The sequence below is a fragment of the Colias eurytheme genome, chromosome 32 (assembly GCF_061535395.1).
Source record: "Colias eurytheme isolate Ceu_HAF_F1 chromosome 32, ilColEury1 Martin Lab GWU primary, whole genome shotgun sequence".
NCBI lineage: Eukaryota > Metazoa > Arthropoda > Insecta > Lepidoptera > Pieridae > Colias > Colias eurytheme.
In genome coordinates, this window is record NC_143011.1 from 3,707,264 (window position 1) to 3,779,352 (window position 72,089).

Genomic DNA, 72,089 nt, shown 5'->3' on the forward strand with positions numbered 1-72,089 from the left:
ACCTTGCTCTTATGAAAACCAAAGATACTACTAGGTTTTGGTCTAAAATAAAATAAAATTTGTTCATCCCTTCGATCACGATCCATCTATAACAGAAATTCATAATAGATTACTATTTCAGTAATGTAAAATCATAATATTACATAAAAGTAGCAGTAAAACAGTCGCTAAGATGAAAAAAAATAAAGTCATGAGTAAAAAAAAGTACTTGCGTCGATACCCGCGCGATGAGCAAAACGCCGCCTGATGGTACACGGCGCAACAAACCACCTCGTCCAAGTGACTGGCGCACACTTTCGAGAAGTGAACTGCATACAGGGGTGGGGGACGGAACAAAACTCAGCTACCAAATGAACGATGTACGTACGAATAATTTTGACAAAATGGCGGATGTTTTAAATTTACTGTGAGCAAAATGCTCATAGCGCGAGTGCTCGCGGGTTAAGGGGGGAATGATGTAGCGACGACAAGCCAATTTACGAGTTACCGAAATATTTCAAGTGTAGTACCTACTAAGAAAGTTCCCACCATAGGTTCACACGGTAACTCGTATATAAACAGTTTGTGCGTTATGCACAGTTAGTTAAGGGCTTGTCGGGACGCGGGTTGGTCGCATTAGGTCGAATATTAATTACATACGAATATATATATGTAGTTAACGAAATATAACCTTTGCGTAGTTATTACATCTTTTATTACACCCGCACATAACAAGCCCCTACATCACTTTTAAAGTAACAAAACACGGCTGACCTACCGTGTTTCGAACAAAATGCATGAAAACTTTCATTAGTAGATAGTTAAGTCTTGTATTTTAAAAGCATGCAATAATTTGTATTTCATTCAAAAACATAATTCGTTTATCGAAACGTTTTTTGCTTAAAACGGTTTCACAATGCATTTTTCTAATTATTATTTTCATTTCAATAATTAGTTACCTAGCCAAATTATTACAAACAATATTTTCGCTCCAACTCCAAGGTATCGTATTACGAGTAGGTACGAGTTAATTGTGTCTTTATGAAGTATAGTAATAAAAAAAACAAAATAAATCTCGTGTAGAGCCATTTAAATCTCGATAATTATTTCTATTAATATTACCTATAGGTACAAACTTTTAAAACTGTCAATTAATGTCAATTGCGCGGCAAATTTGTATTTTTTTATTCTCTTTGAAAATTTCATCATCTGTTGTTTTACAGTATTTTTCTATGAAAATATGTGCAGTTTACAATAAAAACTACGTATATCGAAACAATACAGCTTTGTCTGAATATTAAAATATTATGTTCTCAGTTCAATTACATTATTACTATTTTCGTACATTTCGATATCAGTTGAAAATATTGTATCATATAAAATTTTTGGTATAACAAGGTAATGCGCTTTCGTGTTTTAACTACATAATTAGTTCAATATTAATTTAGCCGTAAAATACGTTATTTTGTTATTAATTTGAATAATATTATTGTAAGGAATCTAATTCAGTGTTAGATTTTCAAAATTAGATTAAGGATAATTTGTAATAATTGAAATAAATATTTTTGGATGTACATACTGGTATTTTTATTTTATTCCCCTGTGCTCATATTATGTCATGAAACCTTTCAGTAGATACATGGACGAAATCGCAGCCAGCGCCCAGCAGCAATTAGCTATAACATACCTATAGGTATTAGGTAAGGTAATAAATAATAGCTCTATAGTTAATACGCACCTTGATACTTACCGTAGAGTTGTTTGATGTTGAATCCGTAATAAATAAAATTAACACAATACATGTGTGATTTATATGTGATTTCACTAAGCCCAAATACATAGTCGTACGTACATCGACGATATATAGTTGTAGCATACTGATGGTTGTGTTGTCTCGTACGTTGTGAAGTAAATGTGTGTTGCGTGAAATAATATTGTGATGGTAATGTAGTTCATCGAAGGATGGTGGTGTTCTATCTGGCATGAGGTCCAGGATAGTAGATGTGTGTTCTGACCGGTCAGGAGGACCGGGGCAGTATGGTAACCCTGTAAGGTCAGTGTGGGCTGAGGCAGGATGGTAGTTATTTTGGTATCCCGAGATGAATTACCGTAGTAATGTAGTGTGAGAAATGGCGTACGGGGACACATGATTGTCAGTATGGCTGTATAGGAGATAACTTGAGTTTTAATATACTGTTGGATGAGTAATATTCAGTTCAGATAAGATTTCATTTTTTTTAACTGTTGAGCTATTGAATCCTATAAACACCAATAATCACTTTGAAAAGAAAGATGTTGTTTATACAATGTTCGGGTAACTTCACTTTGTCAATATATTGAGAATGCCTGAGGGCCAAGTACCACTTGAAGTTGATTAATGTTTGAAACTTGAGTTTGAGTTGAGTGATAGCGGTGAATCTTAGTTCGATTGGTCAGTGTGCCAGTAGTCATTTCGTAGCCGTAGTCCGTTGAAGTCGGTGTCTGCTATAAGGGGATTATGGCTGCTTATAGTAAACCGTGGATGCGCGGTATTACCGTAGTCCGTTGAAGCCGGCGTCTGCTATTAGGAGTACAGATAGCTGCTTATAGTAAACCGTGGATGCGCGGTGCGCGGGTGACGCTGGCGGAGGTTGGGTCTTGTAGAGACCATTAGATATGGAATATGGAGTCCGTGGGACTCGGCATTCGGAGGAATGCGTGTGGAACAAACATGAGGTTTGTTGTGGGGCTTAGTGAAAAGCCAGAGTTTGCATTCGGAGGAATGCGTGTGTGTTGTTGGGCTTAGTGAAAAGCCATAGTTGGCATTCGGTGGAATGCGTGTGTGATGATGGGCTTAGTGAAAAGCCAGAGTTGGCATTCGGTGGAATGCGTGTGTGATGATGGGCTTAGTGAAAAGCCACAGGCCTCGGATAAGATTCATGCTCTAGTTTTTTTGTGATACTTTAATAATGATCTTCTGATGACAATAGCAGTGAAAGTGGTGTTTGGTCGCTTATGCGTTATTTTCTTTTAGTAGTAGTTCATAAATTTAATTGAAATGATCAGAATTCAATGTTTCATTATTTTAATCAAAATGGTTAATTTCAAAGGGTTGAAGTTGGAAATTATTTTAGGATATTCAAATTAAGAAAAAAACCTGTTTAGTGTTTTCATATGAACTTAAATTTTGTTTTATGAGATTCTTTGCTATAAGACGTTTCTTGTACAAATTTCATGATTCTGTGTTCACAAGAAATATCCTGAAGGTATCGATTCCATGTGTCCGCTGCGAATGTCGAAAACTGCTATCTTTTGATCGACTGTTATAACTTTTCAAAGCTTAACGGGACGATGGTATGCGATATGAATTTCAAAGGTCTTGATAGATAGACTGATAGACTTACGGACAACTAAGTGATCATAAGGATTTAGTTTTTCAGTTTTGTGGTTTAAAAGCCTAAAAATTAAATATCAGAGTTTAATTGTAAAAATTTGTCAGGATTGGCCGAAGAGCATGTACTGTGCGAGATGTTTTCTGTGTTACAGCACCCACAAACACGAGGACGTGTTCAGCGCAGGATGGCCGTGTCGGAGACGGTCAATAGCGCGGATGTAAAACGACTCTAAGCACGAGTTCCAGGGAGGTGGCAGCACAGTGAAGTTGGCGGCTTACTTCATGCTTGTACCGGGTCGAGCCCGTGAAGGCTCGCCCTCGGGACGGCACTTCACATTCGAACATCGAAGAGTTCGGATCTTCCACTACTAGGAACTGTTAACCATTTCTCTGCTAGTGTTTAATTTAAATGTGTAACGTAACGGTTATTAAAATTGATTGTATTTAAAGTGATTGTATTTAAAATGACTGTATTGTAAAACTGACATGATTAAAAGAGCAACTATGGAGTTTCTTGCCGGTTCTTCTCTGTAGATACTGCTTTCCGAATCGGTGGTAAATAAAGAAATGATTGAGTTTGAGGTGTTTCTTTGCTCGATTACCCAACGCAACGCCCACAGCTTGAAAATAGATTCACAATCTACACCTTGCTCCGACATCAGAATTGGGATCAAATCGAGCAAATGAGAAAACACGTGGCGATAACCTCGATACGATATACGATAACCTGATTAAAAGTCAAAGCGCCGCAACCACGTGGCACTTCGATCCAGTTTCAACGGGAAGAAGCATCCTACAGATCTACGAGCATACGTGTCACTGAGCAGCCGGAGACAAAGGGAGAGCTCGTTATGTGCGGGCAGGGTGGCAACTTCGCCTCGCGCTGCACGGATGACACTGCCGCTCGCATCACCGCGTCGGAAGCCGTATCATCGAGAGCAGCGCCGTGTCATCATGTCGTGCACCGTGCCATTGCGTCGAGCGTCCGGCTTCGAGCATCATGCGTCGATCGTCGAGCATCATGCGTCGAGCATCATGCGTCGAGCGTCGAGCGTCATGCGTGGCGCCATGTGGTGCTGCATCCATACTGTGCGCCGCGGCACCAAGCTGGGCTCCGCGACACCACGCCAGGCGTTGCGCATCCACGCCAGGCACCGCAATATCACGCCGGGCGTCGCGCTACCATCACTACCATCAACACGTCGAGCCTGAGATCACCGGAACCAGAGCGACGTGTCGACGTGTCGTGCAACTATCCTTCAATCTCATACAAAACCGGTCAGTAGATAACATTCCACTTTGAGTGTACAGTAAGATAAAGAAAGTAGGTTTTCAAAATGTAGTTAACTTCAAGTAACTTATTCGAAAGAAAAAGAAATTTATTGCCAAAAACATTAGTTACAAAATTTATTTTAAATTAATTGAGGAAAATGGTCACAGCCGCGGCAAAATGCTGCACAACAAGTCAATAACTGCGTTAAAAACAACCGACTTCAAACTTGCACTTGCAACATTTACAAATACAGACAAAAATGCTCATAAAATAAAACTACGGGGCCTATCCGAATAAAATTTTTATGGGACCAATTCGACACCATCCCGCATCGAACAAAAAAAGAATCACGTAAATCGGTTCAGAAACCTCTGAGTAATCGGTGTACATACATAAAAAAAAAAAAAAAAACATACCGGCCGAATTGATAACCTCCTCCTTTTTTTTGAAGTCGGTTAAAAACAGTGCTGATTTACAGGTTGTACCGAATGTAACGATTAGATTTTGTTAAAAGTTGTAGCCTACAGACCAGTGTATAGTTAAATCGTATTGCATTACATTTAACTCAACTTATTTACGCAGTGTTGTTGTTATTAGGTCGTGCGATATTGCTTTACGGTTTTGTAGTTAGTTAAAACTTATTCCATTACATTCAGCCCATCTTAGTTACGCAGTGATAAATTAACAGTACCTATTTCACTTATTCAGGGACGGGTTCACTTTAGTAGGTAATTCACGTAATTTTAAAAAATACTTTGTGGCGTAAGCACTGCCAAACTGATGCGAAATGGGATTTTGAAAGTTTATGTTATGAAATTGTTCTATGAGAAAAATCTTTTGAAACATTTGTCTTATTGGCAGTACATTACAATAGCTAAATAGTTCGAGAGGTTTATCTTTAAACTTGTTTTTAATATTAATAGGTACAATTTTTTTTATTAGTCTTAGTTGTAAATTTGTGATTCTATCAATGTAAGTATTAAATGTACGTCCATAACTTGTGATACCGTATTGTATTATTGATTCTGCCAATGATCTATAGATACCGAGAAGAATTTTGTATGGTACTTTATTTCTGATGATATATAATTTTGAGAGTATGGCCCTAAGTTTATCACACAGATGGTCTATATGATGGTTCCAATTAAATCTGTTATCAACAATCAGTCCTAAGTAAGTATAATAAGGCACTTGGTCCACACATTCACACGAGCAGTCCGGGTTATAATATGTAGCTTTGTGAAGACATACGTGATTGTGTGCCGTGATTTTAAAATTATTAAAGTTTTTCAAATGACTCGAGTGTACATGTACTATTTTTGTTTTCTTAACATTTATGACAAGACCCGCATCGTGCGACCACATTAGGATACGCGTAAAATCTTCCTGTAACTGTTGAGCTGCAGTATTAATATTTTTGTCTGAGGCTATTAGACAGGTGTCATCAGCATATTGATAGATAGAACAGTGGTTGATGACATGTTCCATATCATTTACATACGCCAAGTACAATAAAGGTCCTAACACCGAGCCCTGTGCTGTACCCTCGGTGATGGTCATTTCATTGCTCATTTCATCGCCTACTTTAACACGAAATTTTCTATTAGCAAGATAATCTTTAAACCATCCCAGAAGAGGTCCACGGATACCGGAGTTGTCTAGTTTGTGTATAAGAGTGTCATGCCTGAGTGTATCGAATGCCCTACTATAATCGATAAATAATAGCAGTACATGTTTTTTGTTATCGAGACATGAGTTTACTTCATCTGTAAATTTTGACAAAAGTTGTGAAGTTGACTTACACGGTTGAAATCCAAATTGAGAGACAGATAAAATTTTATTTTCGGCATAGAAATTCTGCATTTGTTCGGCTATAAATTTTTCCACGATTTTGTCTAATACCGGAAGAATGGTAATCGGGCGATAATTTTCATACTCACTTCGCGTACCCTTTTTGTGAATAGGTCGGATTATTCCAGTTTTTAACTCTAAAGGATATTTAGCATTAACAATAGATGCATTAATAAATTTAACTATAATATCTACGATTTTAGTGCATATATTTTTTATGTCAATACATCGAATGTTGTCGAATGCGGGAGCTTTATTGATATTAAGTTTTTTAATTATATTACATACCTTATCTCTGTTAGCTTTTTTAAGTAGCATTGATTTATTTTGTGGATAATAATAATCATTTTCACATAATAGACGCTTATTGCATTTAGGAATGATTTTTTTAATACTATAATAAAATTCTTGTGCAAAATTATTAGCAATTGTTTTAATGTCTATGTTATTTTTATGAAATGCTTTTAAGATACAGTTGTCTATTGAATTTTTGCAGCGACCTGTTAATGAATTCAAAATTTGCCATAAAGCGTGACTATTGTTGTAGTTTTGATTAATTATTTGATTATGATAGTAATTATTTCTTGATTTTTCTATGAATTTACGCGTTTTATTACGTAATTTATTGTATTTTAATCGAAGTATTTTATTAGTCGGGTCATTTTTCCAGTCAATAAAAGATAAATCTTTTTTTTCACACATAGTTTTTATGGTGCTAGTAATCCAAGGATCTTTGTTTCTTTTACTTGATGTTGAAATTATTTGTTCAAATTGTGATTGATTATAACAATTTTGGATGGTATTTTTTAAGTTATCATATAATTTATATGGACACTCTGTATTCGTAAAATCATCCCAGCTAACATGATCAAGCAAATTATTAAGTTTATTGTTATCTATTTTTCGAATGACTTTAACGTCACCCTGTACATGTGCTAATGATTGTCCAATGCACGACAATACGATCATACGGTGATCAGCCATTGCAGTGCCGAGCGCGCCCGAGTACAGGTCTAACAATTGCGTCCTTACAAAAATGTGATCGATTACGCTACGCGTTATTATTTGGTTTCTTATTTCAATTCTTGTATAATCGGTTATAACACTTGTTAGACCGCACTCGGCCATGCTATTTATGTAAAAATCTTGAATGTTACCCTTTATTTTTATATCTATGTTCATGTCTCCTAAAACAAAAATATCTAAGTGTTTAAAAGGTTTACTAGATAAAAGATCCTTTATCTCCCTTACGAACAAGTATTTACTTTCGTTGGGTGGCCTATATATTGCACAAATTGTTGCAACGTATTTGTGATTAGTCGTTAAATGACCTATGATTGATTCACAGTGATTTAAAGTGTGATGTTTGAATGTAAATACGTGAACGTTCCGTATGTATATTATAATACCGGCACCTTTTTTATTCTTACGTAACTTTTTGTGCATTATATAGCCATTTACATTGAACATATTTGCGATATTATCTTTAATGTTTACTTCAGTTAATATGAGAATATCTATTGGTGAACATGAACTGTTTATTAATTCTAAAACATAACAAAAATTTTTAATTAGTGATCTTACATTTATATGGACTAAATTTAACTTAAATTGAGATTTCGCTAACGATGGAACATTTTTACAAAATGAGTTATATGTACTACAATTAAAAAGTTCTAAATTATTGCTTGGGATATTCGACTGAACTATGGTGACCTACATAAAATACTATATCTATTACCGCCGATGATGTGCTGGTGCTGCCTGGTTGAGGAGATTTTCAATGTCTGTTTCGCTTCTGATCACAATAGGTTTATTATTCTCTGATTTACGGATTAATATATTCCCATTCTGGAACCACACATATTTATAATTTGGTGTTAATTTTTGCTTAGCTTGCCACAGCAGGGTTTTATTCGCTTTAGTTAGGGCTTTGCGTACTATCACTTTGGTTTTAGCTGCTGGTACTGCTTCATCACATACCACCTGTCCCACAAGTACCTCTCTGCGTCTGGAAGCACGTACCCACATATTACATAATTCCTCCTGTTTGAACTCCAGTTGAATACATCCATCCTGTCCGTTTCTTCCTTCCAGGCGCTTCACGTTGGAGATTCCTTCTTTGGTTAGATTTAGGTTATCAGCTAACTTGTTACATAAGTCATTAAGGTCTTCATTAGGACGAGACGGAATGTTGGCAACTTCTATGACGGTATCCAGACGCTGCTGTTCCATATAGCGCACGTGTTGTTTTAATGCATTTATTTCTAGATCGAGGTGTGAATATGTGCGTGTACTACGCACGAAATGAAACTTCTTTATGACCTTATTTTTTCAAAAAAAATAATTTACTATATGCAACTTTACAGAAATATGTCGAATCACGCGTGATAGGGATAAGAAAAAAAATGGTGCGTAACGGAAAAATGTCACGCTAAATTTTTTTTCAACCCCGATAAAGAACTTTCACTTCAAAAACCTTCAGAAAACCTGGATGGGTTTTTCTTTTCTCTATGCAATTAAACAGACATTATCTGACGATAGTATGTAAACTGTAAAGGCGCTATTAACCTTAAGATTATTTTCAACAGTCTTAAATCTTAATATCTTTACATTGAACGGACCCAAACGTCGATGAGATAGTTAAAATAATTTTAAAGCAATCAAGTTACGTACTCAAACTAAATCTAGACCCGTATTCCAATCATAACATTTATCTTAGGCCAGCTGTTTATTTGAACACGCTAATTATCTGCGACATTGTATTATGAACTGCCTAAATAAGGACCTAATAAATTCTCCCAAGTAAAAATTCAAAACTAAATGCCTCGATTTACCTTTTATTCGATCAAAGTAAATCTGTAACATTTCATAAAACTTCATATCGTAAAACTGTATACTGTGAATTGTTCACAACTTTATTTTAAGAAATTACCTCAAATATCACCTTAAATAAAACCTACGAAAAGTTTTTTTTTTAAACCTCTAATGCACTAGTTAAGGCATTACTTTTCGTTTTTAATCGAATAGCAATAAGGCTGTCTTTGTGTAGCAATTAATTGTTATTTGTCAAGGGTTATAGCCTAAATAAAAACTAACGCAGGTAGTTTAAGAAATTAATGCGGGTAGTCAAGAAACTAACGCGGGTAGTTAAGAAACTAATTTGAAAGTAATTCGCATACTGTTTTTGTTCTGATACACGGACAAGTGAATGTTTATTGTTTACGTTCGATTGAAGGATCTGGATGCAGTGTACCAATTAATGTGCTTTCTTTGTTAGTGTTAGCTCACAAAATAACAAACATTAAAGCAATTCGTTACTTAATTTATCTTGATGGCAGTGCTTACGCCACAAAGTATTTTTTAAAATTACGTGAATTACCTACTAAAGTGAACCCGTCCCTGAATAAGTGAAATAGGTACTGTTAATTTATCACTGCGTAACTAAGATGGGCTGAATGTAATGGAATAAGTTTTAACTAACTACAAAACCGTAAAGCAATATCGCACGACCTAATAACAACAACACTGCGTAAATAAGTTGAGTTAAATGTAATGCAATACGATTTAACTATACACTGGTCTGTAGGCTACAACTTTTAACAAAATCTAATCGTTACATTCGGTACAACCTGTAAATCAGCACTGTTTTTAACCGACTTCAAAAAAAAGGAGGAGGTTATCAATTCGGCCGGTATGTTTTTTTTTTTTTTTTTATGTATGTACACCGATTACTCAGAGGTTTCTGAACCGATTTACGTGATTCTTTTTTTGTTCGATGCGGGATGGTGTCGAATTGGTCCCATAAAAATTTTATTCGGATAGGCCCCGTAGTTTTATTTTATGAGCATTTTTGTCTGTATTTGTAAATGTTGCAAGTGCAAGTTTGAAGTCGGTTGTTTTTAACGCAGTTATTGACTTGTTGTGCAGCATTTTGCCGCGGCTGTGACCATTTTCCTCAATTAATTTAAAATAAATTTTGTAACTAATGTTTTTGGCAATAAATTTCTTTTTCTTTCGAATAAGTTACTTGAAGTTAACTACATTTTGAAAACCTACTTTCTTTATCTTACTGTACACTCAAAGTGGAATGTTATCTACTGACCGGTTTTGTATGAGATTGAAGGATAGTTGCACGACACGTCGACACGTCGCTCTGGTTCCGGTGATCTCAGGCTCGACGTGTTGATGGTAGTGATGGTAGCGCGACGCCCGGCGTGATATTGCGGTGCCTGGCGTGGATGCGCAACGCCTGGCGTGGTGTCGCGGAGCCCAGCTTGGTGCCGCGGCGCACAGTATGGATGCAGCACCACATGGCGCCACGCATGACGCTCGACGCTCGACGCATGATGCTCGACGCATGATGCTCGACGATCGACGCATGATGCTCGAAGCCGGACGCTCGACGCAATGGCACGGTGCACGACATGATGACACGGCGCTGCTCTCGATGATACGGCTTCCGACGCGGTGATGCGAGCGGCAGTGTCATCCGTGCAGCGCGAGGCGAAGTTGCCACCCTGCCCGCACATAACGAGCTCTCCCTTTGTCTCCGGCTGCTCAGTGACACGTATGCTCGTAGATCTGTAGGATGCTTCTTCCCGTTGAAACTGGATCGAAGTGCCACGTGGTTGCGGCGCTTTGACTTTTAATCAGGTTATCGTATATCGTATCGAGGTTATCGCCACGTGTTTTCTCATTTGCTCGATTTGATCCCAATTCTGATGTCGGAGCAAGGTGTAGATTGTGAATCTATTTTCAAGCTGTGGGCGTTGCGTTGGGTAATCGAGCAAAGAAACACCTCAAACTCAATCATTTCTTTATTTACCACCGATTCGGAAAGCAGTATCTACAGAGAAGAACCGGCAAGAAACTCCATAGTTGCTCTTTTAATCATGTCAGTTTTACAATACAGTCATTTTAAATACAATCACTTTAAATACAATCAATTTTAATAACCGTTACGTTACACATTTAAATTAAACACTAGCAGAGAAATGGTTAACAGTTCCTAGTAGTGGAAGATCCGAACTCTTCGATGTTCGAATGTGAAGTGCCGTCCCGAGGGCGAGCCTTCACGGGCTCGACCCGGTACAAGCATGAAGTAAGCCGCCAACTTCACTGTGCTGCCACCTCCCTGGAACTCGTGCTTAGAGTCGTTTTACATCCGCGCTATTGACCGTCTCCGACACGGCCATCCTGCGCTGAACACGTCCTCGTGTTTGTGGGTGCTGTAACACAGAAAACATCTCGCACAGTACATGCTCTTCGGCCAATCCTGACAAATTTTTACAATTAAACTCTGATATTTAATTTTTAGGCTTTTAAACCACAAAACTGAAAAACTAAATCCTTATGATCACTTAGTTGTCCGTAAGTCTATCAGTCTATCTATCAAGACCTTTGAAATTCATATCGCATACCATCGTCCCGTTAAGCTTTGAAAAGTTATAACAGTCGATCAAAAGATAGCAGTTTTCGACATTCGCAGCGGACACATGGAATCGATACCTTCAGGATATTTCTTGTGAACACAGAATCATGAAATTTGTACAAGAAACGTCTTATAGCAAAGAATCTCATAAAACAAAATTTAAGTTCATATGAAAACACTAAACAGGTTTTTTTCTTAATTTGAATATCCTAAAATAATTTCCAACTTCAACCCTTTGAAATTAACCATTTTGATTAAAATAATGAAACATTGAATTCTGATCATTTCAATTAAATTTATGAACTACTACTAAAAGAAAATAACGCATAAGCGACCAAACACCACTTTCACTGCTATTGTCATCAGAAGATCATTATTAAAGTATCACAAAAAAACTAGAGCATGAATCTTATCCGAGGCCTGTGGCTTTTCACTAAGCCCATCATCACACACGCATTCCACCGAATGCCAACTCTGGCTTTTCACTAAGCCCATCATCACACACGCATTCCACCGAATGCCAACTATGGCTTTTCACTAAGCCCAACAACACACACGCATTCCTCCGAATGCAAACTCTGGCTTTTCACTAAGCCCCACAACAAACCTCATGTTTGTTCCACACGCATTCCTCCGAATGCCGAGTCCCACGGACTCCATATTCCATATCTAATGGTCTCTACAAGACCCAACCTCCGCCAGCGTCACCCGCGCACCGCGCATCCACGGTTTACTATAAGCAGCTATCTGTACTCCTAATAGCAGACGCCGGCTTCAACGGACTACGGTAATACCGCGCATCCACGGTTTACTATAAGCAGCCATAATCCCCTTATAGCAGACACCGACTTCAACGGACTACGGCTACGAAATGACTACTGGCACACTGACCAATCGAACTAAGATTCACCGCTATCACTCAACTCAAACTCAAGTTTCAAACATTAATCAACTTCAAGTGGTACTTGGCCCTCAGGCATTCTCAATATATTGACAAAGTGAAGTTACCCGAACATTGTATAAACAACATCTTTCTTTTCAAAGTGATTATTGGTGTTTATAGGATTCAATAGCTCAACAGTTAAAAAAAATGAAATCTTATCTGAACTGAATATTACTCATCCAACAGTATATTAAAACTCAAGTTATCTCCTATACAGCCATACTGACAATCATGTGTCCCCGTACGCCATTTCTCACACTACATTACTACGGTAATTCATCTCGGGATACCAAAATAACTACCATCCTGCCTCAGCCCACACTGACCTTACAGGGTTACCATACTGCCCCGGTCCTCCTGACCGGTCAGAACACACATCTACTATCCTGGACCTCATGCCAGATAGAACACCACCATCCTTCGATGAACTACATTACCATCACAATATTATTTCACGCAACACACATTTACTTCACAACGTACGAGACAACACAACCATCAGTATGCTACAACTATATATCGTCGATGTACGTACGACTATGTATTTGGGCTTAGTGAAATCACATATAAATCACACATGTATTGTGTTAATTTTATTTATTACGGATTCAACATCAAACAACTCTACGGTAAGTATCAAGGTGCGTATTAACTATAGAGCTATTATTTATTACCTTACCTAATACCTATAGGTATGTTATAGCTAATTGCTGCTGGGCGCTGGCTGCGATTTCGTCCATGTATCTACTGAAAGGTTTCATGACATAATATGAGCACAGGGGAATAAAATAAAAATACCAGTATGTACATCCAAAAATATTTATTTCAATTATTACAAATTATCCTTAATCTAATTTTGAAAATCTAACACTGAATTAGATTCCTTACAATAATATTATTCAAATTAATAACAAAATAACGTATTTTACGGCTAAATTAATATTGAACTAATTATGTAGTTAAAACACGAAAGCGCATTACCTTGTTATACCAAAAATTTTATATGATACAATATTTTCAACTGATATCGAAATGTACGAAAATAGTAATAATGTAATTGAACTGAGAACATAATATTTTAATATTCAGACAAAGCTGTATTGTTTCGATATACGTAGTTTTTATTGTAAACTGCACATATTTTCATAGAAAAATACTGTAAAACAACAGATGATGAAATTTTCAAAGAGAATAAAAAAATACAAATTTGCCGCGCAATTGACATTAATTGACAGTTTTAAAAGTTTGTACCTATAGGTAATATTAATAGAAATAATTATCGAGATTTAAATGGCTCTACACGAGATTTATTTTGTTTTTTTTATTACTATACTTCATAAAGACACAATTAACTCGTACCTACTCGTAATACGATACCTTGGAGTTGGAGCGAAAATATTGTTTGTAATAATTTGGCTAGGTAACTAATTATTGAAATGAAAATAATAATTAGAAAAATGCATTGTGAAACCGTTTTAAGCAAAAAACGTTTCGATAAACGAATTATGTTTTTGAATGAAATACAAATTATTGCATGCTTTTAAAATACAAGACTTAACTATCTACTAATGAAAGTTTTCATGCATTTTGTTCGAAACACGGTAGGTCAGCCGTGTTTTGTTACTTTAAAAGTGATGTAGGGGCTTGTTATGTGCGGGTGTAATAAAAGATGTAATAACTACGCAAAGGTTATATTTCGTTAACTACATATATATATTCGTATGTAATTAATATTCGACCTAATGCGACCAACCCGCGTCCCGACAAGCCCTTAACTAACTGTGCATAACGCACAAACTGTTTATATACGAGTTACCGTGTGAACCTATGGTGGGAACTTTCTTAGTAGGTACTACACTTGAAATATTTCGGTAACTCGTAAATTGGCTTGTCGTCGCTACATCATTCCCCCCTTAACCCGCGAGCACTCGCGCTATGAGCATTTTGCTCACAGTAAATTTAAAACATCCGCCATTTTGTCAAAATTATTCGTACGTACATCGTTCATTTGGTAGCTGAGTTTTGTTCCGTCCCCCACCCCTGTATGCAGTTCACTTCTCGAAAGTGTGCGCCAGTCACTTGGACGAGGTGGTTTGTTGCGCCGTGTACCATCAGGCGGCGTTTTGCTCATCGCGCGGGTATCGACGCAAGTACTTTTTTTTACTCATGACTTTATTTTTTTTCATCTTAGCGACTGTTTTACTGCTACTTTTATGTAATATTATGATTTTACATTACTGAAATAGTAATCTATTATGAATTTCTGTTATAGATGGATCGTGATCGAAGGGATGAACAAATTTTATTTTATTTTAGACCAAAACCTAGTAGTATCTTTGGTTTTCATAAGAGCAAGGTTCTGGTATCTTACGTACCAAACAAGAAGAATAAAAAAATGTTCTTATGATAAGTACACTTCATAACGACGACCAAATCGATCCAACAACTGGAACTACCGCGAAACCAGAAATTATCACCTTTTATAATAAACCGAAAGGAGGTGTTGATGTTGTGGATCGACTAAAAGAAGAGTATTCTGTGGCAAGAGTGGCATGTAGATGGCCGCTGAGATTATTTTTCACGATCCTAAACATAGCCGGAATCAACAGTCAAATCATTTACAAAGAAAATACGGGTATAATCATCACGCGCAAAGACTACTTGAAACAACTAGCTTTTCAACTAACACAGCCACATATCCAAAGAAGAAGCACCTTCCAAAATATTTCATATCCTCTTCAGCAAGTGTTGAATCGTTTTTTTACCAGAATCTGAGTTACCAGAAGAAGAAAAACCAAATGGTATCTGCGCGGTTTGCCCAAGACGCAAAAATCGCAAGACCAAAAAGAGCTGCATTTACTGCCAAAAATTTTTATGTACCGAGCATAGTCGTACAGTATGTGATATGTGTAAAGCTCGCGTATACGACGAAGATTAGTTATTTATATTTAGTTAAGTTTTTTTTTTGAAAAGTTTTTTTTGTCGAATTTTTTCCGTAAGACTGCCTTACAAGACTGGCAAATTAGTTTCTATGATTGTCAATTAAAATAAAAAAGATTAATATTGTTAACTCTTTGAATATATATTTTGTAGAATAAATAATGTGTATTTTATTGAATAAAATGTTTTTTTATTCATATTTTTTGGTAAAACATGCATTTATTGACATTCATAAACGTGAGCAAAATGCTCTACACGCGAGTGCTGATGTAATTTCTTGAGGCGCGAGTGCTGGCGGGTTAAAATAAAAAGGGTATACAAGTAAAAAAATCTTACAATAAAATTAAACAATAAACAAAGGGGTATATATAAAGTGTCGCTATATAAGATTACAAAATGTTTACAATATAAAGTATAAAAAATGTTCACAATATAAATCAATCATAACGTATACAAGTGGTTACAGTTAACACCTAATTTCGTTAAACTATTTATGTTATTACAAAAACTCGGTTGGGTCTTCTAAGTGGCGTGCGATTATTGTTACACGTCAATTAACACTTAGTAACGTCAACATTTCAAATCTCAATACGTTCTTTACACTTGTATCGTTTAATATTACAAAGGCTATTACTATACACTCATAAGCCATAAATCAAAAGTACTTAAATTTCTAAGTAGTAAACATTTCAATCAAAACTCAACACAAACATAAATTTGAAATACCATACTTAAAACGTTAAACAATGAACTCGTTTCAAAATTACTTAAGTTCTATTATTTATTAAATACGATGTGTTGATTAGTAAGTATTTATTATACATTTCTAAGAAGACTTAATAATACTTATAATCATCGTAATTCTAATAAATATAAAATAGTTGAAAAAATTACAAATACAATACTATTACCTAAATCGTACTGGTAATCGTATAGCTCTTCCACTACGCGTGGTATGTGTATTAGGCAATTCGCTACTTGGAATTTGTAACGGAACCTCAGTATCTGCCCCAGATGTCGTATCACTATCATCATTCAAATAATATGCAGGTTTTAGACGGTCTACAGATATACTAACTTTCCTGCCAGTCATTTGAATATAAAATACCTTTTCCTCTCGACTCAACACACGATAAGGACCGTCGTATGTTGGTTGTAAAGGCTTACGTACTGCGTCGTTTCTTACAAAAACATAATCGCACTTTTGCAAATCGGGGTGAATAAATATGTTCCGTCTTTCATTCTGCCTAATAGCTACTGACTGATATTTCCTAATAGAGTCTCGTAATTTACTTACATACTCAAGACTGCTATCTATTTCAAAACTCGATTTTTTATCGTAATAATCACCTGGTAATCGTAAAGTTGTTCCGTACGTTATTTCTGCTGCGCTTATGCCGGTATCACTTCTTACTGCTGTTCTAAGTCCTAGCAACACAGTTGGTAATTCCGTAACCCAAGAAGATGATATATTGCATAAGCGAGCCGTTAATGCCGCTTTAAGCGACCTATGCCAACGCTCTACCGCCCCGTTACTCTGTGGGTGGTAAGGTGTCGTACGCAACTTATTAATACCTAATAACTTCATTAGTGTAGCAAATAATTGACTTTCGAATTGGCGTCCTTGATCGCTTATTAGCTTTTTCGGACAACCGAAACGAGAGATCCATCCTTCATATATTACACGCGAAATCGTTTCAGCAGTTATATCTCTCGTAGGAAAACATTCTGGCCATCGCGTCCCCCTATCACTATGGTTAGGCAATACGTCCTAAAACCTTCGGGTGAAGTGGGTAAAGGTCCAATTAAATCAACATGAATATGTTCAAACCTATCGCACTGCAGAAACGATCCTAAACCTGACATTGTATGTCGATTAACCTTCGATCGTTGACATTCAATGCATGTTTTAACTTTTAACCCATTGGCCAACGTGACGAATCATATTTGGCCAATAAAAACGATTTTGAATCAATTTGCGTGTAGTCCTTATTCCGGGATGACATAAATTATGTACACTATCAAAGGCAATACGTCGAAATTTATCAGTCAAGTAGGGTCTAATTTTATCATTATCTAAATTACAATAAATAAATGTACCACTTTCAGGTAACATTATTTTCTTTAACCTATTATTAGCGTCTTTCAAATTAGATAATTGTAACATATAAGAATCTTGTTGTTGATCCTTAGCAAGTTCTGCATAATCTATTACAGTGGGACAACTTATTGTTGCGACTCGTGATAACGAATCTGCAATGACATTATCTTGCCCACTTACGTGCCTCAAATCCGTTGTGAACTCACTAATGAATATCAAGTGTCGTGTACGTCTGGGTAACTCTTTCTCGCTATTTACTTTAGAAAATGCATAAATTAACGGTTTGTGATCCGTATACACCGTTAACTGTCGTCCTTCGACCATATTCCGAAAATGACGAATAGCTAAGTAAATTGCTAATAACTCCCTATCATACGTACTATACTTGCGTTCAGTCTTAGATAGATTCTTAGAAAAATAACCTACATGAGTATCCGATGCGTCCGTCATAAGTGCGAGCGATGCATCGGCCTTAGGGTGCTAAAAAAATCTGCACTTTATAAACAAAAATATAAGTTGAGTTACCTTGGCGATAATAAATAACCATTTATACGGTCGCCGTAAACTAAGATCTAAAGTCATTAACTTAGTACCAAATGTCTTAATTACACTAAACTACACTTTATAATCACTACACAGTACACTCACTCGCGGATTGGTTATTTTTCGACACTGGTAAAATTATTAAAAGTCGGCTCTCCTGCTGCTTCTGCCACGCACAAGGTTGACGATAGTACAATCTGGCGATATGCTTAAAGCAGTAATGAAAAAACATAGCCAATTGGGATTTTTCTGTTTTGATATCCCTGCACGATCGCGACTTCGGGATGCGGAGCGATGCGCGCGATTCCCATACCTTCGACCACTAAACGATCTGCCTCTCGAGCCTGCACATTCCAGCTGGTTTACCCGCTGCTTTAATTGTGCTAACTGCTCGAGAAGGTTTAACTGTACCGACGAAACTGCTCTAACTGGAACTGCCGGATTCATTTTGAATTAAATTTTTATTTAATCAATAAATTAAATAATCACACAAACGAAATCTATGCAATTCACTATAATAATGTTCACTTTTCGTCGGGGGTCACCAATGTAGGGGCTTGTTATGTGCGGGTGTAATAAAAGATGTAATAACTACGCAAAGGTTAACTACATATATATATTCGTATGTAATTAATATTCGACCTAATGCGACCAACCCGCGTCCCGACAAGCCCTTAACTAACTGTGCATAACGCACAAACTGTTTATATACGAGTTACCGTGTGAACCTATGGTGGGAACTTTCTTAGTAGGTACTACACTTGAGTCTTATACGCGCCGCTACGCTGACCGGTTCTGCTGTGCAATACATCTCGTGCAATAATTACAATGTCAAAGTGTGATAACTGTAACAAGGGCCTAACGAAAAGAACACCAGGATTGGAATGCAGCAAGTGCGGAAAGGTTGTTCATGCAACCCAATCATGTACTGGACTGTCCTCCAAACAGCTCTCCGCCTTGCGTGGCGCCGGGAGCCTGGAATGGACCTGTGACGATTGTCAAATTAACTCGCCTCACAAAAAATCATCTTTTATAATACCTTTAGAGGAGGAAGAAGATGATACTATTTCAGAAGGGAACCAAGGTACAAGTTGTATAGATACTAACAAATTCCTAAAAGATATTACTTTAGAAATGAAAAGAATACTTAAGAAGGAGCTTCAGCCCATCGAAACATCGTTAAGCTTCTGCTGTGACAAAATCGACGAACTAACAAGAACTGTTGAAGCCCAAAATAAACAAATAAAAGAGCTAGAGAAAAAATATACTAACCTCAAAAACGAAAAATCACACCTCGATCTAGAAATAAATGCATTAAAACAACACGTGCGCTATATGGAACAGCAGCGTCTGGATACCGTCATAGAAGTTGCCAACATTCCGTCTCGTCCTAATGAAGACCTTAATGACTTATGTAACAAGTTAGCTGATAACCTAAATCTAACCAAAGAAGGAATCTCCAACGTGAAGCGCCTGGAAGGAAGAAACGGACAGGATGGATGTATTCAACTGGAGTTCAAACAGGAGGAATTATGTAATATGTGGGTACGTGCTTCCAGACGCAGAGAGGTACTTGTGGGACAGGTGGTATGTGATGAAGCAGTACCAGCAGCTAAAACCAAAGTGATAGTACGCAAAGCCCTAACTAAAGCGAATAAAACCCTGCTGTGGCAAGCTAAGCAAAAATTAACACCAAATTATAAATATGTGTGGTTCCAGAATGGGAATATATTAATCCGTAAATCAGAGAATAATAAACCTATTGTGATCAGAAGCGAAACAGACATTGAAAATCTCCTCAACCAGGCAGCACCAGCACATCATCGGCGGTAATAGATGTAGTATTTTATGTAGGTCACCATAGTTCAGTCGAATATCCCAAGCAATAATTTAGAACTTTTTAATTGTAGTACATATAACTCATTTTGTAAAAATGTTCCATCGTTAGCGAAATCTCAATTTAAGTTAAATTTAGTCCATATAAATGTAAGATCACTAATTAAAAATTTTTGTTATGTTTTAGAATTAATAAACAGTTCATGTTCACCAATAGATATTCTCATATTAACTGAAGTAAACATTAAAGATAATATCGCAAATATGTTCAATGTAAATGGCTATATAATGCACAAAAAGTTACGTAAGAATAAAAAAGGTGGCGGTATTATAATATACATACGGAACGTTCACGTATTTACATTCAAACATCACACTTTAAATCACTGTGAATCAATCATAGGTCATTTAACGACTAATCACAAATACGTTGCAACAATTTGTGCAATATATAGGCCACCCAACGAAAGTAAATACTTGTTCGTAAGGGAGATAAAGGATCTTTTATCTAGTAAACCTTTTAAACACTTAGATATTTTTGTTTTAGGAGACATGAACATAGATATAAAAATAAAGGGTAACATTCAAGATTTTTACATAAATAGCATGGCCGAGTGCGGTCTAACAAGTGTTATAACCGATTATACAAGAATTGAAATAAGAAACCAAATAATAACGCGTAGCGTAATCGATCACATTTTTGTAAGGACGCAATTGTTAGACCTGTACTCGGGCGCGCTCGGCACTGCAATGGCTGATCACCGTATGATCGTATTGTCGTGCATTGGACAATCATTAGCACATGTACAGGGTGACGTTAAAGTCATTCGAAAAATAGATAACAATAAACTTAATAATTTGCTTGATCATGTTAGCTGGGATGATTTTACGAATACAGAGTGTCCATATAAATTATATGATAACTTAAAAAATACCATCCAAAATTGTTATAATCAATCACAATTTGAACAAATAATTTCAACATCAAGTAAAAGAAACAAAGATCCTTGGATTACTAGCACCATAAAAACTATGTGTGAAAAAAAAGATTTATCTTTTATTGACTGGAAAAATGACCCGACTAATAAAATACTTCGATTAAAATACAATAAATTACGTAATAAAACGCGTAAATTCATAGAAAAATCAAGAAATAATTACTATCATAATCAAATTAATCAAAACTACAACAATAGTCACGCTTTATGGCAAATTTTGAATTCATTAACAGGTCGCTGCAAAAATTCAATAGACAACTGTATCTTAAAAGCATTTCATAAAAATAACATAGACATTAAAACAATTGCTAATAATTTTGCACAAGAATTTTATTATAGTATTAAAAAAATCATTCCTAAATGCAATAAGCGTCTATTATGTGAAAATGATTATTATTATCCACAAAATAAATCAATGCTACTTAAAAAAGCTAACAACAAAAAACTTAATATCAATAAAGCTCCCGGATTCGACAACATTCGATGTATTGACATAAAAAATATATGCACTAAAATCGTAGATATTATAGTTAAATTTATTAATGCATCTATTGTTAATGCTAAATATCCTTTAGAGTTAAAAACTGGAATAATCCGACCTATTCACAAAAAGGGTACGCGAAGTGAGTATGAAAATTATCGCCCGATTACCATTCTTCCGGTATTAGACAAAATCGTGGAAAAATTTATAGCCGAACAAATGCAGAATTTCTATGCCGAAAATAAAATTTTATCTGTCTCTCAATTTGGATTTCAACCGTGTAAGTCAACTTCACAACTTTTGTCAAAATTTACAGATGAAGTAAACTCATGTCTCGATAACAAAAAACATGTACTGCTATTATTTATCGATTATAGTAGGGCATTCGATACACTCAGGCATGACACTCTTATACACAAACTAGACAACTCCGGTATCCGTGGACCTCTTCTGGGATGGTTTAAAGATTATCTTGCTAATAGAAAATTTCGTGTTAAAGTAGGCGATGAAATGAGCAATGAAATGACCATCACCGAGGGTACAGCACAGGGCTCGGTGTTAGGACCTTTATTGTACTTGGCGTATGTAAATGATATGGAACATGTCATCAACCACTGTTCTATCTATCAATATGCTGATGACACCTGTCTAATAGCCTCAGACAAAAATATTAATACTGCAGCTCAACAGTTACAGGAAGATTTTACGCGTATCCTAATGTGGTCGCACGATGCGGGTCTTGTCATAAATGTTAAGAAAACAAAAATAGTACATGTACACTCGAGTCATTTGAAAAACTTTAATAATTTTAAAATCACGGCACACAATCACGTATGTCTTCACAAAGCTACATATTATAACCCGGACTGCTCGTGTGAATGTGTGGACCAAGTGCCTTATTATACTTACTTAGGACTGATTGTTGATAACAGATTTAATTGGAACCATCATATAGACCATCTGTGTGATAAACTTAGGGCCATACTCTCAAAATTATATATCATCAGAAATAAAGTACCATACAAAATTCTTCTCGGTATCTATAGATCATTGGCAGAATCAATAATACAATACGGTATCACAAGTTATGGACGTACATTTAATACTTACATTGATAGAATCATAAATTTACAACTAAGACTAATAAAAAAAATTGTACCTATTAATATTAAAAACAAGTTTAAAGATAAACCTCTCGAACTATTTAGCTATTGTAATGTACTGCCAATAAGACAAATGTTTCAAAAGATTTTTCTCATAGAACAATTTCATAACATAAACTTTCAAAATCCCATTTCGCATCAGTTTGCTACCAGACAAATAACTAATAAAAAATTAATTATTCCTAAAGTACACAATCTTTATGGGAAGCGTACGGCTAATTTCTTATTACCCACTATACTTAATTCTATGCCACAAAAAGTCAAGAAGGATGTTAATATTAAAAACTACAAAATAATATACAAAAGATATTTTCTCGACTTTGGTCCTGCATTTTCGTAAACATTTTATGGATACTCTGGTACCACATATTTTGAAAAAATTGGGCTATTGTCACGTAGAGTCTCTTCAAAGTGCGTGCCACAAGTCGTATTTGCATCCAAGGCACCTTCAAATCTGTGCTTAATTTTTTCATAAAATCTTTGCGGCTCATTGTATTTTATTTATTTATTTTTTTTATTTTTTATTGTGTGATAGGGAAGCGCTTGACCACGATCTCGCCTAATGGTAAGCTGAGATGTGGCCTATGATGGAGCGCGCTTCCCTAGAAGGAAGCATTAGCATTTATCTACATTATTTTGATATTATATGATATAGAAATTGTTAAAATTCTATATCATGCCGTAAAATATCGCCACTGACCACCTTTAACTTTTCCTGTATTAACTGAACATACAGGAATATGGTTTTCGGGCTTCTCTTATCTCTTTGTATCCTCAATGTATACCACCATGACATTGTGGCGTTGCCACTTTTATTATCTATATTTTATTATCTGTGGCGTTCCGAAACGGAACGCACTTGATCGAATTTTAAATTGATTCGACGATAGTGAAAATGATTCACTAGGACAATAGTTATAGATATCATGTGAAACGTGACTTGGAAAAAAATCATTCAAATAAATCACAAAATAAAAATTTGAAACAATTTTAAAAGTTACGAAAAGCCCAATTATACGTCAAAATGACGCACAACATCCTCTTTACAACCAAATGGCGGAATTTACATGGATGAGCCAACTATGTACTGCTAGGTCTCGACGGCTAATGAGTTGATTCTGGATTTTGCAGCGATTCGATGGTAAATATAGAAGAGTTCATACGTCAAATTTACGTAGATTGGACTTCTAGGGTTAAATGCATAAATACCTAAATGATGTTTTGTTTTTATTATCTAATAACGATAAAAAAACCCGTTGATTTCATTCGTTTTTCAAGCTACGTGCATAGTTTTTCCACTAAAAAGCCTCAATTGAGTCATAAAGTACACAAATTTCAAGCATAATAAGTCACATCATTTCTATAAAACCAAAACTGGCAATAATATAAGTCGTGTTGTGCGATTATGAACATAGTGCATAAGGGCATAAGTCGTTATATTATATATAAATAGCTAACTTAATTGTCTTACCATTTAACAATACCTCAGTCATGACCCACAGATCCTCGCACTCCGATTCCCAATTTTGAATGCGATACGATGGAGTGTCGCGTGATATTGCAAAAAGTATTGTTATCGAGGGTACTTATAAAATTACTTACGTTTATCGAAACGTTTTTTGCTTAAAACGGTTTCACAATGCATTTTTCTAATTATTATTTTCATTTCAATAATTAGTTACCTAGCCAAATTATTACAAACAATATTTTCACTCCAACTCCAAGGTATCGTATTACGAGTAGGTACGAGTTAATTGTGTCTTTATGAAGTATAGTAATAAAAAAAACAAAATAAATCTCGTGTAGAGCCATTTAAATCTCGATAATTATTTCTATTAATATTACCTATAGGTACAAACTTTTAGAACTGTCAATTAATGTCGATTGCGCGGCAAATTTGTATTTTTTTTTCTTTTTGAAAATTTCATCATCTGTTGTTTTACAGTATTTTTTTAATCATAATGATTAAAAGTATTAGAACTTATGAGATTGGTTCAAGTGTACCTTAGTTAACCTTTTGGGCTTGAAAAGTTAAAGTTACTACAATTTCCACTATCTTTAGCGTAAATCTGCGAAAGCGCCAGTAACGACTTTCAATTACGCATTTAGATGTTACTTACAAAATGAAGCAACAGCTGATCCCGACGAGGCAAAAATACCTCAAACTCAAACCTTTATTTATTCAATTAGAACTCTGCAGAAGCACAATTGAACCATCTTAACATAGAATTGCCACCTGTCTCAACTCACACAGTATTAACCCAACCGGACAAGAAGAGACCTTGGTCCTTACTTTTGGGGTCAGAAATAAATTTAAAAGGTCACCCCTTGAATAAGGCAATAAAATATCAAAACAGGTAAACGGTTTTAATTATAATACAGATTTTTAACATCCAACCAAACCGTGCGGTATCTATTAATGTTTAGAGCCAACGCCACCAATCATAATCTAAACATGGCTAGTACTTTCAGTACAATGCATGAATTATTTATTTAAAACTGATAGGTCATAAACTCTGTACTGGAAACAAATATACTGAACTCAAGAGACTAAAATGATAAGGAGCTTATCTGTGTCCCAAAACTGCAATTACTACAGCCAAGTACGTTACTTTTAATCAATTCGGTTTTAAAATATAATTATGATTTACATCAGAACTTATATACCGAAAGCCTCGGGCTGACTTATTTATAATAATTGAGTATTTGAATGAAAAATTTTTTTGTGATAAATGGAAAGATCATATATTAGTTTTATAACAAAACTGTTTTTATTTTTATTTTTTTTGCAATAATTCAAAAGTTATTTCAAAATAAAAATTAGTCTTTGAATCCAGTACCGAAGACACGCCGACAACTCCCGAAGCGTCACCCGAATGCGTGTGACGTCATAATGTTAGTTTTCACTCATTGCAGTTGATAGAAAAATAAATATGTATTGTAGTTTGAAAAACTAAACAGGATAATAAGATAAATTCATGAAATTATTGTATTGTTACCGGGTTTTTATAAGTATACAAAATTTAAATTAAATCCGTCGGTTTATAGTGGGTCTAAATCGAATCGAAAGGAGAATTGGTTACTTACAAACATATGTTTTAAGCTGATCCTGGCGATCCTTATCAGTATAAAAGGATAAATTTATGATATTATTGTATTGTCATCGGACCTTGATAGAACAAAACCCGTCGGTTTTAAGTGGGTCAAAATCGGGTCGAAACTTCGAAAGGAGTCGGTTACATACAAACATACAGATGAAGCTAATAAAAGCGTGTTAATAATAAATACAGGGTTTTGATCTATTTAATTTTGTTGTCATTATTAAATTACATATTAATTATATTAATTTTAATTATATTATTTAAATTTATATTAAAAATGGCGAACCTCAAAAGTTATCGTTTTGTACCATTATGTACGAATACTACAAAGGCAACTCCTGACAAAAATCGGTGATCATAAATATATCAACATCAAGAATATTATTTTCGTAACTAACTAACTAATTCGGAACCAACAAACAAATCGTATCTTAGCAATAAATCAATATTATTGTAATAGCCGTAAACGTTATAACATTATGACGTCACAACTATATGGTGACCAGTCATGGCGCGTTTGTAGTCACGTGATTCTAATTTAAATTTCATCAATTTTTAATTGCTTATAATTAACGGAAAAAAATGTTTTTGAAGTTATTTGTATTAAATATCAATATTATTAATAATAAAGTTTCAAAATACATAAAAAAAATCAATAATTTTTTTTTATTCAAATACTCAATTGTGTTTGTGCATAACACTAGGCAGTCAACAGCTATATGAACGTCAGATAGGAAAAGAGCCAAATTTATCCAGTCAGTAACAAAGGATTTTAACTATAGGTACTTTATTCTAATTCAACCAACTACTACTAGCTACTCCGTATGTCTTTTGGGTAGACGGAGGCAAATAGGATTTTTATTCCAACTATATCATTTGATATTTTGAAAATGTACGTTCGTGTACGGTAGGTACATTTTCATACCGTCAGAGTCATTTTGCAGATTATAGTGGTGCAGCACTGAACACTGTCTATTAGGTGGCTGGTGCTGCCGACCGGGCCTTCAGTTCCGCTTTCCAGAATACCTTCACCCTTCTAGGTGCTACTACTACTGAAATAGCGGTACTCTATCGCGTCGTTCAGGTCTCTAACTGACAGGATTTCTCATATTATCGTAACAACCTCGCTCGTTCTAACGAGAACAAATTATCGCCAAGGAATTCTGCTGCAGGATAATGGCAAGAGAGATTATAAGCTTAACTATGCATTATTATGTTCAGGAATATGGTGGATTTTGAATACTATCGTCGTCTGAAAGTATCTCCTTTCGATAAACTTCATTAAGGATGCAGATCTGATCCCATCTTTGTTCCGTAGGAATGCTACGACAGTCTAAACGTTACACTGTACAAAGAAAATTGCCCTAAATATAGTCGGTTGTTCCAACATCCGTAATATGGCTAGCCTGCCTTGCTAGCCCTTGATTGTAACTGCTACCAATGGAGGCATTGCTCTTGTGTTGTCCACAGTTGTGCGAGTGCAAAAATGAAGAACTGAGCTCGTGGGGAGCTATGTCGAATGAATCTGTGTTAAGATTATGACAGTATAGGACAGTTAGCTGTGGATGCGAAGACAGGACATTACTTTATTCATCCGTAAACACGCGAGGCAGCCACGGACAGCGATATAGCAAGAACTAAACTAGCAAAGTTTAGTTCGCTTACCAGACTTTGTCATGTTTTAAATGCAGTATATCCTCTGTATAGCATTGCATTTATGACTATTGATAAACTTAATTCACCCGTAAACACGAGAAGCAGGCACGGATAGCGATATAGCAAGAACTAAACCAGCAAAGTTTAGTTCGCTTACCAGACTTATATTTTAAAAGCCGTATAGTCTGTACATTTCATTTATTGCCCCCCCCCCCCCCCCCCTAAAAGCAAAGAAATGAGAAGTCATTTGGCGGAGCTTTCTCGTAAAGGGTAGGGGTTCCAAGTTTAAAGCAGATACGAATCTAACGCATTCTCATTTCAGTCACCTGTCGCACCCACTGCACTCACACCTTACGCTGGCTGCAGCGAGGCTCTCCGCGAAGCCTTCTTACGGAGAAACATCCCATCGGAAGCTGTCGAACTAATGTTGGCATCGCTTTCCAGTAACACTAAGAAGCAATATAACGTAACTTATAAACTATGGTGGCAATTTTGTCTAGATAGAAATATTTCCAATTTTGAAAGTACAGTAGCGACAGTTATATCGTTTTTAACAAATGAGTTTAACAAAGGGGCTTCATATGGTACTTTAAACTCGCACAGGTCTGCCTTGTCTTTAATCTTAGGAAATAATATCGGGTCGGATGAATGCATAAAACGACTCCTAAAGGGAGCATTCAAATTGAAACCCAGTAATCCTAAATACAATAATTATTCTTGGGACCCACAATTAGTTTTGAACCATATCTCAAGCTGGTTTCCTAATATAAACATTAATTTGGAGCAGTTGACTAAAAAAATAGTAATTTTACTTGCGCTGTGTACAGCACAGCGGGTCCAAACTTTATCCCTTATCAATCTTAATAATATTTATTTCTCAGACAGTGGAGCTAAGATTTTCATAACAGACTTGATAAAAACTTCGGCTCCGGGTAGAGATCAACCCCTTCTTATACTTCCATACTTTAAAGAAAATATAAGTATTTGTCCCGCTACTGCACTTTCTGATTATATCAATGTCACAAAACATTTGAGGAATGAGGAGGACAATAGATTAATACTAACTTTTAAAAAACCTAATAAACCCGCCACAACTCAAACAATCAGTCTTTGGATCAAAAACGTGTTATCGGAAAGTGGTGTGTTGTGTTTTTTATTTCATTCCCACTTCTGTTCCTAAATTCAGAAGAGGGATAGTGATTCTCACGCGTCCTTAACCGTTTGCTTTCTGAAAATGGCAGTTTGACTCTTCAAACGAATTAGTTCATTACACTTTTAAATTACCCTCAATAATACTTTATAAACTTTTCATTGTTTCGTTTAAGTGAAATTAAAATAGTAGTTGTGTGGCTAAGTATATAACGCAAAATTTTGGTGAGTATATTCCGATCATTTGCTATCTAAGGAGAAGCGAGCTTCTTATCAATTTATAGCTTAAAGCAGCTTTGGTATAGTAATTGAAGCATTTATTTAAACCTTTTGTGATTTATGTGTTTTGTTTAACAAAATTACAGCATATGATTTAATTACGCTTATTTCACCTTTGTATAGTACGATACGTATTCTTTTTTAAATGTACCCGCAACTTAGTTTTTTTCTTTACGTTAACGAAATATTAAGTTAATAGTTTTTTTTTCTTCATATTTAATTTTTATCGTTTCCTTGTATCGACATTTTCCTCCATTGTAAAAAAAAAAAAAAATTACGTACGAGATGCCTAATAAGAAGCACAAAGACCGAAGCCGTTCTAGGAATCGTAGTGCTACACCTCCTATACGCAGCCGACGACGGTATAGTCCTTTCAACGATGCATTAACACAACAAATGCAACAAATTTCAGATAGACTAAAGTCGTTAGAAGAACGTCACTCTTCTCCGTCACGACGAGGATCCAACACTGGCGGTGTGACAACAACGCCGCCGAGGTCACGGATCGTCGAGCCCGTCGCTGTGCATCCGGAGCCTGCGGCGCACTCAGGGTCGGCGGTCCCTTCTTCACCGGGACATTCCGGGAGCGCCACAGTCGGCTGCGATCGTAACGCTACTAATCGTATTGTTGATGCTATACGATCAATCAATACGACGGTGAGGTTGAGCCAATCTTATTACATTTCAAATTTTGATCCGAGTATAAACGATATAGAAACCTGGTGTGAGGAGGTCGATTGCGCTAAGGTTATAAATCAATGGAATGATAATGAGTGTCTATCTCGTATAGGTAATTGTTTAAAGGGAGATGCTAGGACCTGGCTCAATGAATGGGTAACATCAGACCGTAGTTGGAGCAATTTTAAAAAAGAATTTAAACCTTTGTGTCCTAAGAAACCTGATATCGCGAATATTTTATATGACGTTATGAGTACCAATTCTGATAAATACCTAACGTATGCAGACTATGCTCGTCGCTCTCTTCTAAGGTTGCGTGTTGTTAGGGGGTTAAGTGACGAACTTATATCTGCAATAATAATACGAGGGATTACGGATCCGCAGATTCGCGCTGCAGCCATTAATGCAAAGCTAACGACAAATGAATTGGTTGAATTCTTTTCAATTTACGTTAAATCCAATTCCTCCTCAAACAGACATTTTGATCACAGGTCGCGCTATGATCGTTCTTTAAAATCTGAACATGTAGTTAATAATCGTAAACGACGATTTAACGAACAGAAATGTTTCTTGTGCGGTCAACATGGTCATACACAATCAAATTGTTCTAAAAAAGCTAAGTCGATTCTTTCTAATCAAAGTAATGACCATAAATATTTTTCTATTAATAATTCGAATAAATCTGTATTGTGTGATTTCTGCAAAAAGCCCGGCCATAAAACTGAGGCGTGTTTTGCAAAATTAAAGTCGGGAGGCACGTAATACAAACAATGTTAATTTTTGCGAAGAAAACCCGGACAGTAAGAATAAAGATTGTTGTAGCTGTCATCCAGGGAATCCCAGTCGATGTCTTAATCGATAGCGGCTCTAGTATATCATTATTTTCCTTATCATTATTAAAGCATTTGAAATGTGCGCGAATGCCTGCATTTAGGATCTTGCGTGGTATTGGTGGGCAGGAAATTGAATCGACTTATTTTGTCACTTTACCAATAGAGTTTAATGAAATTACTTTAGAAGTAGATTTACACGTAGTTAGTTCAAAATTGATGAATACACCAATCATCATTGGCACCGATATATTAAATCGTGAAGCCCTAGTTTACGTCGATGATGTCCTCATTATGAGCGGTACGGTTGAGGAGGGTTTGTCGATTTTACGTAGAGTTCTTAAAACTCTTACAAGCGCGGAGTTTTCCATAAATTTAAAGAAATGCTCTTTTCTATCTACTTAAATCGAATATTTGGGACGTACGATTAGTCAGGGTCAGGTACGACCGAGTGGTCAAAAGATTAAAGCTTTGGTCGAAGCACCGATTCCAAAGACCGTTAAACAAACCAGACAGTTCAAGTTATTTTCGACGTTACATAGCTGGCTTTGCTATAAAGGCTGTGCCTATTACAAAGTTGACGAAAAAAGGGGTACCTTTTATTTGGAGTAGTGAACAAGAAGAAGCACGCCAAGTAATTATTTCTCATCTTACCAGTGAACCTGTGTTAGCTATGTATGATCCGGCTTTACCTATTGAAGTTCATATAGATGCCAGCTGTATAGGATATGGTGCAGTGCTTCTTCAGGTTCATGAAAAGGGGCATAAGCGGGTGGTGAGTTACTTCAGTAAACAAACTCAAGGTGCTGAGCCAAGGTATCATTCCTATGAGCTGGAAACTTGAAACTTTAGCCGTTGTAAAGGCCTTGCAAAATTATAGACACTATCTGGTTGGTGTTATTATTTGTAAAAAAAAATACATTGACCATTGTTTGATATGTATAGCACATAAAAACGCACATTTTTCCAAATACTGTCTTTTGTAATTTGTATCCTATGTTTGGTCAAGATTCCACTGAATTAAAAATATTTTTTTATAATGTTATCTCTTTGTTTGGGACCTCTAAAATTATTTGTGGCAGATCGGGGTCGAATGTTTCAGAGTTCAGAAATAACAAAACTTTTTACTGACTTGGGCATTGACATGCATCTCATAACACCAGAGATGCATAATTCAAACGGGCAGGTTGAACGTTATTGTCGAACCTTACTCAACATGGTTCGTATAGAATGCAATCACCGACAAAATGATTGGTCTGATGTCATATGGCGACTACAGCTGGTTCTGAACATTACAAAACAGAAAACTACAAGCTTTTCACCTCTGAATCTATTGGTGGGTATTAAAGCTGCGTGACCTGTTTTACGTTACCTCATTGGTGACATCGCACTAGAAGGCTCTCGTCCCAATCGCGACGCATTACGAGAAATGCGTAGACAACGTGTTTCTGAGCGTTTAAAAAAAATATAACCAACGTTGGCAAGACAAAACTGTGAATGCTAGCCGAAAGGCATCACGGTTATTTGAAATTAATTCTTTGCTTTTTGTTATAAAACAGGCTCAAACAACTGGCAAACTCGACTCGGGTATGCGCGGCCCATATCGCGTGGTCAAAACGCTTCCCCACGGTCGATACGAGCTGCAGTTACTGGAGGGCTCTTATGGCAAATCGACGCAAGCTGCGACAGAATTCATGGTGCCGTGGCGTGGGGAGTGGACTCCTGAGACATGTGCTGCGTTTTTTGAGGGTGAGCTGATCCCTAATTTGTGATAAGCGAACGACGTGCCTATGTCACAAATTATAGTTTTCCCATGATAAGCTAACGTCGTGCCTATGTCATGTGGTTGTTTTATTTTCTATGTGTAACGTATAGTATGCTAACGTCGTGCCTATGCTATACAATTGTCTTGGACTCATGATAAGCTAACGTCGTGCCTATGTCATGTGGTTGTTTTATTTTCTATGTGTAACGTATAGTATGCTAACGTCGTGCCTATGCTATACAATTGCCTTGGACTCATGATAAGCTAACGTCGTGCCTATGTCATGTGGTTGTTTTATTTTCTATGTGTAACGTATAGTATGCTAACGTCGTGCCTATGCTATACAATTGTCTTGGACTCATGATAAGCTAACGTCGTGCCTATGTCATGTGGTCGTTTTATTTTATATGCGTAATGTATAATATGCTAACGTCGTGCCTATGTTATACATTTGTCTTGGACTCATGATATGCTAACGTCGTGCCTATGTCATGTGGTCGTTTTATTTTATATGCGTAACGTATAATATGCTAACGTCGTGCCTATGTTATACGTCATTTGTTTTGGACTCATGATATGCTAACGTCGTGCCTATGTCATATGGTCGTTTTATTTTATATGCGTAAAGTATAATACGCGAACGTTGTGCCCATGTTATACTGTCATTGGTGTCAGAGATAGCGAACGTAGTGCTTCCTCTCTGTGTATTGCGCTTACCTGTTATAAGGGGAGTGTAATGTTTATTAGTTGCTAATACCTTATCATTAATCCTTCCCAGATGCTGCCAGTATTGAAGATGAGGAGTCCACAAATGACCCAGTCGTTGTTGTTGAACCTGCATCAGGCACTTCGAGAGGAGCCTGTACTTCTCCGCATAAAACAAAGGAGAACGAGGACGTCCTCCAGTCAGGAGAGGCCGTGTTAGACAAAAACTAAAACAGCGCCAATAGAGGGGATGACAAGTGGTGGCGGATTGCAGATAAAAGCGCTGGCGCGCTCATTCGCGGCACCATTCGTCGCGAGTCAATTGACATACTACAACTCTGCCCGTTTGTGAAGTCAACTGCCTAGTTATTTTCCTTTGTATAAGATTTTTTTACTGTAATGTTTAAAGAAATTATTGTGGAATTAGTGTAAAATTATTTTATAATTTTGTATTTTGTATTTCGTGTTCTTGGTTTTAAATTTAAATGGTATTAGTGTTAATAAAGTTATTAACGAGTTTTGTAAATAATTGTAACGTTGTGTTTTTTATTTCATTCCCACTTCTGTTCCTAAATATACAATATTTTCAACTGATATCGAAATGTACGAAAATAGTAATAATGTAATTGAACTGAGAACATAATATTTTAATATTCAGACAAAGCTGTATTGTTTCGATATACGTAGTTTTTATTGTAAACTGCACATATTTTCATAGAAAAATACTGTAAAACAACAGATGATGAAATTTTCAAAAAGAAAAAAAAAATACAAATTTGCCGCGCAATTGACATTAATTGACAGTTTTAAAAGTCGTATTTGCATCCAAGGCACCTTCAAATCTGTGCTTAATTTTTTCATAAAATCTTTGCGGCTCATTGTATTTTATTTATTTATTTATTTTTTTATTTTTTATTGTGTGATAGGGAAGCGCTTGACCACGATCTCGCCTAATGGTAAGCTGAGATGTGGCCTATGATGGAGCGCGCTTCCCTAGAAGGAAGCATTAGCATTTATCTACATTATTTTGATATTATATGATATAGAAATTGTTAAAATTCTATATCATGCCGTAAAATATCGCCACTGACCACCTATAACTTTTCCTGTATTAACTGAACATACAGGAATATGGTTTTCGGGCTTCTCTTATCTCTTTATAGTGCTTGTATCCTCAATGTATACCACCATGACATTGTGGCGTTGCCACTTTTATTATCTATATTTTATTATCTGTGGCGTTCCGAAACGGAACGCACTTGATCGAATTTTAAATTGATTCGACGATAGTGAAAATGATTCACTAGGACAATAGTTAAATATTCAGACAAAGCTGTATTGTTTCGATATACGTAGTTTTTATTGTAAACTGCACATATTTTCATAGAAAAATACTGTAAAACAACAGATGATGAAATTTTCAAAAAGAAAAAAAAAAATACAAATTTGCCGCGCAATTGACATTAATTGACAGTTTTAAAAGTTTGTACCTATAGGTAATATTAATAGAAATAATTATCGAGATTTAAATGGCTCTACACGAGATTTATTTTGTTTTTTTTATTACTATACTTCATAAAGACACAATTAACTCGTACCTACTCGTAATACGATACCTTGGAGTTGGAGCGAAAATATTGTTTGTAATAATTTGGCTAGGTAACTAATTATTGAAATGAAAATAATAATTAGAAAAATGCATTGTGAAACCGTTTTAAGCAAAAAACGTTTCGATAAACGAATTATGTTTTTGAATGAAATACAAATTATTGCATGCTTTTAAAATACAAGACTTAACTATCTACTAATGAAAGTTTTCATGCATTTTGTTCGAAACACGGTAGGTCAGCCGTGTTTTGTTACTTTAAAAGTGACATTCGAAAATGAAACAATGATTTACGGAAAAGCACAGATAGAAACGCGTTTAATCGAGATTGGGTATCTAATATTAAGATAATTGGAATACTTAATGAAAATAGGAATTGTAGAGTCAGTAATAATTCAGATTAGTTTATTGATATCATATTAGATACTTACTTAGGTCGAGTGAACGCGTTTTTACAATTCGTTCTATACAAAGTATGTTTTTAACTAAATTTTCGAATTTCATCGTGTATTTTACAATAATTTTGAATGATTTGAATGCGAAATGTACTAATGTATGATCAAACGAACTTCAGAGTGAAGTTTGATCATTATTATATGAATCGTTTCATTCGAAGATATTATTTACTATGTAGTTCCCTTTTTCAATGCTAGCAACTACGCACGCCTTTAGATTTTATTTTTTTTTAATTGTGGGTATTACGACCTGACAAGTATTTGCTCGCTTTGTACGATATTCGTTATTTTTAGAGTCTGTAATCTTACAAAACTTTGGGTTAGGGTGTGGTGGGTGTTAATATCTTCGAATGAAGCGATTCATATAATAATGATCGAACTTCACTCTGAAGTTCGTTTGATCATATATTATATTTCATCGCTTCATTCTTCAGATATTATTCACTATGTAGATGTTAAGAGATAAAAGTTTTGTAAGAATCATTTTGGGTGCAAGTTTAGAATAAAACATATATAGATATTATTAGTTTTATTTTGTATATTAACAAAAATATAATCAAACATTAAACAAGCCGGGTCATTTTGACCCAACCTCAATGACGCCGGGTTAAAACGGTTTCACAATGCATTTTTCTAATTATTATTTTCATTTCAATAATTAGTTACCTAGCCAAATTATTACAAACAATATTTTCGCTCCAACTCCAAGGTATCGTATTATGAGTAGGTACGAGTTAACACTAGAGCGCTCGCGCCTAAAATTTTCCTTGAGTGCACGCGTGGGTCACATATGTCACCCAATACGACGCACGTTTTTTTCATAAAAATCGTAGTTAAAAAAGTAAACGAAGTACTTATTTATGAATCAACTTTATTTTTAAGTGATGAAACAAAAAAATATCAATATTTTCTCATTTTACTTAAATTATGAGCTAAACATAAACCTCTGTGAAAAGTAACTAATTTATTACTTATTGTGATCAATCAGTTTTTTTTACTTTGGAAACTACAAATTTGGTAAAAATAATCATCTAATTATAAAGTTTAAGAATAAGTTGTTCTTATCCAATAAAATTTTATTGTCAACTAGGTTTCCGCCCGCGGCTTCGCTCGCGCCGTCAAAGAAAACCCGCATAGTTCCCGCTCCCGTGGGATTTCCGGGATTTTCCCGGGATAAAAAGTAGCCTATGTCCTTCCTCGGGTATCAAAATATCTCCATACCAAATTTCATAAAAATTGGTTCAGTAGTTTAGGCGTGATTGAGTAACAGACAGACAGACAGAGTTACTTTCGCATTTATAATATTATAGTATGGATAAAAAATAAGTATGTCCTAGCACTCGAATATGAGTATTTTATTTCGATTTTCGTTACCCATATATTAATAATTTCTTAAAAGTATAAATTGATCATAAGAGCAGTAACAAATAAAAGCGGTATACTTGATTTTCACTCGTAATTGTATGATTTCAAAAACTTCCTAGAACGCTCGCGCGGGGGACCTGCGTCACCCATGTACTTTTATATTTTCGCAGTGTACACTTCGTTGCACCAAGGAAGCTGATACGCTGCTAAAATGTCCGGTGATTGGTAGTCGGGGAATACCTGAGACAACAACACTCAAGCACGATTGTTTAAAAAAATATTTAGCAATATATAGCACTGGGTGACCTATGTCCCACGCGCGTGCGCTCTAGTGTTAATTGTGTCTTTATGAAGTATAGTAATAAAAAAAACAAAATAAATCCTACTATTTTCGTACATTTCGATATCAGTTGAAAATATTGTATCATATAAAATTTTTGGTTAATGCAGCTGGTATAACAAGGTAATGCGCTTTCGTGTTTTAACTACATAATTAGTTCAATATTAATTTAGCCGTAAAATACGTTATTTTGTTATTAATTTGAATAATATTATTGTAAGGAATCTAATTCAGTGTTAGATTTTCAAAATTAGATTAAGGATAATTTGTAATAATTGAAATAAATATTTTTGGATGTACATACTGGTATTTTTATTTTATTCCCCTGTGCTCATATTATGTCATGAAACCTTTCAGTAGATACATGGACGAAATCGCAGCCAGCGCCCAGCAGCAATTAGCTATAACATACCTATAGGTATTAGGTAAGGTAATAAATAATAATTTGGAAAATCCAAAAGTGCACGCCTCATAATTTTTTTTTAATAAATATTTATTAATTATTATTTTTGTTTATTTAATAACAATTAAACCACATCGAATCAGACCCTGAAAAATGAAAGGGTTCTATTCCTGAGCATACTCAAGCGTAAGAGAAAAAAAAAGACTCGATTAGTAAAGTATTTCGGTCGCTATCGTGTTAACAAGAAAAAGGATCCGCACATACAGACACACGGACGTCCAAGACAGAACTTTTTTAAACTGTTTTTTAACTAGTTTAAATAACAAAAACCGGCCAAGTGCGAGTCGGGCTCGCGCACAAAGGGTTCCGTAGCAGCAAATATAATAAATTACAGTTAAATCAACCTATCTCAAAAACTATAAGAGATACTTTGATCAAACCAAAAATCGTTGAAAGAGTTAATTAGCATGCATCACCTCTATTTTTTTTAGAATTTTATACCCCGTAGTTATAAAAATAGAGGGGGGGGGACATACTTTTTACGACTTTGAGAGCTGATATCTCAAAAACCGTTCACTTTAAGAAAAATGTTTTTTAGAAAACTTTATATCATTTTAAAAGACCTTTCCATTGATACCCCACACGGGTATGTACATCGAAAAAAAAAATTTCATCCCTCAGTTACATGTATGGGGGGCCCCACCCCCAATTCTTTTTTTTACTATTTAGTGTCATATTTTTGTAGCGGTTCATACAACACATATTCCCATCAAATTTCATCACTGTAGTACTTATAGTTTCCGAGTAAATCGGCTGTGACAGACGGACAGACGGACAGACGGACAGACGGACATGACGAAACTATAAGGGTTCCGTTTTTGCCATTTTGGCTACGGAACCCTAAAAATGACATCAAAAATATCATGAACGTTAAAAATAGTGTTTTTTCTTAATATGTGTGTGTATGTATTATCTTACAAGTGCAATGTATGATACATAAAGACATTTTAAATTTGAAAAATCAGATGTTTTGCGCGAAGTGACAGTAGTACCCACCTCAACGCTTCGCTTATGAGGCGTGCAATAGCTCTATAGTTAATACGCACCTTGATACTTACCGTAGAGTTGTTTGATGTTGAATCCGTAATAAATAAAATTAACACAATACATAATTGAATGTTACGTTTGATACACAATACACACTACTTACTCAGAGCCGTATAGTCTGTACATTTCATTTATTGCCCCCCCCCCCCCCTAAAAGCAAAGAAATGAGAAGTCATTTGGCAGAGCTTTCTCGTAAAGGGTAGGGGTTCCAAGTTTAAAGCAGATACGAATCTAACGCATTCTCATTTCAGTCACCTGTCGCGCCCACTGCACTCACACCTTACGCTGGCTGCAGCGAGGCTCTCCGCGAAGCCTTCTTACGGAGAAACATCCCATCGGAAGCTGTCGAACTAATGTTGGCATCGCTTTCCAGTAACACTAAGAAGCAATATAACGTAACTTATAAACTATGGTGGCAATTTTGTCTAGATAGAAATATTTCCAATTTTGAAAGTACAGTAGCGACAGTTATATCGTTTTTAACAAATGAGTTTAACAAAGGGGCTTCATATGGTACTTTAAACTCGCACAGGTCTGCCTTGTCTTTAATCTTAGGAAATAATATCGGGTCGGATGAATGCATAAAACGACTCCTAAAGGGAGCATTCAAATTGAAACCCAGTAATCCTAAATACAATAATTATTCTTGGGACCCACAATTAGTTTTGAACCATATCTCAAGCTGGTTTCCTAATATAAACATTAATTTGGAGCAGTTGACTAAAAAAATAGTAATTTTACTTGCGCTGTGTACAGCACAGCGGGTCCAAACTTTATCCCTTATCAATCTTAATAATATTTATTTCTCAGACAGTGGAGCTAAGATTTTCATAACAGACTTGATAAAAACTTCGGCTCCGGGTAGAGATCAACCCCTTCTTATACTTCCATACTTTAAAGAAAATATAAGTATTTGTCCCGCTACTGCACTTTCTGATTATATCAATGTCACAAAACATTTGAGGAATGAGGAGGACAATAGATTAATACTAACTTTTAAAAAACCTAATAAACCCGCCACAACTCAAACAATCAGTCTTTGGATCAAAAACGTGTTATCGGAAAGTGGTGTCAACATTTCAATATTTAGTTCACATAGCACAAGACACGCTTCAACATCTACTGCTTGTGCTAGTGGTGTATGCGTTGATAATATACGTAAAACTGCTGGCTGGAGTGTGTTATTATCAAATAAAATATTAATATCTTGGTCTTCATCCGCAGCCGATAATGTTGACGTAGACGTGGAAGCCTCATTGCCAAGACTATATATTTCCTTGGTGCCTATAGAGCGCAGTACATTATCCGGAACTGTGTAAGAGTAGCAGCATTTTCCTGCCCTCTTTAGGTCGAATCTTATGTATAAAATGGCATTTAAAGTTTTTACCGACAAACGGTTGCGAAGCTTAGTTTTGACGACATTCATTTGGCTAAAAACACGTTCTATTTCCGCGTTGGAATGTGGTAGTGATAATAATGATATTGCCAGCTGTGATAAATCTGCAAAAGGGTTATTACCAGCTGCGTCTTTCAACACAACTATCAGTATGCTACAACCCTACTCAACTAGAACTCTACTGAACTATACCTCCCAAATCTATCATTGTGCTAGCCTGTGCAGCTTGCTCAAATGTTAACAGCAGTTTTATTTTGTTGTTATGATCATTGACAAACAAATGTGACAACAGCACAAAAATAACATCTTAAAAAGTTTAAAACGAATAATTCGTAACTGAACCGCAGAAAACACTCAAAAAGTGGTGAAAGCTTATTCTCAACTAAATATTTACCAACTTGAATTTAAAGTAATCATGTGATAACATAATATCTGCCTACAAAAAAAAATCGCGAGAAACCCTTCAAAACTTTTTTTTTTTTATCGGCCAATTTGCATATGGCTAAATTCCTTAACGTTATGTTTACTTTTGAAAACTCAACTTAAAACAATTAATAAGTGTAGGCTTAAACTCATCTGTGAATCTAATATCGAACGGCAAAAGGGCTGAGCTAAATTTTAGTTTCAACGTAATAAGAATGAACTACTCAACAACTACTGTACAACTACCTAATTGATGTATTCAGTTGACGTCAAACTGCAGCTAGTCACAAAAACTATTATCAAGAAATTACATTAAATGCACACAATGTAAATCGATTAGGTACTATCGAATACTCCACGTTTAGGACTTATTTGAAGCTAAAAACCAAAAAAAAAAAATGTGTGCGTGTGCTACGCGTACGTGTACACACGTAAGAAATGAAACTTCTTTATGACCTTATTTTTTCAAAAAATAATTTACAATATGCAACTTTACAGAAATATGTCAAATCACGCGTGATAGGGATAAGAAAAAAAATGTATGCGTGTACTAGAGTACACACGTAAGAAGTGAAACTTCTTTATGACCTTAAAAATGTCACGAGTATGGCGTAACGCAAAAATGTCACGCGTACGGCGTAACGCAAAAATGTTACCCTAAATTTTTGTCCAACCCCGATAAAGAAGTTTCACTTCAAAAACTTTCAGAAAACCTGGATGGGTTTTTCTTTTCTCTATTCAATTAAACAGACATTATCTGACGATTGTATGTAAACTGTAAAGGCGCTATTAACCTTAAGATTATTTTCATATTCTTTTTTTTTTTTAACCGTCTTAATATCTTAACATTTAACTAACCTAACGTTGATGGGATAGTTAACGAGTTCTTAATTTTAAAGCAATCTAATGTACTAAAACCAAATGTAGATCCAATTATAAGATTTATCTTACGCCAGATGTTTATTTGAACACACGCTAATTATCTGTGACATTGTATTATGAACTGCCTAAATAAGGACCTAATAAATTCTCTGTAAAAATTCAAAACTAAATGCCTCGATTTACCTTTTATTCGATAAAACTAAATCTGCAACATTTCATAAAACTTCATATCGTAAAAACTGTATACTGTGAATTGTTCACAACTTTATTTTAAGAAATTACCTCAAATATCACCTTAAATAAAACCTACGAAAAGTTTTTAAACCTCTAATGCAGTAGTTAACGCATTACTTTTCGTTTTTAATCGAATAGCAATAAGGCTGTCTTTGTGTAGCAATTAATTGCTATTTGTCAAGGGTTAGCCTAAATAAAAAGTAACGCAGGTAGTTTAAGAAATTAATGCGGGTAGTCAAGAAACTAACGCGGGTAGTTAAGAAACTAATTTAAAAGTAATTCGCATACTGTTTTTGTTCTGATACACGGACAAGTGAATGTTTATTGTTTACGTTCGATTGAAGAATCTGGATGCAGTGTACAAATTAATGTGCTTTCTTTCTTTAGTGTTAGCTCACAAAATAACAAACATTAAAGCAGTTCGTTACTTAATTTATCTTGATGGCAGTGCTTACGCCACAAAGTATTTTTAAAATTACGTGAATTACCTACTAAAGTAAACCCGTCCCTGAATAAGTGAAATAGGTACTGTTAATTTATCACTGCGTAACTAAGATGGGCTGAATGTAGTGGAATAAGTTTTAACTAACTACAAAACCGTAACGCAATATCGCATGACCTAATAATAACAGATTTAACTATACACTGGTCTTGTAGGCTACAACTTTTAAAACAAAATCTAATCGTTACATTCGGTACAACCTGTAAATCAGCACTGTTTTTGTGCAGCATTTTGCCGAGGCTGTGACCATTTTCCTCAATTAATTTTAAAATAAATTTTGTAACTAATGTTTTTGGCAATAAATTTCTTTTTCTTTCGAATAAGTTACTACATTTTGAAATCCTATTTTCTTTATCTGACTGTACACTCAAAGTGAAATGTTATCTACTGACCGGTTTTGTATGAGATTGAAGGATAGTTGCACGACACGTCGACACGTCGCTCTGGTTCCGGTGATCTCAGGCTCGACGTGTTGATAGTAGTGATGGTAGCGCGACGCCCGGCGTGGTATTGCGGCGCCTGGCGTGGATGCGCAACGCCTGGCGTGGTGTCGCGGAGCCCAGCTTGGTGCCGCGGCGCACAGTATGGATGCAGCACCACATGGCGCCACGCATGACGCTCGACGCTCGACGCATGATGCTCGACGCATGATGCTCGACGATCGACGCATGATGCTCGAAGCCGGACGCTCGACGCAATGGCACGGTGCACGACATGATGACATGGCGCTGCTCTCGATGATACGGCTTCCGACGCGGTGATGCGAGCGGCAGTGTCATCCGTGCAGCGCGAGGCGAAGTTGCCACCCTGCCCGCACATAACGAGCTCTCCCTTTGTCACTGGCTGCTCAGTGACACGTATGCTCGTAGATCTGTAGGATGCTTCTTCCCGTTGAAACTGGATCGAAGTGCCACGTGGTTGCGGCGCTTTGACTTTTAATCAGGTTATCGTATATCGTATCGAGGTTATCGCCACGTGTTTTCTCATTTGCTCGATTTGATCCCAATTCTGATGTCGGAGCAAGGTGTAGAATGTGAATCTATTTTCAAGCTGTGGGCGTTGCGTTGGGTAATCGAGCAAAGAAACACCTCAAACTCAATCATTTCTTTATTTACCACCGATTCGGAAAGCAGTATCTACAGAGAAGAACCGGCAAGAAACTCCATAGTTGCTCTTTTTAATCATGTCAGTTTTAATACAATCACTTTAAATACAATCACTTAATAACCGTTACGTTACACATTTAAATTAAACACTAGCAAAGAAAAGGTTAACAGTTCCTAGTAGTGGAAGGTCCGAACTCTTCGATGTTCGAATGTGAAGTGCCGTCCCGAGGGCGAGCCTTCACGGGCTCGACCCGGTACAAGCATGAAGTAAGCCGCCAACTTCACTGTGCTGCCACCTCCCGGAACTCGTGCTTAGAGTCGTTTTACATCCGCGCTATTGACCGTCTCCGACATATATTTTTCAATAATTGATTATATAGATTTTTTAATAATTGCGTAATTCGTCTCTTAATTCAGCGAGTCGCCTGTCAAATTGAACTGCGTAGCGTTTGCCTATGTGTGTTTGCTACGCCAGCAGCAGCTACGTATGCTACGACACGTACGTAGCATACGTAGCTTAGCGTAACGAACGTAGCAGTTGTAAATAATCGAAGTAGGATGATCTTACGACTAAACTGCATTACTCTGGATTTTATGCACTAAAGAAACCTTTTTAGTACAGGCTGAACATAATATTTATGCTTTGTTAATTTCGTAGGCAGCTTTTTAAGTATAGGTAACTAGTATAATTATGGCATACAATTGCAAATTCCCTGCCTTGAAGAGATACTAAATGCGAAACAGAGCAGTTTTGAAGACGCTAATACCCTTAGTAGTATAATTAAGAGGCAATCCTAAAATGCGCAAATGATTTCATGAGATGCAGCGAAGCGTAAGCACCGTAGGATTGAGCATTCAATATTTACAAGTATTATGATACATTACAAGTGATTTGTGTAATACCAGATACCTCTTAATTATTGTGGTCTCATTTTATAGTACGTTTTTTTTTGTTTCTTTTATTTTAAGAGGATAATCCAAAAACTGCTTTTCTCTTTAACGTTTTAGTTGTAGACGTGGATATAATTGTTTTATACGAATGAATAAACTTTCATATATTTAATATTATATAAATATATACTATATCATATATACATATTCTACAAATACAATTAATTCACATAATATAATTTTGGATTTATTGTGGCAATTAATATAATATTGCTATTTTTACTTCTTCCTTCCAGAAAATTTGTTAGTTAAGTTCTCACACGTTATTTGCATTTAAAAAAGTATGTTTTTCAGTGAATATCAAGTTAAGTCCTAAATCTTTTTGAGGGAAATGAGACACATACATTTCATTATATTTCTTTACTTAACATTTTTCTTGTGAAATCTTCCCATGAGATAGTATATTTATTAAAAAGTTATTTATCAGGATGTTTGGCCTGAGTCGATCAATTTTATTAGTTTTCTAGTATTGAACAAATAACTCTTAGAATACTTTTTACATTTTATGTACATTTAAAGTATGTTAATTTGATGATTATCTCCTACACTAATTAATGAACACATGTAGTGCAATCTAACAGTCTTATGACCTTGAAATTTTGAAAGTACATAATATAATTAGACGTGACAAATTAAAACCCCAAAAACGTAATGGTTCACATACAAAACACCACTCATCAAAAAATTTTGAAGACTTAAATATGTGTCGATTCTATTTTAAATCGTGTATTTCATCCAGCTTCATATTTCAATCAATTAATGTCTAATAATTATTATATAGATGGATCTGTATATACAAATGGAATATCAATCACTCACACTTTCATCAGATTTAAATAAGTGTAACTGTTACGGTTTTTGATAACAGAAGTACACCAAAAAAGGCTATTCTAGGGTAAGCTGTTATTCAATGAACTTTCCGGGACGTGTTATATTCCAAAATTCATACATTGTTCAAGTTAAACGTATGCAAAAAGTATATTAAAGTACCGTTATTTACTGATTGGAACGATGTTGAACATAAAATGATAGTACAATTTTTTTCATTCAATCCTCCACTCATTGGCTTGGGTTATAACTCGAGATTTATAGTAGAGTATGATCATAGTGTCTCCTTATAATATAATAACTAGGTATATGATGGCTTGTCCTGTCTGTATAACGTGTTAATAAAAAAAAATTGGTTGTGTGTAAAGTCGGTTTACTGACGATAGTTGAACGTGACAACGTCCGATTGTGCTTCTTTGTCGCTCTTTCCGCGCTCTCGCTTGCACTTCAAGACTTACATGGAACGCCTCAGAGCGAGGTAACGCTGCATGAGTCATGTTTTTTCGTGCGTGCAGCCGGCTATATCGAATTATAAGACGTTGTCACGTCAAAAAAATTGGTTGTCTGTAAAGTCGGTTTACTGACGATAGCTGTTGAACGTGACAACGTCCGATTGTGCTTCTTTGTCGCTCGTTCCGCGCTCTCGCTCGCACTTCAAGCCTTACATGGAACGCCTCAGATGAGTCAGAGCGAGGTAACGCCGCATGAGTCATGTTTTTTCGTGCGAGCAGCCAGCTTTATCGAATTATAAGACGTTGTCACGTCAAAAACGAAAAATTACTTATTGTTAATTATAAAGGAACTTGATGAAATTTTGAAATATACATACGCCAAAAGATTGTCTTTAATTTAAACAGTCTTGTATCGAATCTATATATATTTTTTTGTTATATTTTGCATGAACAATAAAGACAGACCCCTGTGAAACTGACATGTTTGCTTTATATACGTTTTTATTAACACGTTACATGTTATATCTTCTACAATGACATGTCGAATTCTACAGATTCTTACGCCTATTATGATGTTCTTATATTATAAGCGCGATTTGCTTTAACCCTGTCACAATAAGGGGTGTTTGAATTCTGCTACTTCTAGATGCTTCTGGCTGTAATTTGACTGGATTTTAACGTTAACGAAAATTAAAATAGCCTTACCTAACTTATAATATCTATTAGGACAGTCTTTTATACCCCAAATAGGATACATCAAATCCTTTATATTACTTAACTATCATAAGTGTTGTGCACATAATCCCATCAAATCTTAACTATATTGTGATACGCACCAGAGTTTATGATTTTTAAATGTTATATTTACAATGACGTCATGAATGAGAATGATTTATGAATAATGATTTCGATCGAATATCTTTCTTTAAGTTCTAGGCTTCATATGTTTTCTAATTAATGGGTATTTTTGTATTTCCAGTAATTGTTAAACGATTAGTTATGTGATGTTTTTATTATTTACCTGGTGGATGGAATTAAGATTAGCTTTTGAACTTTTGAAACACCTATTCGTCGATAACGTTCAAATGTTATTTATGTTCAAGGAATTGATTAATAAATATGTAACTTTTATACGCAGCAATGCATAAAGTTATCTTTGATGTGTTGAATTAAATTTCTTGACATTTTCTTGAAACACAAAAGAGAAAATAAACCATAATCGGGATTGTAAACCCCTTTTTACTTTTCAATATCGTAATCGAAAAAGTCATAAAATAAATGTATTTTAATACTTTAGATATTTAAACATTTTCAACGTAGTAGAGGCACTACTCGCCGACGCGAAGATTGTGAAGAGTGCCCATAAGAAGTTTATTTCTTAGTAACTATTTTTTTAAGTAATTCACATCGATATTGTGTTCAATCCCCATTGTGTTGCTATCGATAATGAGTAATGATGTATGCATGACTTTTTTTGTATTTTTTTTTATTTATTTAGTAACTTTTACAAAATTTACAATATATTCTAGAGTAATCGATATTATAGTGTGATGACAATTTGTAATGTTCCTATCAATAATAAGTAATAACGGGGTGATTTTTTTTTCATTTTATTATGTTTTTTTTTCTTATCAACTAGAATACAATTAGTATGATTTTTATGGTAATTAACCTAGACAGTTTAGTGTGTTTCTATTGTGTTCTTATCAATAATATTGAGACAGCGTGACTTTTTTTTTGTTTTTTTTTTTCATTTTTTTGGGCTGATGAATGAATGAATGAATGAACTAGATATAAATGAACAATAATTTAGCTCTATAGGAACAAATAACGTACTCACAGTGTACATGATATACAATCTTTACAATCTACTTGTGTGCAAGCCCTTGAAATATCCCACTTTTTTATTTAAGTACTTTATTCAAGTACCTTATCTTCTAGTTTTATTTCAAGACACGACTAAGTAGAAAGTGTCACTGAAATTTAGATAGAGTTTTTCAATAAGCACGTATTAGTATGTAGATTTTGGAAGCTTATGCCGGAAATTTCGTATCGATGCCATCTATAGTTAGGTATAAAATATATATTTTTATTGGTTGCTTATATGATAAATCAGTATGTATGCCAAATTACAGGAATAAACAATTTACGACGCTCTGTAGGGAACGCGAGGAAGCTGGGAGCGCTGCTTAACCGGTATTCCTCGGTAATGAGAGATCATCTCCTCAAGCTCTCTCCTGATTTTTTCCATGTCCTGGGCAGCTATTTCCTCAGTTTCCTCCGCTCCGATCGCATTGATCTCCACCCCGGTGTTCTCCTCATAAAGGACTGACACATCGGGTGGGTCATCAACGCGCGTCGGTTCAGGGGCTTCCGCGGAAACAGCCGCACATCCTAGTTGTTCGAGTTCGGAGGCGCTAAAGATGTTCCTGCGCAAGATGTATCGAACTCGGTCAACCAGATTTTGTTCAGTGAGGGCGATGTTGGGTTCCAAGGTGTTGAATTCGCGAAGCAGTCTCACTCGGTATCCAGTCCGGTTGGTTTCACCCTCAGTCGCCCTATAATATGTTCGCATGGCATTTTTATTTTGGTCTACTGACCATCTCATGCGAGTCTTTCTGTTTCCACCAGTAGCGGACTCCACATTTTTTTTTTTATTTTTTTATTTTTATTAACAATAGGCAGAGGTTTGGCCACAATCCCACCTGATGGGAAGCGGTGATGTGGCCTACTTGGTTGCACGTCTGCCTAGAAGGAGCCTATTCACCCTGGCTTTGAAGAGGTCCAAGTTGTATTGTTTAGGAAAAATGGTGTTAGGGAGTGAATTCCATTGCTTAGCTGTTTTTATGATGAAGGAAGACTCGAAGCGGCGAGTTCGAATATTGGGGATATCCACAATAAAAGGATGATATCCTTCGGAGCGCCTCGAGGTACGATTATGTAATGGAGATGGAGGAATTAAATTGTGTAATCCATACGCACATTCTCCGAAATGCAATCTGTAGAGCACCGAAAGACATGCCACCTCACGACGATGCTCAAGACTCAAGAGCCGAGCTTCAACTAAGGAAGGGTTGTTGATGATACGTTTGGCACGTCTTTCAATTGAATCCAAAGCCCCTAGGTGGCATTTAGCGGCGCCAGCCCACAAGTGACTGCAGTACTCCACACACGAACGGACTTGAGCTTGGTAAAGGTTAAGAAGCTGTCCCGGTGTGAAGTACTGCTTGACCTTGTTCAGAATTCCGAGCTTTTTTGCGGCCAGATGGGCCTTGGATTCAATAAACTGCCCAAAGTTGAGTGTAGACGAAAGGGAGACACCAAGCAACTCCAGACAGTCGGCTATTACTAGTGGCACATTTCGGAAGGTCGGAGTAGTTGATATAGAACTCCGTTTTGCGGAAAACAAACACGCTTGAGTTTTCGCTGCATTAAACCCAACAAGATTGGCATCGCCCCAATCGGACACAGCCTGAAGTGTAAGGTTTAAGCGATCGATCATTTCCTCCCGAAGACATTCAATTTCAACCTTTGAAGTACGGGCACTGGATTTATATCTCTCGACAATAGTGCTGTCATCTGCATAACTAAACATGTTGGGAGCAATCATGTCGTTAATGTGCAGAAGAAACAGTGTTGCCGAGAGAACGGACCCCTGCGGAACGCCGGCATTGATCGACATTGGCTCGGAGGAGCATCCGTCAACAACAACTCGTATAGACCGGTCCTGCAGAAAATCAGCGATCCAAGTGCAAAGGTCTCTTGGAATTCCATAAGAGGGGAGCTTGTTTAAGAGGCTATCGTGCCAAACCCTATCGAAAGCCTTTGAGATATCCAAAGAGACCGCAAGGGCCTCCCCGAATTCCTCAACGGCTTCTCCTAAAAGATGAGTCACATGCACCAAAAGATCGCCAGTTGATCTATTACGTCGAAAGCCGTATTGGCGGTCATTCAGCAGGTCGTTGGGTCATGCTGGGTCGTTGCCGGCCCTGCTGTCGTCAAGCTAACTGGTGGGGATGGTGGGTTCGACCAACCAGGTGGTCGGGTCGGTCGACCCCCAGGAAGCGGCCCTGATCGTATTCTGTTGTCTGCCATCCATTAACCAGGCTTTATACACTCGAGGGTCGCCCACTTCCCCGAGGAAACCGTTAATTGCATATATTTTTAGTACCCTATGTACTCCCCAGCTGAAGCACGGTTTGCACACTTGCTGGGAATGGGTACTGACTGGCTGCACGGGTTGGATAACTACTGTCACACAGTTATCCAGCCCGTGGGCGGTGGGGTCGTCACATCCCTACGCCTCTTATTATTATTGAAAAACTCTTATTTTATTATTATTTATTAATCATTTTTTACTTATTGAAAAACTCTATACCAATAAATAGTGATACCCACATAATATGAATCGAGGCTGCACCTTGTTTATAATGGCTAGAACGAAGTTTAATCGGGAGACATTGGTTAAACCTAGGTGGCCTTACAAAATTTGATGTTTACTAGCAAAATGCGTGTTAAAAAGCGCGGTTGATTTTATATTTCATCCAAACAATAAAAAACTATCGACAAATTTAAAGTGGATGAAATAATATTTTTATAACACATGTGAGGTAACACTTTGCAGATAAAACTGACAGAAATTAAATGTTAGCTATTAAAATGTCTCAATTTTAATAAAAACACTTAAGTTTAACCAATGACCATCAATTCAGATTTAACCAGCTATTGTGTTGGTATTTATAATAGGTAACATAAGCTATTTAATAACTAAGATACGCGGGTCATTTGAATTTGTTTAAACCTATATTTACATATCTACATACGAAATCACATTTCGAATCTTATAAGTAATCTATATTTACACAAATCTTTTCGTGTGCCCATATGTGATAATTATTAAATATAATACCCTTATATCGCCCAATAAATACATTTGTAGCTTGTGGTATCTACATTGTTTTGTACTAAAATTGTATGACATACATTCTAATCGTCATGGGGTCGTCCGTTATTTCATTAGACCCCCAAACCCCCTACCATCCCTATAATATAATCTTGATGATTTTAAATTATGGGTATAAAGTCCTAAGGTAATAAAATCGTGGAAAAGGTTATAAGAACTGTTTGTCTAAAGGCATCAAATATCAGAAAAGATTTGAAATTAAACACAATAATAAAAGAGTATAGATGAAAAGTTGGTAACTACATAAATACTTTCTTATTAGATGTTTGATATCATAGGTAATATTAGGTCAAATGAAAATTTTGAAATATTTTTGTTAAGTTTGAATTTTCGATTTATTTATTTATAAGATTGAATTTTATAAATTGTTGTAATAACTTTTGAAAATCACTTTAATATTGATCTTTTCTGCCGGTATTTGACTCTTTGTTTTTCAATGTTTTCACACAGGGATGGTTCTTATCTACCCTCAATATTTACGACCAACTCGCCCCCGCCCAACCTACAAACCGACCACGCCTACAAATTCACGTGTATTTCTTATATAACGCAGATAATATGAGAATTTTAGACTTTTGAAACAATTGTTAGAATCGAACGCCACATTGCTGGTATGTAGATACTATTTTAGATCTCTCATTCATATGTTAACCCCTCTTAATTAAATTGACATATATGTATTTGTTTTGTGTTATCTTAGGTGAACACCTACCTTATTATTACCTATATATAAAAATATACCTTATATTTAAAAATACACGTGATCTCATTTCTTCCCCCCTAGCACCTGCCCCGCCCCATAATGTTTAATGCAGTATTTTATCCAGTGTGGAAATGACAGCGCTCTACAGGGTTAGGTAATGAAAATTAGAGGTAGAACAAATACTGTTAGGATGCCTACAAGAGGTTATGCGCTAATTTTCATTAACCCTGTATTAGTAGTCGAGCGCCATCACTTGCCCACATTGGAAATAATACTCCTATAAAACATGGTAACCCCTCTATTGACAATTCGTGACATTCTTCCGACTACTAACTACTACTTAACCAACTTCCCCCCCCCCTCCCCCCTCCGCGTTCGACCTTGAATAAAACAAATGGACGATCCCGTGACTCGAAACGCACACATTCACACGCCTTATTAGTCTTGACTAATCTAGAAACTAATACACCACAAAACTTGAAAAAAGTACCCTGGACGTATCATTTCATTCACTCAGCTCGATCTTACCTAATATCTACGCAAAATTATATTGAAAAAAGGAAAGTAAACTAATTATTGTGCTATGTTAATGGTCTGTATGAATTCGCTTTATATTTATTATTCGCTAAAACTTCCGTAAAGTTTTGACGAACATAATTCACAAAAATTTAAGATGAACAAAAAGATTATATTTGTCAAAGCAGCTACGTATTAACATTAGATATTATTCTATAACTAGAGGTCCGCCCCGGCTTCGCCCGTGGTACATATTTCGCAATAAAAAGTAGCCTATGTCCTTTCTCGGGTATCAAAATATCTCCATACCAAATGTCATGCAAATTGGTTCAGTAGTTTAGACGTGATTGAGTAACAGACAGACAGACAGAGTTACTTTCGCATTTATAATATTAGTATGAATATGTTCACACTACAATATTAGGCCCCGCGTTTCGCAAAATTGCCTAAATGATGTTTTGTTTTTATTATCTAATAACGATAAAAAAAACCCGTTGATTTCATTCGTTTTTCAAGCTACGTGCATAGTTTTTCCACTAAAAAGCCTCAATTGAGTCATAAAGTACACAAATTTCAAGCATAATAAGTCACATCATTTCTATAAAACCAAAACTGGCAATAATATAAGTCGTGTTGTGCGATTATGAACATAGTGCATAAGGGCATAAGTCGTTATATTGCAAAGAGTAAAAAAAAAATTATGTGAATACATTGAGTTATTCCATGAAGTACTCGTTCATAAGGCCACAACTACAAAAAAACACGAAAAAAGTATATTTCTGGGGTTGTTACAACATGTGTTCATATGTAAAAATATAGTCTAACATCATAATTCGCACGCTGAGAACGAAAGTGACCTAATACGAAATTCGTGTTTTTTGGGAATCATCAAAAAAGTGTTCGTAATTTACAGAACTATTTACAAATCATGTCATAATTTGTTCGAATGCAAAGTTATATAAGATATTAAAGTCTGATATCATTTTAGAGGATATTATCCACCCATACAATCCATAAAAAATAAATTAAATTAAATTTAAATATTTTTTATCTTTTTTTAAAAATTACCATTAGATATTGCGTCACTTTAGTACTGAAAACTTGTAACTCATCTTTGACTAGTTTGGGAATGAGTCACTTTAGTATTTTTGTTCTATGCATGCATTTGGACGTAACCTGAATTATGTCAACTTAGTATTAAAATATTAATGGGAAGTAGTCTAATGAAACCAAATGTTAACTAAGAAATTATATTTATTGTTTGTTTCAAGACTCATTTTTACTATTTACTTAATACCTATGGGCAATCAACTCTAATATTGGTATTATTAATCAACAAAAAATTATACTTCAGTATAATTAATTAAAAAAAGTAATACAAAAGTGCAGTTTTAGTTAGGAACTAGCGGTCCGCCCCGGCTCCGCCCGTGGTACATATTTCACAATAAAAGGTAGTCTATGTTCTTTCTCAATGTCTAAAGATTATCTGTGCCAAATTTCATCAAAATCGGTTCAGTAGTTTATGCGTGAAAACCATACATACATACAAACCTTTCCTCTTTATAATATTAGGGGAGACCGGGTACAAAAGTAACGGTGGGTCGAAAGTAACAAATGCTCTCTAGATTTATCCAATGGGCGAACACCGCTTAGCCTCTGTCAGGCGATAGCCGAGAACGTCCCCCTTAATTGTATTCATTCGCCGCGTGCGCAACGCGCTGTTAGGCTGTGTGACAGGACGCTACGTGTTTTCACGAATCAAAAGTAAGATTTTCGACATTTTTTTATTAAACGTTTACGTAGTCTTAAAAGGATGATAGAAATCTGAATGTTTGCATATCAATTCTTGATTAGAGTAATTGTACATTGCTCATAATCATATTTATGTAGCACGTTCCGTTTTAAAGTTTTGTTGCACGTCTTGGCAAAAATATAGACGGGTACAAAAGTAACATAGCCCTATGGGTACAAAAGTAACATGATATTTTTGTCCCATTATGATTATGTATATTTTTATGTACATCTTTACTTCAACAGAATGCCGCGACAACGCATTAGAACTACTGATCGAGGAATTACCGACACGGCCTCTAATTGTTGCACCATTTTGAAAGATGGTGCAACAATTAGAGGCCTTGCAAAAATATAATAATATTTGCCATGTAACATTATATAGATTTATAAAAAAAATAAAAGCCGGTAATACTAGTGCAGCTACCTTGCGTCGATCGAGATTTACTAATACAAGTAAAGTAATCTACGCGACTATTTAATCGAGTGCTCTGCAGTTTTTTTTCAGTTATCTCCATCGACTAGCATAATGTGAATAATTTTTTTGATAACCTTGCTGAGGTATTGGGAAAGGTACCAATTTGAGTCAAAAGATATTTGGAATATGGACGAGACAGGGGTGACCACTGTCCAAAAACCTAGCAAAATTGTAGATTAAAAAGGGGTTAAACAAGTAGGTGCCATAACCTTAGCAGAGCCTGGAAAATTACTAACTGTTGCTGTTGCCATTAATGCTCTAGGAGAACACATTCCGCTTTTTTCGTATTGCCGAGGGTCTTGTTGGTTGTTCTGGAGCTGGGAATGCTAGTGGATGGATGCAGGATGCAGAATTTTTAATTATAAAAAGAATGATTCCCTTAATTAATCTCATTACTTGAACTTCGAATATTTTTTATTATATTTGTAAGTATTATATTTAAAATACAAAAGTTGATATGTGTTATTAATACAAAGTCTTTAAACAAATAATTTGTTGATTTACCATCATAATATTGTATTAATTACCAACCCCTTTGTCTTGTTACTTTCGACCCACGACGTGTTACTTTCGACCTGCTTACGGGGTCGAAAGTAACAACTTACGATTTTTTTTTTAATTTAATTTATTAATATAAAACACTAAATAATATAATAAATTGAGTTGCTAGTGTAAAGAATATAAACTAAATTTATACATGGTTATATTAATTTAGTGATAACAGTTACACCCAGTCAGAAATCAAGGTACAAGTACAAAGTGTTACTTTTGTACCCGGTCTCCCCTACTAGCTTACCGCCCGCGGCTTCGCCTACTTTGTTTCAAACCTAATAAATTATACACTAAAACCTTCCTATTTAATCACTCTATGAATTAAAAAAAACCGCATCAAAATCCGTTCCGTAGTTTTAAAGATTTAAGCATACAAAGGGACATAGGAACAGAAAAAGCGACTTTGTTTTATACTATGTAGTGTAGATTTATTTCGCACCTCTTAAAGTGAAAGTTTATCTAAAAATTTTGGCTCAGAGCAGATAGATAAATAGCGAACAAAACGCAAGTAAGATCCTGGGAAGTACTAAGTAAAATTCTACTAACAGCTGCGAGTGAAAATCTAGGTAATGAGATACGATGCAGAAACAAGTGGCCGAATGCCAAAAGGTTACTAACGAAAAGAATGAAGCATACCTATCGTTACAGCAGACTTACACTTGCAGACGAGAGAGAGCATAAAGCGCGACGAAGGAAAAAAAATAACTACACAAGAGAAAGAAGAAGAAATGTGTTGATGTCAACTAACTTGAAGAGATTGCTAAAAGTTTCTCAACGAAGGACTCGAGAAACTTTTACAGCCAAACTAATAGAGGTAGGAAAGATTTCAAACCTAGAACCTCAGCTTGTAAAAGTAAAGATAGTGAGCTACTAAATAGTAAGAACGATATTATTAAAAGATGGAATTAGTACTTCCAAGAACTGCTAAATAGCACAGAAACTGCTGAAACACCTTCTGCCATACAAAATTATACTAACATCCCAGATATCTCACTGCCTACAAATAGACGAAGTTAGATTGGCCATTAGGAAACTCAAAAATCATAAGCCACCAGGAACTGATTACATCTCTGTGGAATTGCTTAAATATGCTGAAACTAGCTTTAAGGAGAAATTTTATGAGCTGATAGTCCAGGTGTAGTAGTCTGAAACGACGCCCTGTTAACTTTTCTTTATTCTTTCTAAAAGCACATTGCCTTACACATTGCATAGGTACATGAACCACAGACTAAGTACAGGGTTGCCACAACAATGACATAAGAAAAATAATTATAGTTAAGTTTTTCTAATATAATCTAATACGCCCGATGAGTGGAACATCGCAGTAACATAGGGTATATATTACAGCGGTGTGTACAGCACAAGAAAGGTGACATATTTGATTGCCAGAATTATCACGGTATATCTCTTTTAAACACGGCATATAAAATCTTCGCCTATGTCCTTTTCAATAGAATATCTCCATACACAGAAGACAAACTAGGCGACTACCAGTACGCTTGGGGCCCTAACCGTTCGACTACTGATCAGATTTTAAAACACTTGAGTTCAATGTCATAACACACCATATTATTTTCGTGAATTTTAAGGCTGCATACGACAATGTTCACCGAAATTTCCTGTACCAAGCGTTGACTGAGATCGGCATTCCACCACAATTGGTGTCGTCACTTACAGCAATGACGTTAAAAAAATAAAAAAGCGTCGTTCGGATCCATTCAGTATCTTGCAACCTTTTAGGGCAATGGAAGGCCTTAGGCAGGGTGATGCGCTCTCCAGCCTTCTGATTAACATAGCCTTAGAAAAATGCATCCGAGATTCCAGAAATTGAGACATCGGGCACTTTATTTTTCGAATAGATACAAATACTGAGATACGCGGATGATATAGACCTGGATCGGGAGGACGCTACCAGCAGTGATCCTCTACTGCTGTTAACGCATATATTACTATAGACCAAACTGCCCAAAAGCTCGGTCTACAAGTCAAGTTCGTGGCTGTACGTGACTTTGTGTACCTGGCATAATTAATAACAAACCAGAACGAAATATCTGCAGAAATATTTAAACGAATTATGGCTGATTCGGCCTTCTAAGATATTTTTGATCGAAACTGCTATGCCGAAACATAAAGGTACTGCTATAAAAGACCCTACTAAGACCAGTACTAACATACGGGTCCGAAAGTTGGGTCCTGAGCAAAAAAATGAGGATTGCCTGCTGGTGTTCTAGCGAAAAATCCTCAGACGGATTTTCGGTGCTGTGCTGGAAAATAGACATTGGAGAACGCGGTATAACCATGAGCTTTATGAAATGTACGAGGAGCCGAATGTCTTATAGACCATAAAACTAGGCCGTTTACGCTGGGCCGGATACGAGGCACGTATGGACGACAAGAAGGCACCTCTGCGTCTTCTCTATGGAAAACCAGATGGGCCGAAGCTCCGATGGTTGGATGGCATCTAATGATTGCTGTGAAAATCTGGAGAACTCAGACAAAGGACCGAGAGATCTGGAAGAAAATACTGGACCAGGCCAAGGCCCACTAGCAGCTGTAGAGCCTCAGATGATGATGATCACTCAGCGAGGAAACTCTTGTATTTCATGATAACTTTTTGGGTATGAATTTTTCGTTTTCTTTTTCATTTTCTTGAACCATTTGTAATATAAAATCATCTTTAATCTCTTCATAATAATGACCTAAACATAAATATTTAAACAAATTATTATTGAAACAATGACATAAACTTTAATACGCCATAAAATTAACTTATCAAAATATTATTAAAACGGCCTATTTATACATAATACACTTAAACAAAGAAAGCATTTAATAAAGTACAGGCATAACGAGAAATATGTCGTTACCTTTAGAATAGTTGATAATACAAAAATGACTTAATATGATTTAAGTCACAATTCAAAAACTGCATTTTAGTACAAAAGTGACCTAATACGAATAAAGGTCTTGTTAGGATTAGAACATTGACATAATATTTACTTACCTTTCGGTAAATAAACGCCGCAATCAGGATTAAATCACTTTAAAACTAAGAAATGTAATCACCGTGCCGACATAATACTAAAACGGTCACTATTTTAGCGGAGGGACGTTTAAAATACGCAAATTATAAAGAGACGCAACATACGTGTTTTTCGGTTTCTAGGTGACATAGGATAGTTTTTGATTTATTAAATGATAGAATACCTTATTCTGAGTCATTTTATGAGTATAACTCATTTTTGCAAAATTTTGAGTTAGGTCACTTTCGTTCTCAGCGTGCGAATTATCTTACACATACAAGCTTAAAATTTTGAATTAATAAAGATTTAGTATTGATATATAGTTTTTTGTCTCTCCTGAAAAGTGCTGTTTTTGAGTTATTCCCTTATTCACTGGAGGCACAGAATATATGGACGCCAATGTGAATTTGAATACATAAGTAATTACTTATTTCTTTATTTGAAAGAGTAAGGTGTGCAGATAGTATACCTACCAATAAATCACACAAATTTTTATATTATATAATACATTAACAATCCCAGATGAAAAGTTAATCAAATAAGAACCAAAAAGTAAATTAGATTTAGATACATTTATTTCAAAGGATTTACAATTCACTTCTAACGTTTTAGAATAATATTATAAACTTGTACACCTTGACAAAAAGTAAAAAATTGCGGGTGAGTTTATTTGAAAGAGTAGTAGTAGTAGTAAGAGTAGTAGTAGTAGAGTAGAGTATTCCGATGTAAATGTCTCGTTAAATAGTACGTGGTTAGAATTCTGGAAGTAGGATCAGAAATTTAAAGGAAAATGGTATGGAAATATTCAAGAAGATTTACAGAGAAGACCTTGGTATGATGAGCTGGATGTAACTAGTCGTGAGTTTATCATCACAATCAACAGATTAAGATTTGGCCACAATAAACCAATAAATCACTTCACACCTTGCAAGACTGAACATAATTAATAGCAATATATGCACTTTCTGTAATGAGAAGATCGGCGATATGAAATTATTATGAACCATCAACCTTATTATTTTCTTTGTTTTCATAATCTTCAACAGTCAACTGTTAAAACCATGCCAAACGCCCAAACAGCCAAAATACGCAAGTCGCAACTTGTAGGTACGCAACATTGATTTGAATTTTGACGTCTATCAAATTTATCTTCGAAGAGAGGTAACCTGCTTAGAAAGTGAAACATCGATTATAGTGAATTAATCGGTACTGACTAGAAACATGTGTCGCTCGAACTTGATACACATGTCAATTTTAAAATTCATCAAGCGAATCCCTTTTAAAGTAGTATACTTTCTTTCGTAAATTTAAGGAGCAAAAAAGGGCAAGTATAATAAAATAATTTGGAAAATCCAAAAGTGCACGCCTCATAATTTTTTTTTTAATAAATATTTATTAATTATTATTTTTGTTTATTTAATAACAATTAAACCACATCGAATCAGACCCTGAAAAATGAAAGGGTTCTATTCCTGAGCATACTCAAGCGTAAGAGAAAAAAAAAGACTCGATTAGTAAAGTATTTCGGTCGCTATCGTGTTAACAAGAAAAAGGATCCGCACATACAGACACACGGACGTCCAAGACAGAACTTTTTTAAACTGTTTTTTAACTAGTTTAAATAACAAAAATGACATCAAAAATATCATGAACGTTAAAAATAGTGTTTTTTCTTAATATGTGTGTGTATGTATTATCTTACAAGTGCAATGTATGATACATAAAGACATTTTAAGTTTGAAAAATCAGATGTTTTGCGCGAAGTGACAGTAGTACCCACCTCAACGCTTCGCTTATGAGGCGTGCAAAAACACAACGCATTTATTATTATGATGATTTTTATTCACTGCATTCGATTACTGATGTCAGATTTCGATTTCTAGAGTAACGTCTCGGGCAGTGTTGCCAATTTGGCATAATTTATGCTAAATTTAGCATATTTTTACATTGTTTAGCATTTTTATTTGTTGTCTAGCATATAGCTTATTTTTTAGCATATAAAATATTATAATATAATAAAAGTTAAACCATATGAAACCAACTACAGTTTTGCTACCTTGCATACGTAAATTTAGTCGACATTTCATGGACATGCACAACTTCCACCTTGGAATTCTGGAATGAAGTAATGGATTATAAAGACGCAGCTGGTAATAACCCTTTTGCAGATTTATCACAGCTGGCAATATCATTATTATCACTACCACATTCCAACGCGGAAATAGAACGTGTTTTTAGCCAAATGAATGTCGTCAAAACTAAGCTTCGCAACCGTTTATCGGTAAAAACTTTAAATGCCATTTTATACATAAGATTCGACCTAAAGAGGGCAGGAAAATGCTGCTACTCTTACACAGTTCCGGATAATGTACTGCGCTCTATAGGCACCAAGGAAATATATAGTCTTGGCAATGAGGCTTCCACGTCTACGTCAACATTATCGGCTGCGGATGAAGACCAAGATATTAATATTTTATTTGATAATAACACACTCGAATAAGAGATGTTATTATTTATGATGTCATTATTTACATATTATGTGTAAATAAATGTGTTGGATATATAAAATTTTAAGTAAAATGTCGTTTTATTTGACATTAAAAATTTTTAGCAAAATATTTAGCTTAATTATAAATCCTTTAGCAAAATTTTGGCAAAATTTTAACAGCCATTTAGCAAATTTTATGTTAGTCTTGCTGGCAACACTGGTCTCGGGCACAGAACAGTAAAAACCTCGGAGCAATTAAAACAAATAGAAGTGCTATAGTGTCATAATTATTAATATGAAAACCACTGTCGCCAAACCCACACATTTAAACCGATAGCTAAACACAAGTTTGATGCTAATTTTTGTTTTTAATCAGTGTTGCCAACGTAGGAGATTTTTCGCCATTTATGCTACTCCAGGGACAATTTTTTATACTACATATTAGGTAAATAGGCATACAGCCGGTAATCAGGCCGAATACTCTGAACACAGATAATTATATAAAGTATAGGTAAATCGATGAATTTTGTGACTGCTTGAACCAAAAACGAATCACACTGGTGAATTTTTATATGGATAAATACAATTTGTACACTTAATTAAATGTTTATTTAGTTATCTCATTTCATTTCGTGTTCACAGTTTAGGCATGACTATCATCGTAATTCTTCTTCTTCTTCTTTTTTTTTCAAATGGCAACTCCTGATCCCAGATCATCGTAATTAGAATTCTTTTAATTCACGTCTACCCTCTTCAAGAGTATTTTTTTAAACACGATAATCTCATTTAATTGTTAAATCAAACAAAACTCTATTAATTAAATATGTCGCGCTTAAGTAATGAAGAATATTTTGAGGAGGAACCAAGTAAGTTGAGACAATATTTATTTTATCAAAATAGAAGCCTGTACTGCTATTAGTATTTTTTAACCTCTTATGGCTAATTTTGCTGGAGATAATGATGATGAACCGCTGCCCTACCTCAAATTCGACTAGCTACGGCCCTGTGATGAAGTCCACTTCTATGAGGGATATCATGTGCAAAAGATACTTGTAGTTTATGTTTGAACATAAACTATTCTTTATATATAAACTAGCTACCCGCCCCGGCTTCGCACGGGTGCAATGGCGGCCGGCCGGTACCGCCGCAAACGCTACGTCCCGCAATTTTTAAAGTAAATGACAAAAGAAAGTTATTGTGGGTTATCCATAAGAGATAGACATAATATATACCATCACGGACTTTTCTGTAGACCTTTTCAATACTTAGTACATTATTTTGATAAAACTCGTAGGGTTTAGCCTGCGTTTGCAATGTAGGTAAGAGGAAAAAATGTAATTATTTACGGCATCACATTAGAAACCTCAAAAATAACAGTACTTCTCCACTATTTAATTTAATTATTATACATATACACCTTCCTCTTGAATCACTCTATCTATTAAAAAAACCGCATCAAAATCCGTTGCGTAGTTTCAAAGATTTAAGCGTACAAAGGGACATAGGGACAGAGAAAGCGACTTTGTTTTATACTATGTAGTGATTCCAATGCGATCGGAAAAATAAAGAAAAGGTATAATAACTAAATCATTGTTCATTTACTTTCAGGGTTATCTCCCTCATCAGAATCGCGAGAGCGACGCAGCAGTACTGACTCGAGTGAATCTTTACCAGAGCTAAATATTGAAGTGGTACCTAAAAGAAAAGATGACGATGACCCAGAAGAGTTTTATCAGGAGTTAGAGAAAAAAATGAAGGAAATTATATCGGCAGATCGAAGAGGGTGTGATGCCCCGAAATCTGATACTATTGACAAAGAATCAGTAGAATTAAATGTGTTTTGTCACATCGTAGCGTACACTGCGTAGTTTCAAAGATTTAAGCGTACAAAGGGACATAGGGACAGAGAAAGCGACTTTGTTTTATACTATGTAGTGATTCCAATGCGATCGGAAAAATAAAGAAAAGGTATAATAACTAAATCATTGTTCATTTACTTTCAGGGTTATCTCCCTCATCAGAATCGCGAGAGCGACGCAGCAGTACTGACTCGAGTGAATCTTTACCAGAGCTAAATATTGAAGTGGTACCTAAAAGAAAAGATGACGATGACCCAGAAGAGTTTTATCAGGAGTTAGAGAAAAAAATGAAGGAAATTATATCGGCAGATCGAAGAGGGTGTGATGCCCCGAAATCTGATACTATTGACAAAGAATCAGTAGAATTAAATGCAGTAGAAAAACCCAGTAGTCCAGAGATATAATTATGATCTCCGAAGTTTATATAATTATGATAATTTTACGGAATTTTAAAAGCATATAAGTAGTTTACTAAATGTTACTTCATTACATATACATAATTGTAAATAAATAGGTCACAATGGTTATTTTATTGGTATACTAGATTTCCGCCCGCGGCTTCGCCTGCGTTTTCAAAGGAAAACCCGCATAGTTCCCGTTCCCGTGGGATTTCCGGGATAAAACCTATCCTATGTGTTAATCCAAGTTACCCTCTATATGTGTGCTAAATTTCATTGTAATCGGTTCAGTAGTTTTTACGTGAAAGAGTAACAAACATCCATACATCCATCCATCCATAAACCCTACGAGTTTTATCAAAATAATGTACTAAGTATTGAAAAGGTCTACAGAAAAGTCCGTGATGGTATATATTATGTCTATCTCTTATGGATAACCCACAATAACTTTCTTTTGTCATTTACTTTAAAAATTGCGGGACGTAGCGTTTGCGGCGGTACCGGCCGGCCGCCATTGCACCCGTGCGAAGCCGGGGCGGGTAGCTAGTTTATATATAAAGAATAGTTTATGTTCAAACATAAACTACAAGTATCTTTTGCACATGATATCCCTCATAGAAGTGGACTTCATCACAGGGCCGTAGCTAGTCGAATTTGAGGTAGGGCAGCGGTTCATCATCATTATCTCCAGCAAAATTAGCCATAAGAGGTTAAAAAATACTAATAGCAGTACAGGCTTCTATTTTGATAAAATAAATATTGTCTCAACTTACTTGGTTCCTCCTCAAAATATTCTTCATTACTTAAGCGCGACATATTTAATTAATAGAGTTTTGTTTGATTTAACAATTAAATGAGATTATCGTGTTTAAAAAAATACTCTTGAAGAGGGTAGACGTGAATTAAAAGAATTCTAATTACGATGATCTGGGATCAGGAGTTGCCATTTGAAAAAAAAAGAAGAAGAAGAAGAATTACGATGATAGTCATGCCTAAACTGTGAACACGAAATGAAATGAGATAACTAAATAAACATTTAATTAAGTGTACAAATTGTATTTATCCATATAAAAATTCGCCAGTGTGATTCGTTTTTGGTTCAAGCAGTCACAAAATTCATCGATTTACCTATACTTTATATAATTATCTGTGTTCAGAGTATTCGGCCTGATTACCGGCTGTATGCCTATTTACCTAATATGTAGTATAAAAAATTGTCCCTGGAGTAGCATAAATGGCGAAAAATCTCCTACGTTGGCAACACTGATTAAAAACAAAAATTAGCATCAAACTTGTGTTTAGCTATCGGTTTAAATGTGTGGGTTTGGCGACAGTGGTTTTCATATTAATAATTATGACACTATAGCACTTCTATTTGTTTTAATTGCTCCGAGGTTTTTACTGTTCTGTGCCCGAGACCAGTGTTGCCAGCAAGACTAACATAAAATTTGCTAAATGGCTGTTAAAATTTTGCCAAAATTTTGCTAAAGGATTTATAATTAAGCTAAATATTTTGCTAAAAATTTTTAATGTCAAATAAAACGACATTTTACTTAAAATTTTATATATCCAACACATTTATTTACACATAATATGTAAATAATGACATCATAAATAATAACATCTCTTATTCGAGTGTGTTATTATCAAATAAAATATTAATATCTTGGTCTTCATCCGCAGCCGATAATGTTGACGTAGACGTGGAAGCCTCATTGCCAAGACTATATATTTCCTTGGTGCCTATAGAGCGCAGTACATTATCCGGAACTGTGTAAGAGTAGCAGCATTTTCCTGCCCTCTTTAGGTCGAATCTTATGTATAAAATGGCATTTAAAGTTTTTACCGATAAACGGTTGCGAAGCTTAGTTTTGACGACATTCATTTGGCTAAAAACACGTTCTATTTCCGCGTTGGAATGTGGTAGTGATAATAATGATATTGCCAGCTGTGATAAATCTGCAAAAGGGTTATTACCAGCTGCGTCTTTATAATCCATTACTTCATTCCAGAATTCCAAGGTGGAAGTTGTGCATGTCCATGAAATGTCGACTAAATTTACGTATGCAAGGTAGCAAAACTGTAGTTGGTTTCATATGGTTTAACTTTTATTATATTATAATATTTTATATGCTAAAAAATAAGCTATATGCTAGACAACAAATAAAAATGCTAAACAATGTAAAAATATGCTAAATTTAGCATAAATTATGCCAAATTGGCAACACTGCCCGAGACGTTACTCTAGAAATCGAAATCTGACATCAGTAATCGAATGCAGTGAATAAAAATCATCATAATAATAAATGCGTTGTGTTTTTGCACGCCTCATAAGCGAAGCGTTGAGGTGGGTACTACTGTCACTTCGCGCAAAACATCTGATTTTTCAAACTTAAAATGTCTTTATGTATCATACATTGCACTTGTAAGATAATACATACACACACATATTAAGAAAAAACACTATTTTTAACGTTCATGATATTTTTGATGTCATTTTTGTTATTTAAACTAGTTAAAAAACAGTTTAAAAAAGTTCTGTCTTGGACGTCCGTGTGTCTGTATGTGCGGATCCTTTTTCTTGTTAACACGATAGCGACCGAAATACTTTACTAATCGAGTCTTTTTTTTTCTCTTACGCTTGAGTATGCTCAGGAATAGAACCCTTTCATTTTTCAGGGTCTGATTCGATGTGGTTTAATTGTTATTAAATAAACAAAAATAATAATTAATAAATATTTATTAAAAAAAAAATTATGAGGCGTGCACTTTTGGATTTTCCAAATTATTTTATTATACTTGCCCTTTTTTGCTCCTTAAATTTACGAAAGAAAGTATACTACTTTAAAAGGGATTCGCTTGATGAATTTTAAAATTGACATGTGTATCAAGTTCGAGCGACACATGTTTCTAGTCAGTACCGATTAATTCACTATAATCGATGTTTCACTTTCTAAGCAGGTTACCTCTCTTCGAAGATAAATTTGATAGACGTCAAAATTCAAATCAATGTTGCGTACCTACAAGTTGCGACTTGCGTATTTTGGCTGTTTGGGCGTTTGGCATGGTTTTAACAGTTGACTGTTGAAGATTATGAAAACAAAGAAAATAATAAGGTTGATGGTTCATAATAATTTCATATCGCCGATCTTCTCATTACAGAAAGTGCATATATTGCTATTAATTATGTTCAGTCTTGCAAGGTGTGAAGTGATTTATTGGTTTATTGTGGCCAAATCTTAATCTGTTGATTGTGATGATAAACTCACGACTAGTTACATCCAGCTCATCATACCAAGGTCTTCTCTGTAAATCTTCTTGAATATTTCCATACCATTTTCCTTTAAATTTCTGATCCTACTTCCAGAATTCTAACCACGTACTATTTAACGAGACATTTACATCGGAATACTCTACTCTACTACTACTACTCTTACTACTACTACTACTCTTTCAAATAAACTCACCCGCAATTTTTTACTTTTTGTCAAGGTGTACAAGTTTATAATATTATTCTAAAACGTTAGAAGTGAATTGTAAATCCTTTGAAATAAATGTATCTAAATCTAATTTACTTTTTGGTTCTTATTTGATTAACTTTTCATCTGGGATTGTTAATGTATTATATAATATAAAAATTTGTGTGATTTATTGGTAGGTATACTATCTGCACACCTTACTCTTTCAAATAAAGAAATAAGTAATTACTTATGTATTCAAATTCACATTGGCGTCCATATATTCTGTGCCTCCAGTGAATAAGGGAATAACTCAAAAACAGCACTTTTCAGGAGAGACAAAAAACTATATATCAATACTAAATCTTTATTAATTCAAAATTTTAAGCTTGTATGTGTAAGATAATTCGCACGCTGAGAACGAAAGTGACCTAACTCAAAATTTTGCAAAAATGAGTTATACTCATAAAATGACTCAGAATAAGGTATTCTATCATTTAATAAATCAAAAACTATCCTATGTCACCTAGAAACCGAAAAACACGTATGTTGCGTCTCTTTATAATTTGCGTATTTTAAACGTCCCTCCGCTAAAATAGTGACCGTTTTAGTATTATGTCGGCACGGTGATTACATTTCTTAGTTTTAAAGTGATTTAATCCTGATTGCGGCGTTTATTTACCGAAAGGTAAGTAAATATTATGTCAATGTTCTAATCCTAACAAGACCTTTATTCGTATTAGGTCACTTTTGTACTAAAATGCAGTTTTTGAATTGTGACTTAAATCATATTAAGTCATTTTTGTATTATCAACTATTCTAAAGGTAACGACATATTTCTCGTTATGCCTGTACTTTATTAAATGCTTTCTTTGTTTAAGTGTATTATGTATAAATAGGCCGTTTTAATAATATTTTGATAAGTTAATTTTATGGCGTATTAAAGTTTATGTCATTGTTTCAATAATAATTTGTTTAAATATTTATGTTTAGGTCATTATTATGAAGAGATTAAAGATGATTTTATATTACAAATGGTTCAAGAAAATGAAAAAGAAAACGAAAAATTCATACCCAAAAAGTTATCATGAAATACAAGAGTTTCCTCGCTGAGTGATCATCATCATCTGAGGCTCTACAGCTGCTAGTGGGCCTTGGCCTGGTCCAGTATTTTCTTCCAGATCTCTCGGTCCTTTGTCTGAGTTCTCCAGATTTTCACAGCAATCATTAGATGCCATCCAACCATCGGAGCTTCGGCCCATCTGGTTTTCCATAGAGAAGACGCAGAGGTGCCTTCTTGTCGTCCATACGTGCCTCGTATCCGGCCCAGCGTAAACGGCCTAGTTTTATGGTCTATAAGACATTCGGCTCCTCGTACATTTCATAAAGCTCATGGTTATACCGCGTTCTCCAATGTCTATTTTCCAGCACAGCACCGAAAATCCGTCTGAGGATTTTTCGCTAGAACACCAGCAGGCAATCCTCATTTTTTTGCTCAGGACCCAACTTTCGGACCCGTATGTTAGTACTGGTCTTAGTAGGGTCTTTTATAGCAGTACCTTTATGTTTCGGCATAGCAGTTTCGATCAAAAATATCTTAGAAGGCCGAATCAGCCATAATTCGTTTAAATATTTCTGCAGATATTTCGTTCTGGTTTGTTATTAATTATGCCAGGTACACAAAGTCACGTACAGCCACGAACTTGACTTGTAGACCGAGCTTTTGGGCAGTTTGGTCTATAGTAATATATGCGTTAACAGCAGTAGAGGATCACTGCTGGTAGCGTCCTCCCGATCCAGGTCTATATCATCCGCGTATCTCAGTATTTGTATCTATTCGAAAAATAAAGTGCCCGATGTCTCAATTTCTGGAATCTCGGATGCATTTTTCTAAGGCTATGTTAATCAGAAGGCTGGAGAGCGCATCACCCTGCCTAAGGCCTTCCATTGCCCTAAAAGGTTGCAAGATACTGAATGGATCCGAACGACGCTTTTTTATTTTTTTAACGTCATTGCTGTAAGTGACGACACCAATTGTGGTGGAATGCCGATCTCAGTCAACGCTTGGTACAGGAAATTTCGGTGAACATTGTCGTATGCAGCCTTAAAATTCACGAAAATAATATGGTGTGTTATGACATTGAACTCAAGTGTTTTAAAATCTGATCAGTAGTCGAACGGTTAGGGCCCCAAGCGTACTGGTAGTCGCCTAGTTTGTCTTCTGTGTATGGAGATATTCTATTGAAAAGGACATAGGCGAAGATTTTATATGCCGTGTTTAAAAGAGATATACCGTGATAATTCTGGCAATCAAATATGTCACCTTTCTTGTGCTGTACACACCGCTGTAATATATACCCTATGTTACTGCGATGTTCCACTCATCGGGCGTATTAGATTATATTAGAAAAACTTAACTATAATTATTTTTCTTATGTCATTGTTGTGGCAACCCTGTACTTAGTCTGTGGTTCATGTACCTATGCAATGTGTAAGGCAATGTGCTTTTAGAAAGAATAAAGAAAAGTTAACAGGGCGTCGTTTCAGACTACTACACCTGGACTATCAGCTCATAAAATTTCTCCTTAAAGCTAGTTTCAGCATATTTAAGCAATTCCACAGAGATGTAATCAGTTCCTGGTGGCTTATGATTTTTGAGTTTCCTAATGGCCAATCTAACTTCGTCTATTTGTAGGCAGTGAGATATCTGGGATGTTAGTATAATTTTGTATGGCAGAAGGTGTTTCAGCAGTTTCTGTGCTATTTAGCAGTTCTTGGAAGTACTAATTCCATCTTTTAATAATATCGTTCTTACTATTTAGTAGCTCACTATCTTTACTTTTACAAGCTGAGGTTCTAGGTTTGAAATCTTTCCTACCTCTATTAGTTTGGCTGTAAAAGTTTCTCGAGTCCTTCGTTGAGAAACTTTTAGCAATCTCTTCAAGTTAGTTGACATCAACACATTTCTTCTTCTTTCTCTTGTGTAGTTATTTTTTTTCCTTCGTCGCGCTTTATGCTCTCTCTCGTCTGCAAGTGTAAGTCTGCTGTAACGATAGGTATGCTTCATTCTTTTCGTTAGTAACCTTTTGGCATTCGGCCACTTGTTTCTGCATCGTATCTCATTACCTAGATTTTCACTCGCAGCTGTTAGTAGAATTTTACTTAGTACTTCCCAGGATCTTACTTGCGTTTTGTTCGCTATTTATCTATCTGCTCTGAGCCAAAATTTTTAGATAAACTTTCACTATATGAGGTGCGAAATAAATCTACACTACATAGTATAAAACAAAGTCGCTTTTTCTGTTCCTATGTCCCTTTGTATGCTTAAATCTTTAAAACTACGGAACGGATTTTGATGCGGTTTTTTTTAATTCATAGAGTGATTAAATAGGAAGGTTTTAGTGTATAATTTATTAGGTTTGAAACAAAGTAGGCGAAGCCGCGGGCGGTAAGCTAGTAGGGGAGACCGGGTACAAAAGTAACACTTTGTACTTGTACCTTGATTTCTGACTGGGTGTAACTGTTATCACTAAATTAATATAACCATGTATAAATTTAGTTTATATTCTTTACACTAGCAACTCAATTTATTATATTATTTAGTGTTTTATATTAATAAATTAAATTAAAAAAAAAATCGTAAGTTGTTACTTTCGACCCCGTAAGCAGGTCGAAAGTAACACGTCGTGGGTCGAAAGTAACAAGACAAAGGGGTTGGTAATTAATACAATATTATGATGGTAAATCAACAAATTATTTGTTTAAAGACTTTGTATTAATAACACATATCAACTTTTGTATTTTAAATATAATACTTACAAATATAATAAAAAATATTCGAAGTTCAAGTAATGAGATTAATTAAGGGAATCATTCTTTTTATAATTAAAAATTCTGCATCCTGCATCCATCCACTAGCATTCCCAGCTCCAGAACAACCAACAAGACCCTCGGCAATACGAAAAAAGCGGAATGTGTTCTCCTAGAGCATTAATGGCAACAGCAACAGTTAGTAATTTTCCAGGCTCTGCTAAGGTTATGGCACCTACTTGTTTAACCCCTTTTTAATCTACAATTTTGCTAGGTTTTTGGACAGTGGTCACCCCTGTCTCGTCCATATTCCAAATATCTTTTGACTCAAATTGGTACCTTTCCCAATACCTCAGCAAGGTTATCAAAAAAATTATTCACATTATGCTAGTCGATGGAGATAACTGAAAAAAAACTGCAGAGCACTCGATTAAATAGTCGCGTAGATTACTTTACTTGTATTAGTAAATCTCGATCGACGCAAGGTAGCTGCACTAGTATTACCGGCTTTTATTTTTTTTATAAATCTATATAATGTTACATGGCAAATATTATTATATTTTTGCAAGGCCTCTAATTGTTGCACCATCTTTCAAAATGGTGCAACAATTAGAGGCCGTGTCGGTAATTCCTCGATCAGTAGTTCTAATGCGTTGTCGCGGCATTCTGTTGAAGTAAAGATGTACATAAAAATATACATAATCATAATGGGACAAAAATATCATGTTACTTTTGTACCCATAGGGCTATGTTACTTTTGTACCCGTCTATATTTTTGCCAAGACGTGCAACAAAACTTTAAAACGGAACGTGCTACATAAATATGATTATGAGCAATGTACAATTACTCTAATCAAGAATTGATATGCAAACATTCAGATTTCTATCATCCTTTTAAGACTACGTAAACGTTTAATAAAAAAATGTCGAAAATCTTACTTTTGATTCGTGAAAACACGTAGCGTCCTGTCACACAGCCTAACAGCGCGTTGCGCACGCGGCGAATGAATACAATTAAGGGGGACGTTCTCGGCTATCGCCTGACAGAGGCTAAGCGGTGTTCGCCCATTGGATAAATCTAGAGAGCATTTGTTACTTTCGACCCACCGTTACTTTTGTACCCGGTCTCCCCTAATATTATAAAGAGGAAAGGTTTGTATGTATGTATGGTTTTCACGCATAAACTACTGAACCGATTTTGATGAAATTTGGCACAGATAATCTTTAGACATTGAGAAAGAACATAGACTACCTTTTATTGTGAAATATGTACCACGGGCGGAGCCGGGGCGGACCGCTAGTTCCTAACTAAAACTGCACTTTTGTATTACTTTTTTTAATTAATTATACTGAAGTATAATTTTTTGTTGATTAATAATACCAATATTAGAGTTGATTGCCCATAGGTATTAAGTAAATAGTAAAAATGAGTCTTGAAACAAACAATAAATATAATTTCTTAGTTAACATTTGGTTTCATTAGACTACTTCCCATTAATATTTTAATACTAAGTTGACATAATTCAGGTTACGTCCAAATGCATGCATAGAACAAAAATACTAAAGTGACTCATTCCCAAACTAGTCAAAGATGAGTTACAAGTTTTCAGTACTAAAGTGACGCAATATCTAATGGTAATTTTTAAAAAAAGATAAAAAATATTTAAATTTAATTTAATTTATTTTTTATGGATTGTATGGGTGGATAATATCCTCTAAAATGATATCAGACTTTAATATCTTATATAACTTTGCATTCGAACAAATTATGACATGATTTGTAAATAGTTCTGTAAATTACGAACACTTTTTTGATGATTCCCAAAAAACACGAATTTCGTATTAGGTCACTTTCGTTCTCAGCGTGCGAATTATGATGTTAGACTATATTTTTACATATGAACACATGTTGTAACAACCCCAGAAATATACTTTTTTCGTGTTTTTTTGTAGTTGTGGCCTTATGAACGAGTACTTCATGGAATAACTCAATGTATTCACATAATTTTTTTTTTACTCTTTGCAATATAACGACTTATGCCCTTATGCACTATGTTCATAATCGCACAACACGACTTATATTATTGCCAGTTTTGGTTTTATAGAAATGATGTGACTTATTATGCTTGAAATTTGTGTACTTTATGACTCAATTGAGGCTTTTTAGTGGAAAAACTATGCACGTAGCTTGAAAAACGAATGAAATCAACGGGTTTTTTTTATCGTTATTAGATAATAAAAACAAAACATCATTTAGGTATTTATGCATTTAACCCTAGAAGTCCAATCTACGTAAATTTGACGTATGAACTCTTCTATATTTACCATCGAATCGCTGCAAAATCCAGAATCAACTCATTAGCCGTCGAGACCTAGCAGTACATAGTTGGCTCATCCATGTAAATTCCGCCATTTGGTTGTAAAGAGGATGTTGTGCGTCATTTTGACGTATAATTGGGCTTTTCGTAACTTTTAAAATTGTTTCAAATTTTTATTTTGTGATTTATTTGAATGATTTTTTTCCAAGTCACGTTTCACATGATATCTATAGTATTATACTATAGATTGAGTATAAAATGGGATCCAGACAACTTTAATACTAGGACGAAAAACCTTCAATTTTAGTAAATGACGATTATTGTCCTCCGCTGGATTTGGACTTCAAGCAAAGGGAGTGGGTGGCTGAAGATGTTGTCCGGAGTAAAACCGAATATGTTATGGGGTTTTGTTACCCATGTATAATGAAAGTCGTAGATTGTAAAATAAACCTTTAATCGATCTTTCAATAATACAGTACTATGTTGTTAATGCTATACAATGTTTCACCAGTCACCACAATGAGTCTAGTCTGTACAGGTTAGCAGGAGACAATCATTGAGTATTGTCCTAGTGAATCATTTTCACTATCGTCGAATCAATTTA

The 72,089-nt window shown here is 35.4% G+C and overlaps 2 protein-coding genes and 1 pseudogene across 2 annotated transcripts; 2 read left to right on the forward strand and 1 right to left on the reverse strand.

Moving 5' to 3' along the window:
- The first annotated feature begins 29,370 nt into the window (after window positions 1-29,370).
- On the forward strand, window positions 29,371-33,607 carry LOC149895186 (uncharacterized). Its single transcript, XM_090119227.1, has one exon. It carries the CDS (start codon window positions 29,386-29,388, stop codon window positions 30,538-30,540), a length of 1,155 nt encoding a protein of 384 aa, XP_089975353.1. The 5' UTR covers window positions 29,371-29,385; the 3' UTR covers window positions 30,541-33,607.
- Window positions 31,648-33,607, forward strand: LOC149895187 (uncharacterized; annotated as a pseudogene).
- Window positions 33,608-47,274: 13,667 nt separating this feature from the next.
- LOC149895188 (uncharacterized) lies at window positions 47,275-49,227 on the reverse strand. Its single transcript, XM_090119178.1, has 3 exons — window positions 49,137-49,227; window positions 47,861-49,007; window positions 47,275-47,686 (listed from the first exon to the last, which is right to left on the reverse strand). The coding sequence occupies exons 1-3, from the start codon at window positions 49,225-49,227 to the stop codon at window positions 47,275-47,277; spliced, it is 1,650 nt and encodes a 549-aa protein (XP_089975304.1).
- Between the last annotated feature and the right edge of the window lie 22,862 nt (window positions 49,228-72,089).

What these genes read in the sequence shown, in the direction of transcription:
- LOC149895186 (XM_090119227.1), top strand. Translation starts at nt 29,386, where the DNA reads ATGCCTAATAAGAAGCACAAAGACCGAAGCCGTTCTAGGAATCGTAGT.
- LOC149895188 (XM_090119178.1), bottom strand. Translation starts at nt 49,227, where the DNA reads ATGGATGGCAGACAACAGAATACGATCAGGGCCGCTTCCTGGGGGTCG. An exon ending in CGAACCCACCATCCCCACCA is followed by an intron (nt 49,008 to 49,136) that starts GTTAGCTTGACG and finishes CTCATCTTTTAG; the next exon opens with GAGAAGCCGTTGAGGAATTC. An exon ending in CTAGGCAGACGTGCAACCAA is followed by an intron (nt 47,687 to 47,860) that starts GTAGGCCACATC and finishes AACATATTATAG; the next exon opens with GGCGACTGAGGGTGAAACCA.